At 43.6% G+C, this 70172-nt stretch overlaps 6 protein-coding genes across 10 annotated transcripts; 3 read left to right on the forward strand and 3 right to left on the reverse strand.

Moving 5' to 3' along the window:
- Positions 1–21885: 21885 nt before the first annotated feature.
- LOC131265465 (uncharacterized) lies at positions 21886–23130 on the reverse strand. 2 transcript variants are annotated; one of them, XM_058267733.1, is made up of 3 exons: positions 22933–23130; positions 22004–22861; positions 21886–21941 (listed from the first exon to the last, which is right to left on the reverse strand). In XM_058267733.1, the coding sequence occupies exons 1-2, from the start codon at positions 23062–23064 to the stop codon at positions 22046–22048; spliced, it is 948 nt and encodes a 315-aa protein (XP_058123716.1). In that variant the 5' UTR covers positions 23065–23130; the 3' UTR covers positions 21886–21941; positions 22004–22045. The 2 variants fall into 2 exon arrangements, with proteins under 2 accessions (XP_058123716.1, XP_058123715.1); XM_058267732.1 differs by having other exon boundaries at positions 21900–22861.
- Positions 23131–23948: 818 nt separating this feature from the next.
- On the forward strand, positions 23949–25160 carry LOC131263996 (zinc finger protein 337-like). The gene is made up of 3 exons (XM_058266288.1): positions 23949–24749; positions 24808–24953; positions 25020–25160. Exons 1-3 carry the CDS (start codon positions 23949–23951, stop codon positions 25075–25077), a joined length of 1005 nt encoding a protein of 334 aa, XP_058122271.1. The 3' UTR covers positions 25078–25160.
- Positions 25161–25735: 575 nt separating this feature from the next.
- LOC131262600 (zinc finger and BTB domain-containing protein 24-like) lies at positions 25736–27399 on the reverse strand. The gene is made up of 4 exons (XM_058264643.1): positions 27207–27399; positions 26193–27137; positions 25945–26129; positions 25736–25876 (listed from the first exon to the last, which is right to left on the reverse strand). Exons 1-4 carry the CDS (start codon positions 27354–27356, stop codon positions 25813–25815), a joined length of 1344 nt encoding a protein of 447 aa, XP_058120626.1. The 5' UTR covers positions 27357–27399; the 3' UTR covers positions 25736–25812.
- Positions 27400–27797: 398 nt separating this feature from the next.
- LOC131263617 (zinc finger protein 154-like) lies at positions 27798–29577 on the forward strand. The gene is made up of 4 exons (XM_058265846.1): positions 27798–27990; positions 28060–28833; positions 28892–29037; positions 29099–29577. The coding sequence occupies exons 1-4, from the start codon at positions 27859–27861 to the stop codon at positions 29139–29141; spliced, it is 1095 nt and encodes a 364-aa protein (XP_058121829.1). The 5' UTR covers positions 27798–27858; the 3' UTR covers positions 29142–29577.
- A 932-nt stretch (positions 29578–30509) lies between these two features.
- On the forward strand, positions 30510–35596 carry LOC131262690 (RING finger and CHY zinc finger domain-containing protein 1). Of its 4 annotated transcripts, none has more exons than XM_058264749.1 (8): positions 30510–30540; positions 31726–32404; positions 32948–33109; positions 33577–33735; positions 33820–33942; positions 34026–34181; positions 34286–34487; positions 34546–35596. In XM_058264749.1, exons 2-8 carry the CDS (start codon positions 32273–32275, stop codon positions 34863–34865), a joined length of 1254 nt encoding a protein of 417 aa, XP_058120732.1. In that variant the 5' UTR covers positions 30510–30540; positions 31726–32272; the 3' UTR covers positions 34866–35596. The 4 variants fall into 4 exon arrangements, with proteins under 4 accessions (XP_058120732.1, XP_058120730.1, XP_058120728.1 ...); XM_058264747.1 differs by having other exon boundaries at positions 30517–30692; positions 31733–32404; XM_058264745.1 differs by having other exon boundaries at positions 30523–30629.
- A 3772-nt stretch (positions 35597–39368) lies between these two features.
- On the reverse strand, positions 39369–55805 carry LOC131263997 (arrestin domain-containing protein 3-like). The gene is made up of 8 exons (XM_058266289.1): positions 55694–55805; positions 53145–53215; positions 50167–50358; positions 46064–46159; positions 45848–45918; positions 44124–44424; positions 41850–41964; positions 39369–39670 (listed from the first exon to the last, which is right to left on the reverse strand). The coding sequence occupies exons 1-8, from the start codon at positions 55803–55805 to the stop codon at positions 39369–39371; spliced, it is 1260 nt and encodes a 419-aa protein (XP_058122272.1).
- Positions 55806–70172: the final 14367 nt, after the last annotated feature.

Below are 70172 nucleotides of genomic sequence, written 5' to 3' on the forward strand. Positions count from 1 at the left end.
CTCAGTTTATAAAAAGGACTTCTCTTCTCTACTGTAATAAGGGAAAAGGTAAAAAAAGTATGCTACACCAGAATTGTGCAATCGTTGGGTGACGCAAAGTGAAAAAATGAGAAATATTTGGTACAAAATGAAGAATTCTGTGGCACAAAATCTGATCTATATCAGACTTTTAATTGCTTCATTTATACAATTTAGTTCTAAATCCATGGAAACATTTGGTAAACACTAGAAATATCTTACGAAGTAGTTGGAAAAGTTGATAAACAACTTGCAGATTTGGTAAAACTTAGAGTCAAAAAAGAACAACAAAATTAGAATAAATGGAGCGGAGAATTTATTCTAAAACTACTTAAATGTTTTCTTTCTAATAGGCAACTGTTGACCATCTTTAGTTGTATAAGAAGCTACTAATATTTTACCCTTGTTTTCTTTGAGTTTTACTTCCCATTTGTAAATTTTCTCCATATCATTATCCTTCTGAAATAAGTTATGGCTGATAAAATTTACACACTAGCAAAATCACTCGCATAATCGTGCGATTACGAAAAGGAATAAACAACAACCGCACTCTCCGAGAGTCTTATCGGACGCATGTTGCACCAGTGCATTTCAGAAGTGGCTTATCAAAACTGAAACAAAATATTTTACTTGTTCCTTACACCCAATCATGCGCACCACTCCAGCCGCCGAATGCCGACTCGTTCGCAGTTTCGCTATCTGCGCAAACCGTGCCGAGACTTTTAAGAAAAATCCAATCCAACACGCGCACCCAACGGCTTCTTATCTGCAATGGGCCGTAATGCCGCGCCGCGATAACTACCCTCGCTCGTGGTTTAGGCCTGTCCGAAGCGGTCACCGGGACCGTTTCTTCCCCACGTTGCGCTAAAGCCTTGTCATTTAAACCGTTCACTGACGGCCAATGGCAGCATATTTTTTCGTTTTGGGTTTTGGTTTTTCTGCACGGCCAGCCGATTCCATTTGCTGTCCACTTACCGGTAGTGAACATTCCTTCCTGTCCCGCGGTTTCTGCGGGCCACGCACTCGCATGCCTTCGGACCTCGTTGGACCTTCGAACGGATCGGCCCTCGATCTCTTCGAGTCGGGAGAGTGAGCGAAACGACACAGACGGACGTCCGATTTGGGGTTTAGGTAAGCTTTTTTGTGTTTCACTTGGTGTGTGTATGCGTTTCTTTGATATTTTTTACACTCCACCGTATGTTCGCCTTATCTCCGAAAGCATGAAAGCATGCAGCCTGAGGTCTATATCTAGAAGCCTGACCAAAGACCAAAAACGTCCGTCCGCAGACCGAAGGGCAGGGTAACGGGCGAACGGGCGGTACCACTCCGGACGGACTCGCAGGTCATTGGAATGTTGATGTTGACATGGGTGTACAATTGTTCCACGATAAAACCGCATTACTGCGGCCGGCCCCGGAATGGTTCAGACCCGGCCGGCGGGATGGCGGCCGACTCAGACTCGCGCAATGTCGAGGTCAAATAATTGATTCTTCAAAATTGTTATCACATTTCTGCGCCGGAAATCCAAGGGGGCCCTTCGGTGCTGCTGTTTGGCCAACGAGAAGTGCGTTTTTCTCCGCTTCAGCCGGAGCAGGTTGGCGCACGGGAGAATCACAATTGTGTTCAGCTGACGGGAATTAAGAAGCACTTGTTACATGTCGCGTTCGGTGGAGAATTCGGCTTGGAATTCGGTAACCTTGTCAGCGACTTTGTTGCAGTGCACGATACAAGATCAGCTTACAAATTAGCCTTTCGATGCTCGTGTCTCTTTTGCGATATTGTTGAACTAAGGAAAACATGAAGAATAAACAATTTTACACTAAAATGTGTAAACAAGACAACTCTTCAGCTACTTCATTCCTGGAATAAAATAATATGATTGCGTGGCGCTGGATGTGACCTTTTATGTTCAATTGTGTGTACCTTCTTTAGTTTGATTAAAACTATGAATTGAGTATCAATAAATATTATTTACTGTGTGAAAAAAGTAATAAAAAAGAAGAAAATATGATAAATTGGCTAAAACTAATGTTTGCTTCCAAAATAAAGCAACTGTTTGTCTATGTATACTGTTTCACCCATTTCAACTGATTCGTTCAATTTACTTTTTAAATCAAACAAATTATATTCTAAAATTTAGAATTAAACATGTTTTTTATCATTTTGATTATCGTAAAATTGCTTAGAACTATTGAAGCATAAAATCAGAAATGTTCTATAGACAGAAATGAATTTGTTAGATTTATGTTATTTGTAAAATGTATATGAGAAACAAAGCTTCTTTTTTGTTGATTTCAATCGAACTAATTATTCGTTAAAACTACAATAAACAAACAAATAACCAAATGGAATGAAAATAAGCCATTTCTTAAACACTAAACTCTGATACTTCTGGCTGAAGCACAATCAAACCAAATTGATAAACCACTTTATTTGAAGAAAGAAAGCAAAGGCCAGTTGTTAAGATTAAAACGAACTTCAAAGAATCTTTTCGTATGATAACGTTTGAAAAAAAACACATGTTTCCGAATTCCTCCTCAGTTACAATGTAGTTTATGGACCAAGCAAAACACTTGAATTCCTCGCGAACCGCCTTCAAAGACGCCGTCTTCAACCTTCTGCCCATCCCCGCTGCGCTGATGAAGCAATTTGGCAAGCGAGGAAATGCTCCTTCCAATCCTCCAAAATCCATGTGCCAACGTTCAAATCATATCCACCATCTAGCGTCATTATCTGCCCCACTGCATCTCATCCCTAAAACAAACACCGGATCTGTGTGCGCTACGAAAAATAAATCCTAGTATTTTGCCAACAGCATTCCCGCGATCCGACCTAACCTCAAATCTCGGTTTCTCCAGTCTACGGCCGGCCATCGAAAGCGAGTTTCCGCCCGAACGAAAGCACCGAAAGATCATTCGTTCATCCACGGGCCCGATCTGTTCCACCCGAGCCGCGGGAAAAGGAAAACCAAAACGCCAACCAATCTGGTCGGGAATTCGTCGGCGCGCGGACCCTGGCAGCCTAATGCGCGCCCGAGACGGGCTCGAGCGGGTCGAAAATTTGAAAACGAGTTACTTCACGATCAAAAAATTCGCGGCGGCATAATCATAATCGATGCTATCCGTCGTCGTCGTCGTCGTCGTCGACGTTTGTTGCGGGCTCGCGGCATGGTTTTGATTTTTCTCTCCGAACCGAGCGGCAACATGCGGAACGCCACGGATCAGTCCCGCGCCTCGTCACGACTTTTTCCACCATTTTGGCATTTGCCTGCCCGCGCGAAACGCCCCCAACCCAACTGCCCCCCTCCCCCCCCTGTCCTCGTTCCCGTTCCCTTGGCGGAATAGTTGCAATTTGTAATGACACGATCATAATTTATGAGCTGATTATGCAAACAAGCGATCGATCGGTCCGATCCGCCGGTCGATAGGCCCCGGGGTCGATTCGCTCCCTGCACAAAAAAAACAACACTAATCCCTCAAGTTTCCGATCTCCCCCTCCTCACGCCCCACAGGCTGAATGCCGCCGGATGGCAGGAAACCAGCAACGTGTCTCACATCGTAACTACCCTGGCGTCGAAATCTGCCAAACTTTGCCGTTTTACCGAACCATCGAGTGGAGTTGCGCGGTGCGAACGTTTGATATATGTTTTCCTGCTGATTTGTTTTCTTTTCCCCCCCGCGCTGATGTCTTTGACACGTAGGTCTTCATAAAGATCATCAAGAGTGAGGAGGTGAGCCGTAAACAAACAAATCATCAAATCTTAGGAAATCATTCCCGTTCGTTGCTAAATTCTTAGAGGATTAAAGTTCGCGTTGTTTCCAAGAGTTTTCATTTCGAAACAGTGTAAGGAAGATGGAAACTCTCGATAAGCATTGAACAGCAAATTAAAATAGGGAAACTATGCGCAACAGAAATTGTTGAATTGCATTCTTCACCATAAAACATAAGCTATTTGATCTCATTTCCAACTTCTCACTTATTTTCCGTTTGCCTCGCCCGTCTCTTGGGCTGCAAAAAAGGGAATTGGCATTGGCGGCCCGAGTTCTTATAAATAATGCAGGCTTGGCCCAGCGCGCCCTTGCGCAAAGATCGTACCGATCGGGAAAGTGTTGAAATTATAGCACTTTTTCACCCCGTGCCGTCGTCGCAGGGCCGTACCATAACTAGCAAGCCATGCATCGCCTCGCGGAACGTAGCTGAAGTGCGTATGTCAGGTGCGATGTTATTCAGCGGGCTTTCTAGGCGAATGTCCACTTGTGGACGGCCTTCCATTCTTCGGCGATCTTTATGGCGGCGTCGTTGGTTCGCAACCAACTTCCTAAACTCGACACCTTGCCTCAGTGAGTCTCAAGTCGGGTGATTTAATTAGGGCGTGAATGTGAGAATATGCAGCGTTGATTCGACATGTTGAAAATAGTTGGGCAACTGTCGCGTTGAAGCTGCGAGGTGTGCGTGTAGTAGCTTATGGAAAACATTATCATTCAGTCGACGACGTGTGGCTGCAGTTGAAACCGGTAAGTTAAACAATCTCAACAATGAGAGGTGATTGTTACATTGTCACCCGGCAGGAATTAACATTCTGTCATAATCTGCTCTCATAAATATTTAACACAATCGGTGATCCAGCTCATCAGTATGTATGCCACGGTGCGGACCCGTTCGGTGCTTCCGTACCGGGGGCCCTTGCGCCCTACTAGGGCAGGTGGAATAGTTTGTCCATTTTCCAACCGGCCGGCCCCCCCCCCCCCGGTTGCCAATTTGGAGTTGCCCTTTTGCCAGGAGTAATTTTTCATTCTCGTCTCGAGAGGAAGCGGGAAAACAGGAAATATCAGGCCCCGAAAGGGGGAAGCGAAGTGTTCCAGGAATCGCGGTCAAAGAAATAATTAAAGACATATTTTCACAGCCATTTCCCGGCGGCCGCGCTTCAATGCTGGGTGGTTCTACGCGAGTTCCCAATGACAAACACAGTCACACACAAGCCACACAACCGAACGGTAAGATTACTCGTGATTCTTAGTGCGTAAATGCCTGAAAATATTGCGATCCCACTGGCCGATCTATGCGGCAGGCCCTTCGCCAGTCAGCCGCCGTGTGGTCGTGGCCACATGGCAACAGGTTTTAATCAACCCTTGCCAACACGCGGGTCTAGGAAAATATTTTATAATTAAAGCACATATCTATATTTCATTTAACGACGACGTCGACGGCCAAGACGAACGGAACGGAAACGTCCGTATCCAGATGGATGGGGGAACCGCACCTGGGGCCGTCCAGCTGTCCACCGGTCGCGAGCAGCATCGCGAAAAGATTTCAACGATTGCGAAGCGACGAACCGGCGACGATGCGGATAGGCAGCGAATTGTCGCACGTTTATAAATTGTCGCGTACTCTCGGTTGGTGATTTTGTCGGAACCCTTCCTGGCAGAATGTTGCCGATAATGAACGCCAGATGTGTGTGTGTGTCAATGGTTCTGCATTTACGCTCGTTTTAGCAAAGCAAAACGATAGAAAACCTCTCTCTACAAGGCCCTTCCAAAGAGGTCTCGGGCCGTTGAGCAACACAATGGACAATTGTGCGGAACAGAAAAGTGAACTGAAGCTTCCATAAAAGTGCGAAGCCCGGTCCGCAACGGAAGGAAAGGATCGGAAAATCCCACCCAACCTAGCGTGCGCCCGTCAGAAGAGATTGTTAAGCGTAATCAACAAGTGTGAGAAGCAGCCACAGGAAACTGATTACCAGCATTGGCACACACACACACAGGCACACACACATGTATAGTTTATTTTTTCCATCGTCCTCTTTAGACACGGGATGGCCTGGATGAGAGCCGTAGACATCGGTGTAATTACTTCTAATGAAATTTCCTACATTTCCCGGTCCCGGTTCCGCAACCTGTTGGCGAGTGGATTTTTCCTACTTCCATTTGCGATCGCGTCGGCATTCTCGGGCGTACTGTGATCTGATGCGCTGCTAAGAAACCTCACCGCAAACCCCTCCCTCAAACCGGAACCTTCAAGGGATCCGCAGCGGAAATGTGGAAAATAGGTGAGGAGTTTTTCTCCCGATGTCAATTTCTTTCCATCTGATACAGCCTAACACTGGTGTCATTACTGCTGGTTTTTTTTTTGTTCAACCCCTTCCTCCACCCTCATCCCCGCTATCCGTTTCCCAGCAACCACACCCTCCGGTCCGGTTGTGCCGTGTGTGATTCTGTGAAATATCTTAAATGGGTTGCGAAGTGACAATAAACGGTTTCGCAGGATGCTCGATACCGCTCGGTTTTCCGAGAGCGTTCGCGCGCGCGCGCGCGAGCCGTTTAGCGCGGAACGATGGAAAATGCTGTTGCCATAAAGAGAAAAACGCTGCCGTCGGCCGGCCCAGGGCCCTGTCGATCATCCATCATCCATCGAGCCGCGAATGTCGTCGCCACCAACACAAAAGTAGCGCGCGAACAAATAGGAACAAATGGAAGGGCCCCGGTTCGGGGTCCCCAGGAGTGGCATGCTCGAGGCGGGCAGGTGGCAAGCGAGCAAGTTGTACCATTTGATTGACTCGGTATCGGCCGACGGTGCGGGAAGTGTATTACATCAGAATTATGTTGCAGAACAGAGTGTACGGGGTTTTTTTTTTGCATTATTCCCCCTGTGTTTGCGTTGTTGTGTAAAGCAAGTGAAGGGAATTGTTTTTTGTATGTTTTCAAATGAAAAAAAAACCAACCATCCTCCCGGTAAAGATGTTGATCGAACAGTATAAATCAAATTAAACAATCAACCCGGTTGTTTCGGTATTGGCCGCTAAGACTGATCGATGCCTTCCCACACCGAGCTGGACATCGGAAGGAGGCGTAAAACACAAAAACAAAAACCCTAGCGCCGATCGCGCCGATACGAACATGAAGATAAATGTATACTCCGGCCGGTACGAGGCGAAAGATTTGTTGACTGTTTTGTCCACCCGTCCGACACTCAAGCACCCCGTCCCATCCTATCGGGATTGCCGATTGTGATCAAAATAAAACCATACAAAGATCCATTGCAACAATTATAAAGGAATTAATTTTAATTCATTCAGACAAGTGAGTAGGGTGGGGGGAAATGGGTGGTAGGGACGGGTTCCCCAGCTCCGAAGCCCGAATGCTGTAAGCACTAAAACATACCATCCGAAATCCGGCAGATCCTGCTCATGACATTCCATTCGTTCATTCCGACAACCTCTAAAAAAAAAGCATCCACATGAGTTGAGGACGACGCACGGCGGGCTCGGTTGGGAGACAAATATTTTCCCAGCTTAACAAAATGGGAGGAGGAGAAAAAAGAAGACAAAAAAAACGACGCGTTACGGCAGGTTGCAGACTCGGTTTGCCCGTCGACATCGTGGACGTTCCGGACGCACAAATCTGATTACGATATGATCGAGAACCGCTCCTAAATGGGAATCACTTTATCACCGAAACGCGTCGCCCTCTCTGGGGCGGATGCGGGGTGGGCTGGGGCGCGGTAGCGGTTTTGAGCGAGTCCGAAAGCCATCTTCCCGGTTTTGGTGCGGCCCCGGGAGTGCCCGGTTCGGAGCGTAAAATCTTGATAAAACGATTACGCGCCGGTTTGTCACTTTGCCACCCGGCGATCGAATTTATCTGTCACATCGATTCGATCGTACCACCGGCGAGCGCGCGCCCCGTTGGATGTACGGGACCACACCACGACAATACACACACACACACACACACACACACACACACACACGCACACATACACTCAAGCTTCGTCCAACCATCTGCCACCAGATTGCGCGAAATGGCCGGTGCGTATGGGAAGCTTTCCGTTGCCTTGGCGAAACGAAAGACTTCAACGTTGGCGAAAGCGACGAACGTATGGCACGAAGGGTTCCAGAATGGGGTACCCAAAATTGAACAACGTCCTGAGTGCGGAAAGTCAAAAACAGAAGGGACAACAGGCGAAGAAAAAAATACAACAAAAAAACTTGAAACAGTAACAAGATAAATAGCTTTTCTCCCACATTTTCCATCCCGCGTGCGTACGGGGATAAATAAATCCGGCTTGTGTTTGTGAATATTATATAATCACCCGGTACTTAACGTGCCCAGACCGCCCTCGATGCCTTCAACTCCTGCCATAGGGTGAGATCGGAAGGGCACATCGTCCTGCTACCCCCTCCCTCCACGCAGCAATGTCGTCGACAACCTTTCGGCTTTGACAACGATTCGTTTCTTTTGAATGTCGTTTGTCTCGGCGATACAAAAAGGAAAACGAGTGCTTCGGTCCGGTCCGATCGTTTCGGGCGGTTATCGGGGTTTGCTGGGAGGCTTAAGCCAGAAGGGGTTCCCGGGGGTGGTGCGTTCCCTTGCACATGTGTCCATTTATAAATTGCATCGATAAATCACCCAGTGCGACGACGATTTCGGACGATTTTTCGACCGCACGGCGTACGCTCAGCCGCCGCCCTCACGTCAGCGTCAGTCAGCGGCCGGCTGGACCGGCTGACGTTGGACTTTTTGGTGCCCTTTTACGTGTGCCAAAGTACGTAAGTCGGCGCGGCAGAACCCGATCGCGAACCCGTTAAGCCGAACGGGATTGAGTGGGAGACGGATGTGAGCGCTTTCGAAATGTGGTACGCTCGCGTAACGTGAAGGATCTCTCTGCATTTATGGACTTTGAAATGAAGGAAATGAAGTTACGTGCGTGCATTTTTTTAAAGTGAAATTGTACACGATTTTTTACTCGTAACTCATCACCGGGTTTTTCGAAACAGAAGAAACTCAAAACTGAAAAACATCTGTCAACTCATCGATGTCACTTGTCGAACAAGTCTATTTTTACTTATAGCTTTACGGAAAGTCTGAAATTGAGATGCATTTACCAAGCAGAAAAGATATGCATTAAAAATCACTCAAAACCATTGGAATTTTGAAGGAAAATATCCGATATAATTATTTTAGGTTCGTTCGTATATGAAAGAATTATTCTCCATCCAACCCTCAAGCATTTTTTCCAACCCTTTCGAGCTTATGTACCAAAACCATACATTGCCATCGTTACTTTTTCAAAGGGAGTATGTATGCAACACATAAAACGATTAAGGAAATTCGATCACGGCACAATATGGGCAATTTTGTGTTACATTTCACTGAAAAAGACTGACAGGTGCCGATGCTTATCTGGGTCGATTTTCTTGCGGTGGTATTATGTTTTAGCTTCATAATTTTTTTTTCTTTTGTATGCAGATCACATGTCCTGGGTTTTGCATCGTTCGGAAAACATGTGCCCCCTTTTTATTTTAATGTTTTTCCAAACCCGTCAATCAAGCGCAGATCAATAACCTTCCAGCAGGATAGATAAAACACACAACGCTACGCAATGCCGAACCGGCAACCGAGCTTTGGGTAATAAATTTATGAACGGAAATCATTTTTTCGAAAACAGAAAATAATAACGTCTTACCCTTGGGCTACGGGAAGGGGGGGAAAGAAAAAGCGTCCCAGCGCAGGGGCGAAGTAATGTCAAAAATGTTTTGACGATTGCCGAAAGCGAACATTCAAAATGTTAAACGTTATTATTTAGTTTATCAAAAATTCCTCCTTCATACGGGGTTCTCAGCCCCGCACAGTTGAGCCAGTTCCCTTAACCGCCAACCGTCCCCATCCCCCCCGGAGCCCCACGTTGCCACTAAGAACGTGCTGATCGCGAACGCGCGATATAAGGAACTTTATAATTTTTCCACACCGCACACCATTTCAAAAAATAAAAAATGAAACACGAACGAAAACGGAAAAACTTGTTGTACCGGAAAAATACCCCAACCATAGCCCCGGGGGGAAATGTTGTGGCAACGGCCGCGTACATCTCGCATCGACGTACGGTAAGAACCTGCTCCCGGGGAAGCTGACGAAACGGATCCGTCCGTGGGCCAGTATCGATCCATCAAGCGCAAAAATAAAACGCTCTGCCCATCGTCCAACAACAGGGGGCGACCCCCTATTTTACATTTTTGCCTCGCAGTGCAATTTGTCCTTTACAATGGCCCGGTACATTAGCGCTACGGTGGCTCTTATCGGGTGGAGTTGGCTACTTGCGCAAAAATTGTCCGCAGATTAAAGAATGCGTGCCCCCGACCGAGTCCCGGGGAAGCGTTTCTGCCGTCTTCTTTCGTGGCCGGTAGCTGCAAGAGGGCTGCAATCAACCACGGAGCGGCTCGGTGAAGGATGAAGGAATCCCTCACGGATATCGGATATCGTAATATATTGGAGGAGAGAAAACTGCGCTATAGCTCCACCCGTCGATGGCGGATTGCTGCCGGCAATGATCGAATGGTGGTGATAGTGGGGTTGGGATGGTTAAGGGGTTGCTTTTTCGGTCCGACACATCGACGCTTTACACCCGCAACCCTGCCAAGGTTCCCTGCGCCAACGACGCTGCATGGCCATCGATCTTCAAAGGCGCAAAGACGGACAACGGATTCAAAAACACAACCTTTCAGTGAGGTGCCTCCAGTCCGGTTCAACTACTGTCGCCGTTCGCCGGCCGCAGGTGTTTCCCACCCACCTTCCCTCCTCCCGGGCGACACGAAGTGATGGACAGTTGGCGGACAGTTTCGGGATGTTGTTATGGGGGCTGTAAATTATGAAACCGGTCGGGCAGATAATCTTCTTCCGACCGCGCGGCGATCGATTTCGATCGATAGGCCATAATTACGGGCTACGACGTTGGGCGTTCAGTCGTACGGAACGAAGGGGGTTAAGGCGGCGGGAAGAAGCGGTCAATCTTGCGCCGGACATCTGCATCATGAACACGGTTGACACGATGAGTTGTCTTGTGGATGGAATTGAAAAATGACTGCCAAAACACTGATCAAAGTAACTGTGATTGAGCTTCTTCTAAAACCCAGCAACACACTTTTAGATCAACAAACGATCGCATGCAAAAGGCAAGCAAAAAGAACGCCGGCAATCGACACAAATCCTGAAGAAGGTTTACTTTATTTTTCGATTCGAAATGCAGTGTGAGCACCTGGAACTCGTCGAAGCACATTGTTTCTCTCAAGATCCCTCTTAATCGATCGAACATGCGTCAAATCTTACATACAAATCTATCAAATAGAAACATAAAAAATAAAAAACCACACACACACACGGACACACAGAACAGAGCAGATTAAATCTGTGAACAAGTCTAATACAAAACGATAGAAACGTTCGCGAGCGTTTGTAGTTTTGCCGACACTCGGGGCCCTCGGACTCCCGTCACACGATCCGGAATGAATTTCGGAAGATGGACAGTTCGAGCTGGGAAGTAAGTGGAGAAAGGAGGGGGAAGCGGAAGGGCAGGAGAAAGAAGCAAAATAATAAAATAAAACAACAACATGGCAGATAAAGCATAACTGGGCGATCCGCTCGAACCAGTCGATCGAGAATTTAGCTCCGGTATCGAAAACACACCAATGACACTGGTCTACCGATCGGTCCAAGCCGATGGACCAAGCGGTGGTTTGGCTAGAGGAAAGGGAACAGGAAGGAACAGGGTCCATAGGGAAGACGGCCGGAGAGAATCGAAACACAAATCTTGATGTGTCGTATTTTTGATGGCAATCAATCTGTTTCTGGCGTAGGATTTGTACCGGTTCTACAAAAAGTCTCTCGCCTCTCTGGGATCCGCTTACCCTTACATTCCTGCCAATGCGCCCCTCCCCCCTCCCCTCTACCTGGGGCCAACTGGAAGGACCCTTCCGTAGGAACCTTCCTCACCAAACCGTAGCTAAGCTCGATCAACAACAAGTCGCCCATTAAATCAACTGATTACAATGAAACGCTTGACAGCAAAGCGTATCATCGACTCGAGCGACTCCAGATTTTGGGGCAGGCAGGTTTTGTGGAGCTCCGTCTCGATCTTCCCTCCATTCATTCTCTCTTTGACACATACACACACACACATTTTGAATCTAAAATCAAGGAAGTTGACTATTTTATAACGTCCTCCGTACGACTAAACCACCATACGGCGAGAACTGGAGAGCCAAAAAAAATACGAAAATCAAATCGTCATCAAAATCGCGATCACATATCGCTTGGAGATTAACGTTTGAGTGCTTCAGATTGCGTTAATCTAAATCCATCCGATTTCGGAACTATTTATTTGTTTTGCCATCTCGTTAAGGCTAATCAGCGATTTGCAATCGTGATTTTTATCTCCCGAATCGACTCGAGGCGATCCGTATCGCTGCGAATGTGTGAAATGATCTTGTAAATCAAATGTAAACTAGGTCGATTTTGGTAATTGTTATGGGTTAAATTAGCCAGCAAAGGAACAGGTACATCAAGATGGAGAGGCAATGTTTCAGTTTGACACACTTCGACAAATTTTTGGTTCATCTGATAACTTTGAATAATACATTGTTCATAGCAAGATCATTTAAAATCGATTGATCCTATTGATCTCCACACGACAATAAACTGGAAATGATTAGCATTACTATTATGTTTTAATTATATGTTTAGTCTTATATGATGAATCTTAAATATAAAACTTAAACATCACATTTAAGAGAAGTCAATGTTTGGTTCTATGAATAGAAACAAAACGAAACCTTATGTAGTAATGGAAACACTAGAACTTCTGACTTTTTAACTGTTTGTTTCGTCAAATTCCATGAGAATCCAATAAAATTTTAATTATGATACTAATGCAAATATTTTGTCTACAATACAAACATTAAAACATAAACCAGAAACAACCACAAGCATTGTTGAACGAAGACTGTAGAATTGAACGCGTCAAAATTGTTGATTCCTTGGTGTGAAAAGCTTTATGAGCTTTGATTATTTTAAATTCAACAGACCGTAAAGAAATCTTCTATGAAAAGCTCTTAACATTATAAAGATTTTATAAGGAGAAAGTAACTCTAATAAATTTAGTAAACTTTTCTCCTAAAACTTCTGTAAATGTATCACTTTTGTCGTTTTAAATATCTCACATTTCCCAAAACAAATCATATATCATATTGCAAGATATGCGTCGCTAACTTCCAGAACTAAAAACGGTAGAAGAAACCACACACAAAAAGGAAAGGACTGTGAACTGCGCGTCCGCAAATTATGTCCAACCGACCACGACGACGACGACGACGACGACGAAAACGTCCACCGGCAGCGTAATGAGGAGCCGAAAATGAGCTGCCTGGGCCATAAATCAAACGAACGCCCTCTCTTAGAAATCAACTCACGCGCGCAGCTTCCCACATCCCACCGCGAAGCCTTCCACCCCTCCGCCGGGTCGGGATGCGCGAAAAGCAAAAAAGCAAAACGGCCGGACCACGGATGGAACTGTGCCCTCGCCGGACATTACCGGGCGTGGAAATTAATTCCGAAACGCTGTTGTAGGTCAGCGCATTTTCGAACATCATATTTCAACCGGTGCGCCAACCACCCCGCCCCAAAAACGCCCCATACCACGCCGTCCCCACTGAACACCATGCGCATTTTCCGCCGTCCGCCCACCGCAAACCAATATGGAACCCTTGAACGCACACACACACATTGTGGAGCGTGGCACGTTTGAGTGGAGTTTTCGGAAGCCCGCTTTGAAGTGTCCAGTCCCGTCCCATGTCTTCTCCCCGCTTCATGTGCAACCCGGGTTGCCGGCGTGGCCACAAAGCCACCGCGAGCGCTGGAGATCTCACGGAAAAGATTTGGCAAACCTTTGGCAAACAATTTTCACCGCAAAAGCCACGTTGTTTGCCCGCGTGTGGGTCGCTACCTTTTCTCATCCTTTTTTTGTGTGTGCCGCTATGTCTTTGGAATTCCACCCGCTCCCCCCGTCCCGGTCACGTACGCCCGAAAAGCCAGCGGGGAGTCCGGCCAAAGACAGAAGGCTTCTTGTGTTTAAAATATATTCCACCGACCGATTCGTCCCGCAACCCGCGGGGACGTGGGCGAGGGGCGCGCACGGGGTCGTAAACTAGGAGCTTCCGAACCGCACCGAAACCAGTCGCGGCCAGGATCGAGAATGAAAACCTGCTGATAAGCCGCGGCTGACCCGGAATGCAGCTCCATCGTCGGCGTCGTCGTCGTCGTCCTCGGAGCATGTGGCCGCCACATTTAAGTCTAATTTACGATAATAACATTTAAAAGATTTGATTTACGACCGCGGGCCGCGGGGGCAGCACGGTCCAAACTTCTTCGGCCCCGGTGGAGAGGCGCACGTTCGTACGTACGTATGTAGATTTACGTTATTAGGTGGTAGCTTCCAGCAGCAGGTAGCAAAGCGGCGCGAGCAAACCGGGCCACCATTAACATACCACCCTCCGGAGTCAGGGTCCGGGGTGCCGGTCCGGAAAACTATTGGATATGGATCATAAACCGGGAAGATTGTTTTTCCCGCTTTTGCGCACCCACCTCGGGCGGAGGTCACCTTCCCGGTCATCCCAGCAAGGAGGACCGGCAGTTTAAACAAGGTGCCGCTCGAGGGATGCACGTAAATGTCATGTGCCTCGGCGAGTTTGCCGGTTGCAAAGTTGGCCAACCTTTTTTCCTTCTTCCTGTAAAGTACCGCCATCACGCGATCGTGTCCGAAGCGGAGTTCTCGGTGCTGTCAATCATTCCTGGCTCGGTTGGTCCCGGATGATCCGCCAGCTACTTTCACTTTTTCTTCCCGGTACGAAAGTGAGCCGCAGATGATCCACTAAGGAGATGGAGTTGCGAAAAATAAACAACTTCTTTGTTTGCGATGTTGATTGAAGAAAGTTTAGTGTCTTTCATTTAACGTTACTTTCTTATCAAAGAACAATTGAGTTGCATACGGAATTTAATTTTTTATCATATTTTTACGAGTCTAACAACAACACAATATTGCTGACCAATCCTGTTGAAACGAGTTTTTGTAATTTTTCTAGAGTTGAGTAATTCTGATTCAGAGTAATGAATCTGAATGGCTCTTTTTGTTTTAAAGATTCGTGAATCTTTGAATGAGAGATTCATGAATCCCAAAAAACATAAGGTGATGAAGAGTTTTGCGCAAAAATGGGTACAAGGAACCCTTTTTATTTTGGTCGCATAATCCAGAGCAATGAAAGAACCATCAAGATTCTTGAAACATCCATGAAAGATTCATAAAGATTCATTAAGATTCGTTCGAAATATTCATAAACATTTGAAGAGACGAATTTTGAAAAAATCATCTCAAGTGAATCTTAGGTGAAAGATTCATATGAATAAATTTCGTTAAGAGATTCATGAAGCACAGCACTAAATTATTCTATTTTGCAATAATTCAATCTCATGTCCAAGATATTTATCTTATTCCTATCGCTTCGTTTAAAAGATTATTCAGTTAGTTTAGAGTGTTTCTAGACCCTGCTTTAGTTCTAACAAGAAATTGGTTCCTTTATCAAACATTTATTATTAGACACTTCTTTATATTGTTGGCAAGTCTTTTCTTTTTCTTTCGTAGGGTACGAAACCCAAAATATAATTTCTACTAATGATAATTATGACACAGAGATGTCACACGAATATTTTAGTTTCATTTACTAGATTGGCACCGCATGCTTTTATATACGTAATCATTATAATTCAACTCATGTTGAGTTAAGTGATTTTACTTTACATCTTTACAAATGGATTGAAATAACAATGATTCGCACTTATAAACATTTGCGCTAATCCATCCTACATACTTATCAACTGTGTCATCACTTTCACTGAATATCTTTGCTCGGATCCGCTGTTTCTCTCCTTTTATGCCTTCCCCGGTTGTGTGTGTTATCGTCAACAACCGAGGCTATGCCGCCTGTCATCATCGTCTTTAGCTTTCATCGCATGCTGACCCAGAGCACCGAGCACCCCCATTCCGAGCGGGCCTTCTGCTATGGAGCCGGCTCCGTTACTTCCACCGCTGACCCAAACACCGCTGACCATTCATGCCGTGAAATATGATGACAGGCCAAAGAGCGGAAGCGCACGGCAGCGACGAAGGATCATCGCGCAAACCGAGCGCAAGCAAGGGAAGCTTACGATGGCAACGACGACTACGACGACGATGGCTATAATGTCGATCATCGCATGTCCGCGTGGATGAGTCGTTGAATTGAAGGGAAGGAGGCCGGGGGATCGGGTCCAGGGTTTTCACTTATCATCCGCCCTCCCGATGGGCTGGAAGCTGAACGAAAGCGAAAGTACGATCACGAACCTATTGGGCGCACGATGGGTTTACGGGTAAGTGTTTTGATGCGCGAGCTGATGGCGAAGGAAAAGGGAAAACGGCGGTTCCCGTTCGCTAATGCCGAGCTGGTTTAGTATTTGAAAGAAATGATCCACCCCGATGACCGATGACCGGGGCGAACTTTATGACAGGCGATGGCTGGGGAAAACGACCTTTTCTCTGCCGCGCACCGTTTACTACCAGTATTTAACCCAACGAAATAGATCCTTCGCTGTTCGCTTAGCGCTCGTCGAAATGTCGCCCCGACAGCCCTCGACGGAGGTCACACGATCGTCAAACCCAATGGATTATTAAAACTTACCCCAATGGAAAGGAGCGATCATTCCAACTCGGTTGCCTTTCATTTCCGATTGCGAAACCGACCGTTTGCAACCCACGATCGCAGATCATCAACTCTTCCCGACCCGTTTTAGCAAACACGTCTTCCTCTGCAATGTTGCAACGCGCGGGCGAAAGTAAAATCCCTTTTCGCACGGGGTTTGAATAGAGCTCGGGCTGGGAAGCGCGTCTAAAATCTTACTCCTCAAAACGGTTTCCTCTGCCCGTTGACGTTGACGAATGACAATGGTTTCCCTTTTTTTTCACAACACAACATCAGGGAGAGGTTTCTATTTCCAACCCGATCGCTCCTTCCCGACGGTGGGGTAGCTGGGGTGGGGTGGTAAATTATCTCATCTCGCCATGCAACACCCCAGCGTGCCATCCATCTCCGTGTTGACCTTTTTTTTTGCCCCGCGCCCCGCTTTGCCTTCCAACTTTGTGCCGATTGTTACGTGACGGTAAACGGATGATGGTGAAGGAAATTGTCCGAAATTCAGAAGGAGTGTGCCTTATTCCCCGCGCCAGAATGTGGGCCGAATGGGGAAGGGATGGAATCGTTGCATGGTCGTTCCCTGGAGCCACCGTTTTTTTTTCGTTGTTCATCGAGAAGGTTTGATTGGATCCAATGTCAGGATTTCGAAAGTTGGATCGAGAAACCGATAGGATCTCATAAAACCGCAGATTTTGCCGGCACCTAACGAGGTGTTGCAAAAGACATACAATGCTGCTAAAGACCCGTAGTGAAAAACTAGCCAAATATAGGAAGAATAATGAGCTGTAGTCAAATCGGTAGGCGTCTAATTATTTATACTATGCAAATCAACTAATGAGTTACATAATCATTGAAACCTCTTAAAACAACTATCAATTGTGTTAAGGAGCACAAATTACATGTTTTACCACATTCTAAGGAGTTAAACACTAAATCATACGAAGTGTTTATCAGAAAAAAATTATGCACTAAGTACAAGACGCCCTAGCGTTCATTTTAAAATAAATTACGAGTTTCAGTTATTATAGCGAAACTATAGAGAATCTAGTTTTAAAACACATTTCGGAGTATAATTCAGAGAAATCATCAAGACTGGATATTTTTTAAAACTTCATTCAACTTATATCAGAGAGTTTAATTAATCAATTATTCAATTTAAATTAAATTCAATTTTAATTTTAATTTATCGATAGTTTATTATTTACTATTATAAAATAGTCACAGTTGTTCTTCGATTATTTAACTAGTAATCGCATGGTTTGTGATTGGTTTCGAACCTTCCATATTTAAGCCAATTTATACTCATTTATGCATTAGTAATATGATTTGTCAGTTGTACAATCAACATGTTAAAGTAGCTTTAAAGGACACATAATTAAACATTCGAACTTAAACTTAAAAAAGAAATTGTTTTCGACTTGTAATTGAAATCTTAGGACTTTTATGACAATCATTTATGAGTTCATGGCAAGAAAGCTCTATAGCATGATTACTATTTGCAGCGTAAAATCTAGGAGATAAAATTGCCTAGCATATTCTTGAAGAGGGATCACGATTGCTAGCAAATAGAAATTCACTCGTCATATTTCAGATGTACACCGTTGCAGATCTTTTTTCTTATTTATTGAACTTTTATATAGTCCTATCGCTTAAACAATTGGACGGTGAAAGATCGCGCTACACCCGCACCGTTTACGATCAATCGAAAGGGGATCATACTGGCATATCACTAAAACACTAATCTGACTCCATAAACCGTCACGAACCGATCGGATTTATCGCCCGCACCATTCCAGACCGGGCACGTCATTCCCCATGCCCGCGAGGCCAAACTCATAAAGTAAGATATTCTCCGTCCGTCCGGGCAATACACCTTCCACAGGGATCGTCCCGGACGACCTGACCAGGCCGTCATGAAACTAGTCACCCTTTCAACAAGCTTCCCAAGCCTCAGCTGCACGGCGGACATGATTCATGTGCGCTCCGTACTCCGTTCCGTTTCCGAAGGACAACGACAACACTCGCCCGACGGACGGCGGGTTGTTTGGACTTTTCGAAAACTGATCACCACCGTTTCGCCGTAAATACTAGATGAGTGTGTTCCGCCATGACCTCAGTTAGGCCGCCTGTCCGCCGCCCTTCCCCAACGGGGGTCGGTGTGTCTAAGTTAATAAATACAAATTTCCCCATCATTCACCCGATTAAGCAGACACCGTGGAGGGTCCCGTACTGGTACTTTCCCGCGTCTTACTCTTCTTCCTGTTTTCTTCCCCACCCGGGTCACAACACACCACACCAGAGCCTTAGCAAACGGCATTCGCTAGTGACAAACCCACTAGGGACGAGCGGGTCTTAACTCATGGCTCGTGTTTTATGAAAACTTCAACACCCAACTCCGGCATGAGGGAAAGAATAACCGCCTAACAGGGAGCTACGGGTTCGATGCCGATGAAAAAAGTTCTGACCCTTGCCGGCGACGCCCGCCGACGCCCGATGACGTCGCACCTTGGGGGTAATTGAATTAAACACTAACTAACGACAGGCCGTAAAAACAGAAATTTAAATTTAGCACCCATTCAAATCATAATCAAAACGCATTTTACACTACCGCCAATCCCGTCATAAATTCAGTGCTCACTTGTTGCGGCCACGGTACGCCCGAACGCCACGTGACAACCGGAACCATTCTGGGTTCCCTGATCCACCAATGGGTTGGCTTTCTAACGAACGCATCGTTCTTCGTAGTCCTGCAGCGGAAAGGATGGTCCCGAGCGAAAACGAAGAATGAAGGCATAAATTAAACTTTTATTTACCACACACGCACATGCACATGCCCGGGTCTGAGGGCGTGTGTTGTATTTTCCCCCCCGTTGACCCTCGACACGGTTGCTTGCGGTTGTGCGCTTTATCCGTGCGCAACAACCGGGAGTCCAAGTCGGAAGAAATGACTTCACCTCCTTTTTCTTGAAGCGCGAACTCGTTTCGTCGGCCAAAGTGTCCGACTTCTAGAGTCCTTCCAGAACCATTGTTATTGATGTTCATTATTTGTTAATCGACGACTATCTGGGAAGAGGGGGTGGTGAAGAGGAGGAATTGGGAATGGGTGATAGTTCATTTTAATACCTTCCCAGGTTCTCCCCTCAGGAAACCACCAATCCGATCGGTTTGGAACACAGTACAGATCAATTGTGGTCCCCCGAGCGTACTAGTCATAATCCTTAAAACCCCCGGGATTGTTGTGTGTGTCTGTGTGTGTGTCTCCTCACTTTCCATTAAAAACCCTCAACTTTGCGGAACCTTCTTGAGGACTTTTAGGTGCGAAAGCTGTTAAAACTTGCCCGTGATGGAGCGTAAAACCCACCCGAACCCGCCGCCGTACGCATATTGCCATATTCGTTCGGTATGAATATTCCCTTTTCCGCAGCCACGCCGGCCAACTCTCCAAAAACAGTCCGTCGCAAAGCGATCAGTAAATGCAGATCGTAATGGAGATCAACTTTTAGTCCACGGTCCGCTTTCGGTGTAGGTTGAGCTCTTATCTGCAAAGCGTTATGGTTCGCGCGGCGTGCCAGTACTCGCGCCTGGTAAATCACGCCACACACAGACAGTGGTTAGCATTTGTTTGAGAGCAAGTACTTATTTGCTAAATAACTATTGTCTTATTGATTTAATGAATCTATAGATTTGTTACAAATATGATGCCTACGTCGTAGGTGATTCAGCATATCAATTTTATTTTTCAGAAGTTTTATCTTTTCAGGTTTTAGTTTTTAAAATCATGTTTCGACACCAGGGCCCCATTTTATCTTCAATACCATGGCACTCGCACTTAAAGTATTCCAACTATAAAATGTGTCTTCTAAGATAATTTCGGGTACTCTTTATGCTAACATGTATTTTCTGTGGCATCTTATTAGAGGCCAAAAAACTTAAGCACAAAACTACTTCATTTTGCCTTTCAGTCTTTTTTCACATCTTTGCACAAGCGTATGCTGTATTTTAGCGTTAAGATTGAGTTGAATGGATAGTAATATTGATTAGCAAAAATACTTCATTATCCTCGACAGCTTACCTATTACGATAGTTAAAAAAATGGCCCACTAGCGCTAGGGTCCATTCGAATCCCATCCGAGACTGGTGAGGATTGACTATCCACCTATGCAAAGGATAACAAGTCTAATTAGCCCATAAAGGGTAGACATGACCGAGCAGAGATACATCTCGAGGAGATGTCTTCGTTATATAATTTGAGACAAATATTACATTTAAAAAAATGATCACTTCAAAGTCAAAATTGTTTTTTCAACGGCTAATGCTTATAATTAGGCTCGCCAGGCTCCGGTGGGCTGGTCATGACATGAGAATGGCACCGGGCGACCCAGCCCGTAAAGTCCTTTTAGGCTGTCCCCAAGGACAGAGGAGACGTGGTAGGCCTAAATTGAGGTGGAGGGATGGCGTAGACGAATCCGCCAATAAAGCCGGGATACGGAATTGGACCAGCGTGGTGAGCGGTTTCGGATGGAGCTTCGTCAGGCCAAAACCGCTCAGCGGTTGTTGCGCCACATAAGTAAGTAATGCTTATAATAATTGCTACCACTGTGCACTGGGACAACGCATAAATCGCTCGCATTGCCTCCCTCTTTGAGCGCTTCGGACGCTGATGGTGAACCCCGGAGGTGTTATTTACATGTCCCTGAGCGGCTTATTAGGACATTTCAGAGTACGCCACCGGCACCGCGTCACAGTCGCGCACAAAACGCCAGGGCCAGGAAATTGATTGTCGCTCTTGCCACCCATTCGCGTTGCCGAGGCCATCGCCGTATCGGAGCCACGGTGACCGTTTCCCACTTTGCACGCGGTGGAAGTAACTATCCTGAAATATATGATCGCAATAACAATACGAGGTCCGCGCAGCGCAGCGAGTGCCATAATCTCGTCGTACAATCTGCACCACACTTCCTCACAGCTGGGTCAATCCCTACTTGATCTACGAACCTCCTCGCATAAGATCGCATAGACTTCGGAATCGCTCCCACCCCGATGGATGCTCATTAATGTGCGTGAACCCCTTTCGCAAATGAAGTGCGTACCTTCGGACGAGAAGCGGTGGGCGCGCACGGGGGAACTGCAAAGAGCGGTTATAATCCTTCACCGGCTCATTGTCGTCACCTCGGAATGGTACTATTTTCTCGCCAGACGACTGGGTCGGGCTAGTTGTATTAAAGCTATATAAAGTAGAAGCATTTATTTCACAACATGAATATTTTGGTGGACCACTTGTACCTTCCAGCTAAAATCGCGAACGTCTACGCAAGACGTTTGAATTAAGATTAAATTTCTTGTGACATGTTTTGCACTCATACTTTCCGTGAACGTTAACCTTAAACAGTATATAAGATTTATTAAATTTTCTAAATTGTACAGACTGTAAAATAACAATACCATATGAACGTGATATGGAGCATTATTGGCGAAACCTTTTCCTCATTGTTCGTCGGTAGAATCATTTGGCCGACCATAAGGTTCTTCATGACACATTATTATATGTCGATAGATATCTCTCGGTGTTCGAAACTTCTTGGGACAATAGAGACAAACAAGAAGCTTTCGTCTGGATTTGCTGTGCTCCCATCTTATGTGGGCGCCTAAAGGTTGTTCGTCAGAATCGCAATAAGGGCATTTGTACTTTTCTTCCAATTGCTGGAAGGTCATGCGTTGGGATTTATTCCGTTCTGCAATCGTGCGTTCATCATAAAGCAATGGTAATGAACAATCGGAATCATTTCCATCTCCTTGACTAGACGGTGGCACGCAAAGCACCATCTCGATGCTGCTTTTCTCAATTTTGGTCCTTTTTTCCTTTTTCAAAACTTCTCCCATTACTTCCCCGTAAAGGGAAGGCATCGAATAATCGGAGTCATTATCGGACTCATCCAATGCTATTACATCCGATTCCTCGTCGGTGTGGGTATTTCCGGTTTCCGGCACTTCGTTGGCAGTGCTAATTGGATCCTGGTTTACTTCTTGAGATAGCGAAGACACATCATTGGATTCCGAGTCGTCCAGTGATATTGCATGGTTTTCGGCTACAGTTATAACCGTAAATTCAGCACCTTGGACACTAGCAACTTCTGCAGGGGCGCGTGTTATTGTAGCACTGGCCAATGCACTCCTATTGCGCAAGCGAACGAGCCGTTCAAATATGGTATCATTTCGTAAACATGTTCGACGGTAATTCGCTGATTCGTTTATTGATACACAGCAATCGTTACACAGAACAAATTCCTCATCTGCAGATAGCTGTAAAGCATTAAAAAAACTGTTACTAACTTTGACGAACGAACAATATAGTGGGAAATAATAACACTTACCTCAATGCCGGTATAGTATTGTACATCTTCGAAAGTTAAAGCGCTACTCGTTGCTTCCGAGAATGATATTAGACCATCTCGGCACAAGCAAAACCGGCACATATTCCCAGTAGCACCGAAATTATCAGCCATTAGTGAATCTTTGTTTTAACTAAATACACATTAAGAAATGTTATTTGAGAAGCAACTATGATTGTACATCCGATCGCTAAAGAATACTGCTGTACTGGATCGCTTAACTTGTTTACCAACAAGGTATGCCGACTGTCAAAGCTCTATTGATCACTGGTCACAGCTTTCTGCAGCACATCTTGTTCTGTTTACATTTATCCGACCGGAGAATTCTTTTGCTTTCAGTTACTGTAAATTCTATCAATTCAATTTAAAACCCTAGAGCTGCAATAAATCAAGAAAGTCAATACGATTAGTTTCAAAAATTATTTGTAAGACAAATATCGATGTTAAAAATCGTGTCAAACTTCTTGGTTGTGTAAACGCAGTTTCACTTGAGTCATTTGTCGTTGCTTGGATTTTGTTTGTAAACAAGTTGAGCGACGTAAACAATCAGAATAGTTTAGCGTTTGGTCGATCATTTTCCGTTCAGTTTAAGATTTATTCTTGCGTCCGAAGTGGTTATCGATTCTTTTAATGATTTTTTTTTGAAATAATGGGCAATTATACATTTGCTTTAGACGAAATTTGTCGCTTTTGTTTATGCAACAATAGTTTGATATCATTCTCGCAAGTAACAGGTTCCGTTTTATCTGTGAGAAATGTGCTATACTACACCGGCATTGAAGTGTGTTGTTTACTATACGATTATTTCCTAAGCAAACAAGTAACCCTTTCTTCTTGTTTTACAGCTATCCGATCATGATGAAGGATTTGTGCTTTGCAACAAGTGTTCTACAACTATAACCGATGCAGTTAATTTTCGTCTGATATGTTTACGAAATGATGCCATATTCAAAAGGCTCGTTGGCTGGGGCAAACCAAATGCAAGGCGCAATGCCATAATGGCACGTATTTTTGGAGAGCGTGATGGACGTGGCCCAGAAGCTTTTAAATCTACCGATTTGACTGCAAGTGCAAGTGAAAACGATGTAATAACACTGGACGACTCAGAATCCGATGATTCACATTGCGAGAAACCTGTATCAATTGAAACGAATAATTCAACTAATGAAGTAGATGCAGAGAGTGAAATTGAACAAACCATTGCCGACGCGGAAACAGATTCAGAAGCATTGGATGGCAATGAATCCGATTATTCCATGCCCTCACTTGACGGTGAGGCTGTGGAAAAAGCGTCGAACGACAAGTTGATAGCCGAAACCGAAGATGACGAAAGGTCAAATTGTTCCACGATGGACAGTGAAAAATTGCAGCAGACAACGGAACGTGAATCCTCCCAGAGTTATAAAGACACGTCAACGAACTGGTCGAAAAGGAACAGATTATTTTCTGATGGCAGCGACTCGGACGATTCTATAAAATCGCTCTATAGTGAATGGATGGGAAAAATTTCAAACAAATCTATACCGTACAGCTTCATAAAAGTTACTACGAAGGACATATACGCGTGTTATGGTGGGCTGTGCCCTTATTGTGGGGTACAGAGCAAGGACCTAGGAACTCATATACAACGGATACACGAAGCAGAAAAGACATTACTTTGCCCACACTGCCCGAAGATGTTTGCGGAAAAATCTCAATTAAAAGCTCATATTAATACTTGGCATGAGAAGCGCATAATCATAACATGTCCTACTTGTGGTAAAGGATTCATAAACCGCAGAAGCTATAGTTATCATAAGGTAATTAATACACGTATTTTTTCCTGCTGAGAATAAAATATTCTTACTATTTTTGCAGTATAATTCTCACGGAAAAAGCGACGTGTACGAGTGTGAAATATGCCACCGGAAATTTAAGTCCCCGGATGGATATAAAAGACACTTTAAGGCACATTCATTAACTTCTCTCAAGTGCGAGGATTGCGGAAAACTATACTCAACTGCGTATGTAAAGAATAGGTCATTCATGACGCGAAATAATTTAAATGTTTTTTTCGTCTTTTCCCTCAGGTTCTATTTTGAGCAACATAAACTTCTTTCGCATCATATGAAGAAATCACTCGAGTGACTCGGCTGTGGAGTGAAAGTTCGATGATTCAAGCATAAAAAAATCGACATTCCGAAGAATATCTATTGAAAGAAATGGATAAGTCGTTATGAGCCAAACGCAAACCTATGTTGTTTAACATTTCATCTAAGACTAAGGATAAGGACAAACAACAGGAGTGAGGGCAACTGGCCACTTATACATTTCAACACGAATGGCAGATAAAACCATAATCGTCGAACGAAGATCTTTTCGCCTATTGGCATTGTGGGTTGCATCTTTCGGAAGATGACCTCACTTATTCCGAACTATCATTCAAGAAATGGAAATTGAAAAACTGCAAGCTTCAAACAATGCCATGCTGCTGCTTTATGTTGTACTTCAATCGGAAATAATTTTATTATCTCCAGCCTTTTAGAACAGTTCAGTCATTTAATTTTTATGTATTTGCATGTTAGGAAGAATATATACATAAACACAAAATCTGTACAATCAGCTTAAAAGGATTGCTAAAAGCTCTCGAAAGTACACTACGATCGAAGTTCAGTGGATTATAGATGCTAGAAACAGCATGAGAGATTGACTACCGTGTGAAAAACATACGTACACTTATAAAAATAGGAAATCATAAATCCTTGGAAGCTTAAAAAGTTAAATAGCCGCGTAGTTTCATTTAAATGTTTCTTCAAAATTATTCAATCCTGGTTTTTTGGTAGCTGATGAGTGAAAAACTCGGATTTCGGTAACCCACTGAACTTATTTGGAATTACTTTTTTGTTTTTCGCATAAACCTCTATGTTTATGTAGCCCGAACGTGAACCTGCAAAGAGAAGGAAGACATGTTAGCCAGAACGCAATACGAATCTACGAAAAAAAACCGTTCATTACATAGTTTTGAATAGCTTGCCACAATCCTCGCACTTTGTAGCAGTTGGAGAATGTTTCTTTATATGTTCTTTATACGCATTTAAAGAAGATAGCTTCTTGTAGCACGCTTGACACTCAAACTCTCCGCTCTTCGGTTGTTGGACACTCTTCGGTTTGTGGGCGCTGTCCGGTCCGTGGACGTGTTTCTGTTAAATATATAAAAATTCTTTTTAATTGATTCTATTGAACAAACAAGAAATTTAAATTACCTTATGAATGACGTATCCGGCTTTATTGGCGAATCCTTTCCCGCATTCCTCACAGGTTTCAGTGATAAGCCGTGTGTAGGGACATTTGTCTACATGACTTTTCAAAGACTCCTCATCAAGAAACTTCTTTGAGCAATGCGGACAGGCCAGTTTCTCTTTTGATCTTTTTGTGATTTCTCTTGCGATTGTTTTGTGCTTATACCTTATGTGGCTAGCTAAATTTACTGGCTGAAAATCACAGTAAGGGCATTGGTACCTGCGCGTGTGGCTATATTGCATGTGCCGTTTTACATCCATTGTCTTGCAACCACAAATAAGGCATGTATACCATATTGGTTTTGGCCTTTCAGTCCTTTCTATTTTATTGACACATTCGCTGTACAGCGAAGGTAAGGAGTAATCGGAGTCACTTTCATCTGCTGGGAAGTCATCGTTTTGCGTGCTTGTACCCTCTTTGTCGAATACGGAGGTACTTTCGGAGATAGTTTGGGGTATGTTGTTTTCGACCAACGGTTTCGATGTAGGCTCGCCATTAGCAGAAGTGATGGAGTAATCGGAATCATCATCATCTAATGCTACCGCATCTGGTTCGTCATAGCTACTGGTTTGTTCAATTTCCGTCCCTTCATGTTCTTCAGGAGGAAAAGGATTCATCTCTGCCGACTCAGGTTTCCCGACTTGTGACGACGCATCATCCGATTCCGAGTCATCCAGCGTTATTATTTCATTTTCACCCGCAGTTAAATCGGTAGGTTGGTCAGTTCGCATGACTTGGCCCGCGACTACACGTTTTACGGTGAAATTGTTCTGCGCAATCCTATTGCCAAAGGAAACGAGCCTTCTAAATATGGCATCATTTCGTAAACATGTTCGACGAAAATTGGCCGAACTGTTTATTGACACACAACACTCTTCACAGACAACAAATTCTTGGTTCTCAGAGAGCTGCAAAACGTGAAGATAACATTACTATTCGCTAACAACTGATAAACAAATAGAAATTGTAATACTTACTTCAATTCCGGTGAAGTGCAAAGCATCTTCAAAAGTTAATGCGCTACTCTTTGCTTGCGCGAATGGCATCAGCTCTTCATGGCATAAGCAAAACCGACACATATTCATTGCATCTACGATAGTATTTGCCATGTTGAGATTTACACCCATTAAACATTTGTAAGCATTTATACTAGAAATATTTGCTTATTAACTGAGAATGGATCGACCGAATTCTTTTTTACTGAATCGCTTGACTTGTTTACCAACAACATCGAATGTGCCGAATGTCAAAGCTCAACAAACCCTTGGTTACAACGCCAAGTTTAGGTGTTGTCTACTGGAAATCGAAATAATCGTTTCGTATACGATTAAAATAATTTTTAATTCAACATCCCTAAAGCTTTTATGGCTGCGATAGTCAGATAATTTAACACGATCCTAGCTAAGAATTTTTGATAGACCAAACAACACAGCCAAAAATTAAATCATATTTTCTGGTTGTGTAGATGCAGCTTCACTTGTGGCGTTTGTCATAATTTTGTTTGTAAACAATTTGCAGGTGATCAGAATAGTTTTGTGCATAGTTGATCAATTCCGGTTCAGTTTAAGATTTATGTATTTTTACAACTTAAATTACTGTGCATGGTTTTTGTGAGTTGTCTTCAAAACGATGGCCAATTATACGATTGATACAGATAAAATTTGCCGCTTCTGTTTATGCCCCGATAATCTAGTTTCATTTTCGGAAGCAACGAGTACAGCTTTAACTTTTGAAGATGTGCTATATTGTACCGGAATTAAAGTAAATACCATGTTTGCTATTCGACTATTTTACAGTCACAAACAGTAACAGTTTCTTCTTGTTTTACAGCTACCAAAAGATGAAGGGTTAATCATTTGTAATGATTGTTGCATATTAATTAACAACACAGCGAATTATCGTCGCACATGTTTACAAAATGATACCATCTATAAAAGGCTAGTAACTGGCAATGGCAACAGCAATGCTAAGCACAAGACACGCGTTACTGGAGAAATAATTGGACGTGGCGCAGAAACTGTTCAATCTTCGGATTTAACTGCTAGTAAAAACGATTCAATGACACAGGACGACTCGGAGTCCGATGACGTACCTTTGGCGTCGCTTTGCAGAAAACACGATGAGTTAAAATCCAAAATCGGAAATGAAGAAAGTTTGAAATTTTGCCCGAAGGACAGTGGAAAAAATCAAGCAACGGGTGTAGAATCTGGCAAAAGTTTTTTAGATACTTCAACGCACTGGTCCAAAAGAAAAAGATCACTTTCGGATGCCAACGATTCGGATGATTCTATTACTTCACTGTATGGAGAATGGATGGATAAAATTTCAAGCGACTCTATGCCAAATGACTTGCTAAATACGAGAGCCTATCTAGCTTATGGGCTATGCCATATTTGTGGGAATGTTGTAAAAACGGTAAATTCTCATATACGTCGGATACACAAACTAGAAAAGAGTATAGTTTGTTCACATTGCCCGAAAAGATTTAAAGAAAAATCTGCTCTACAACGCCATATTAATACATGGCATGATAGGCATATAATAATAACCTGCCCATTATGTGGGAAAGGATTCGTCAACAGTTCAAGCTATTTCTATCATAAGGTAAATCAAAATGATATATTTTACAACAAAAAAAGAAATATTCTAACTGTTTTTCCAGCAAAACTCCCACGGAAAGAGCGATGTGTACGAGTGTGAAACATGCCACCGGAAATTAAAGTCCTGGGACGGGTACAGAAAACATCGAAAGGAACATTTACTATCTGTTCTCAAGTGCAAGGATTGTGGAAAACTATTCAAAACTGCGTATGTCATCAAAGATCTATTAATGAGCGTTTTAATTGAAACGCTTTCTTTCTGTTTTTAGGTACACTTTGAAGCAACATAATCTTCGTTATCATCGTACGTGACCACTCGATCGGTTCGGTTCTGAGCTGAAACTTGATTAATCGAGAGTAAAAACCCAAATATTGCTGAATATGTGTTGAAAACTAATGAAAAAGTTGTTGCTCATACTCGTTTAGTTTCTCCAACCAGGCGATATACTCAGGTGACAGAGCTTGGTCCCTGGACAGAGGAATTGCTACGGAAAAATGTAAAACCGGTGACAGGCCTTCCTACAAATTCTGAATAGATCTGAATGCTTTACCGTATATTTAAATTAATGTGTTCCACCAATATTCATCTGCTGGGAATATATTCAACACAGAGTTTTGCAAATTAAAATAAAAGTTGTGTTGTATATTGGAGGGAGAAGACACTCCTCGTACGTTTCGGACAAGAATTAATGTACTATGCTTGAAGCCAAATCAAAACTACGACGAAATTATATTCAACTAAATGAGATATCGCTTTTTATCTTTATTTCTTATGGTAATCTCCCTTTTAAATTACATTACTCGGGGTCCACACTACAGCGCGACGTCGCCTGACAGGAGCTGAACTCCATATAAAAAAAACCTTGCGCGATGTCGCGCGGATCGCGCTAGGTATTTTTTTGCATGGAGTTCAGCGCCTGTCAGGCGACGTTGCGTTACGCGACGGTGCAGTCTGGAAAGCGTGAAACAGTTTAGGATCAAGTCAGAATCGAATCAAATCGAGTCCCAAACAAATCAAAACAGATTCGAGTCCTAAACAAATCAAATCAGATTCGAATCCCAAACAAATCAAAATAGATTCGAATTCCAAACAAATCAAATCTGATTCGAGTCCCAATCGAATCAAATCTTTAGAATCCGTCAAATGGGATTCGAATCTTCCGAGTCCCGATTCTGCCAACACTAGTAAACAAAGTCAATCAACAGACAGGTCGCAGCATACTATGTAACGAGCCGAAAACCGTGGGAAATGAAAATGTTTACTTCTCACGAACAGCGAAGAAAGTGTGGTAAAACTGCAAATTTGGTATGTTTCATCAAAAGAAAAAAGAGTTGAGGCGTTCGAAATATGTTCTGGAGGAAGACTGGGTATAAGGCAGACCAACACACTTAATTTCGGCAATCACAGCGAGCAAAAGGATCTATATCCCATGTTTTCACACAGAAGAGCAGTTTCTATCCGCAAGACCATGGATACTGTGATCTAGAATTACCAACTACCTATTCCGCGAAGATTTTGGCGGAGATCTCCCACAAGTATGCTGGAAATTTTTGTAAACACTTTTTTAACCAACTGTCACAACAATGGCGGAGCAAAAAACAGCTTTGACCCGACCTGTCTGTTAATTGTCTTTGCTAGTAAATAACCAATGACAGGTGTGTCATGGCGCACGATTGCAATTTCCAAGTCGGTGGCCTTTTCGCGTACACGGTACCGAGAACAGTTTTCTACAATTCCGTCGTCGCGTTTGGTTGGTTAAAGAATCTCTGATGCTGCCTAGCTAACATCTCAAGCCCATGGTAACGATGACGTGATAATCTATACGGAAACTTAGTGCATACGGAACGACATTGTGCATTGTGGTAGGACACAAGCGAAAGTGTGTGCCTCAGCTTGGTGGGCTGTATCGATTGAGACGAATCCGGTTCTCCACGTCGGGGCGACTGTGAAAGTGAAAATTTCCCTGTCCGAGAGTTGCATGAGGCGAGCCGTCATGTATGGTAGCGTTGCTACTTTTAGTGCGTAGACAGTGTGGGCCAGTGTTCGCATGGTTTGGCTAGAAAACTCAATTCTTCATCAAACAAGCAACAAATCCGTTCATCAAATTCAATAGCACGCCTTGAGCTGGCACGGGAAACGGGTTTTTTTTCTCAGTGCCTCTGCATTTGTTCTGTTTGGTGCACCACCAACGAAAAGACTCCGTGCTTGGCAGAGTGCATCAACGATGTTGGCTAGAACAGTGTCCTTACAGCAATAAATAAAACTACCATTTGTTGCTGGACGAATCAGTGTTGGCGATTGAAAAATCGAATCGTTTCGTAACCTCGCGTTGCTGCTGCTGCTGCTGCTGCTGTTGTTTCGCAAGAAAATGTGTTTCTCTTAAGTCAAATGCACAAATCGTTCAACAGCTTGCTGGTGTGCGATGTACTGTCGTCCACGGCCAGGCGGTCACGACCAAGGCCTCCGGATCCAGTATTGACCATCAAAGCGGAAAACAGTGAAAACAGCAGCAACAACAAAGCAGCACAAATCGTCATCACGGTAGGTCAGGGCAAGGAAGGCAGTCGTAGGTGGTGGCGACGACGTATTGCACGTAAACGTAGCAACCACAGCTGCGCTTCCAACACCAACGCCACGGGATCCGCTACGTCAAAGTGAAAGAAGAAAGACGAGCGCGTTTCATTTCGTTCGGCACGAGGTTCGAGACGTGCGGAGGCAGGCGTTTTGCAGTTTCACTTTCCCTTTTTCAAAAAAGACCTATTTTTTTACCGTGATACGGAAGAGAAATGGACGTCGTCGGCTGTTTCGTGTGCTACCGTGCCAGCCAGTTGCAATTTTCTGTGATAAAATCACCCAAAAATGAGTGCATTTTAACAGTGTTTCTTTTTTATTTAGCGTGAAGCCGTTGCGGTCCGCTCCGTGCAGGAAAGTGCGTGGTTCATTCCGACGAGAGATAGTTTTGTTTAGGTAAAATTTCACCCAAAAGTGTAGTGATCATAAATTTGTAAACGTACTATAATTCGACGGCGGATCGGCAGCACAGGTGGTAAAAGTCGTTAGTGCTTCAAATCGTTCGAGAAGTTCATTCAACAAAGATAGTTTAGTGAAAGTGGGCTACTGCGATAGTGACGTCGAAAACAGGATCCTTCTAAATGTAGTGGTTGCACAAGATCAGGATCACCTGTCATGTGTCGAGTGTAAACAAAAACATTCGTGCATATCTTAGCTGCCCCGTGGGTCGTGTATTTATTTTCGAGAAGTGTTTGACGATATGTCACATTTGATATACAATCCTTAACTACACAAATCAACGGCAATAAGATCAGGAGCAGCATCAGGAGATAGGCTTCAAACAGGGAATCTCATCGTAATTGTCTATCTCTGCTGCTAGCTTCAGCTTCCCCTCGCGTATTAGAACTGAAAAATCTCCACACGGTTCACCATGGATGACAAACAACCAATTACATCGCCAAACGAGGACAATGCTACGGCCACGATGCCCACGACGAACGGACGGGAAGAGAACGTGAAACCGGTCGGTTGTGCGCATTACAAACGACGGGCCCAATTTGTGGTAAGTTCGCCTTGTTCTCCTCCCCAAGGGCTGAAGGTTACCGGAAGTGCATTCCGGGATGCTGTGGCATACCGGAGAACCCCATGGCAGACATCTGGAAAGAGAGCGAAAGTGGTGAAACGGATTCGAGGGTCTCTTCACGGTATCGCCGCTGAAGTTCATTCACTTTCTTTGGTCTCAAGACGACGACGACGATGACGCCGACCGATGCGGACCGATCGCTCGATGTTTCGATTGCTTGCGGTCGTGTGCGAGATCGTCGTTTACCCTTTCCTGTGTGTCTTTTTATCGCCATGCGACGAGATTTTCTCATTACCTAGTTAATAAGATGATAATTTATGATTTGAATGCCGCAGAAACCACTTTCACGATGGTCCCTCGTCGTTCCGCGCCTTTGATATGGCATAGGTGGTGCTTTTTATAATGTCTTCCTTTAACAAAAACTCGCTGTTGATGTTTTATATTGTTCACTCGCTGATACACATTGCCCTCTTTCCAAACATCGTGCGCACTCCGTTCACTGGTTTTTTCGGTCCATTTTAGACTCCATGCTGCAATAAATTCTACATGTGTCGATACTGCCACGACGAGAACGAGACACACTTATTCAACCGGAAAACCGTCACGGAGCTTATCTGCACCGAGTGCAACACCCGACAACGGGTGCAGGCGGAGTGCGAAAACTGTGGCGTCCGCTTCGGCAGGGTAAGTATATGGGACAAGGTAACCGGAATCGGGGCGGCGTGTCTCACGTGTAAAGCTGTAAAATGGCACTTCGTAAGAACTGCACAGAAAAAGGGCAGATGATCGTGAAAAGTTTTTTGCGATACCATGAAACATTTCCGCTGTTTGAGAAATGGGCAAAATGATGCGTTGAGTTTAGCTAACTTTACTTCTCGATGGAAACATCATTTTAAATAACCTCACTGAATGACACTCTTGTGCGTTTTACGTTTTGCATAACTTTGCTTTTGAGATGTGCAGAACTGATAAATTTATTTTGCGACAAATATGTACACATATCATATAATTGGAGACAAAATTACCTTTTTGTACAAGTCAGACTACAAGTCAAAAGCAAAACAAACAAGACTATGTTGTACTTCAGCAATTTTCATACCCCATATTATCGTTTTAATATTCATCATTTGTTTCACAATACTTTCTCCTAGTACACATGTTTGGTATGTAATCTCTTCGACGATGAGGATCGTAATCAGTACCACTGCGAAGGCTGCGGCATTTGCCGCGTCGGTGGCCGTGGACGTTTCTTTCACTGTGAGGTTTGCAACATGTGTCTACCATTGCAGCTGAAGATCGATGGCCATAAGGTAAGGTGAATCAATCGACATGATTGGCGTGTGTCAAACACGTTATAAATAATGTTCCATTCCCACTCTCGTCCGTCATTGTAGTGCGTGGAAAATGTGTCTCGTTCGAATTGCCCAGTTTGCCTGGATGACATTCACACCTCGCGTCTTCCGTGTCACATTCCGGACTGTGGGCATTTACTCCATCGGACCTGCTTCGAGAACTTGGTATGTTGAAAAAGGAAAACACCACCGAAAGGAGTAGTTTCGTGGAAGTGTTAACTGATTCATCTTCCATCACATACCTCCAGCTCGCTACTGGCTACTATGCTTGCCCTATCTGCCAGACATCGATGATGGACATGGTGCAGCTGTGGGTGTTTCTGGATGCCGAAGTGGCCGCGACACCCATGCCAAAGGAGTACGAGAAATATTACGTCGATATCCTTTGCAAGGACTGTCACAAGGTGAGCTTATGGTTGTTTGTTGAGCGCGCTTTAGGCCGAAAAAGGATGAAAAATATTAAACCGTGGAGATCTTTTTGTTATTCTTTTATTTTTTCTCCGAGCAGGAGTCATTGATAAAGTTCCACGTGGTTGGACTAAAGTGCCCCCACTGCGGTGGATATAATACCTGCCAGACGAAAGCGAAAACTTCCCGCACCGAAACGGACAGCTTTGACGCCGACGGGGCGATGGGCAGTGGCGCCCCGACGGACGCCAACACAGTGACAACGGCATCGCCGCCGATGGTAGAATTTCCCGCGGCAAATGGTACTTATACACAGACGCGTTCATAGAAAATGGAGAATAAAACTCCTTCGATTTGCAGGTACAGAGAGTACGAGCCACAGCACGACGAATGAGGAAAGTTCTAGCGGTGGTCCGAGCACCTCGACGACATCGTCCACTTCCTCCTCGTCCGCATCCACAGCTTCCTCCTCGTCCTCGTCGACGGTGGTGAGCCTGGCCGCAAGCAGCCACAGTGGCTCTCAGTTCGGGAGTGACAGTTCGTCTGCCAACGCAACGACCAGCAGCCACAGAGCTCGCGATAGGGACGAAGGACCGGCACCGCCTATCTGCGACAACGATCCCGCGGCCACCTCGTGTGGTAACAGCAATAACACCGACGGTGCGACGCCCCAGATCTGAACGGTGTGAAACCATTCTACCAACGCCGGTTGAAGACGTCCTCTGGGTGCGTATGTGTCCTGTCTTCCCTTCTAGATATGGCGCTTGAGTGGATACCAAGGTGAATTAACCAATATGTCGATAAGAAATCATAGCAAAAGCAAAAACGAACGAACTCAAATTCAAAGTACTCTTTACTCCATTATCTCAGACAAAATTCCAAAACAAAACAAACAAAATCATTTAAAAAAGACGAGCGTCACATGGTGGAAATGTTCCATGTACGATTACTAAAAGACGCAAAGTTTTTTTTTGTTAGCCTAACAGTGTTCATTCCAATCAAATAAGTATCGTCCGTCGTAAATCCTAGCAGCCTTTGCTTTGTGTTCATATTAGTTTTGTTTGTTAACATATTTGTGTTATATTACATGTAGTAGAATTATGTAGCTTAGTAGTCCAACTCACCTCCCCCTCTCCTTTTCCCTGTACGAGGTAACTGACTATTCATGTACGCGTAAGGAAACAGTCATAAAAAAAAAAAACATATGAGGTGTCACGGGAAAATTGTGGAAATAGAAACATTTTGATCTAAAAAAAACAGTAATATATAGAAGAAAATGCTCCAATCACTCGCGACGAAAATGTAGAGAAACTACCAGCAATTATGTAATATGAATACCTTCATTTATGTCTTGCTTATCCACAACGATGTTTAGTATTGTCTCGTGTATAGGAATTGAAAATCAAAATTAATGCTCTATTCAGTGAACCTTGACTGAGGAACGCATAAACGCCTTGTCGTCCGGGCGATTCGCAATGGCTACATCGCTTTTCTGTCAATTCGTATGCTGGCGGCTGTTTTTTTTGTGCTCTCTTTCTTTACCCATTCGCGGACTAGCGAAGAAACCCCACGTACCTTAACGTAATCATTAAACATAACCAATCATAAACATTGTTGTGAAAACTTTGTTTACAAAACCGATAACACTGTCATCACTCCAACATGGTGTGATTGACTGTGAATCCGTACATTTTTAACGTCTCCACAGTGGAGACTCCGGACGACAAGGTGTTAATCCGAATCTTTTTGGTGTAAAAGCAACATAACCAATGGAAAATGTGCGTGGTGGAATCTCATGCTTCCCATGTACGCTGCGCAAAAACATGCGTATGAAAACTGGAGTGCGGCCCTTCGACGATTAGTGTTCTATCGCGATCTTGTTCGCGTAGAGTGTAAGCTATAGAAAAAAAAGATCGTATACTACACATGCCCGTGAAGCCTGAAGCCTAATCGAAAAACAAAATATTATAATTATTTAGCTCGGAATTTTGTGACGCAAACAGTATTCAACTTATTGCACATATATTTTTATATATTTTCAAAACTACAATAGTATAGTCTAAATTGATTCGTGAATGTTCTGGTAGTCATGAGCATCGGTGTAAACAAATTGTAAAATTACCAAATTAATACGGATGGATCGTAGCTACACTCAAATGTACTTCGGAGCGGATATTTTCTCTCATTTTCCCTACAATTTGCATTGCAAGAGGTGCTGCAATAAGAATCTGATTTTACTTCGTTTAACCAGAGCCAGGCGATTTAGTGAATCTCGAAAAAGAACTGATCGCCACGATCGTTGCCACGGACTCCGGCCTCGGATTGTGGGGTAAATAGCGGAGCTTTTTGGTGAAAGAATGCCTTTAATAAAGCCTATTTATTTGAATTGAAAAATAATTTTGCTTACGTTAGAAAAAAGTACTAGAAGTTAAACTCCATAAAAAATTATTTAACGGTTTCGTTCATGCACCGTTCCGTTTGGCATTCTAGGGTAATGTAATAGATGAATGAGTAAGGCTTCAATACGCTTTCAAAGAACGGTGATGGACTAAAAAACAAAAAAGATAAACCCAATCTGCAATCGATATTGTACGAACGAAAACATATTAAACACATAAAACAAACGCGCTATTAGTTTCTTGTCAACGTTTTGCAGACCAATACAGTCTGGGGCCGCAGGGAAGAAAAAGAGTTTGCACATGTTTTTGTTAACAGCGAAAAAGACATAAACAAATCGGACATCCCGCAAAGTTGAATCTGTGAAATCTGTTTAACAATAACGAAAAAGACATAAACAAATCGGACATCCCGCATAGTTGATACTAAGAAAACTGTTTAACAATAACGAATTACAAAAGACATCCTAAATACCAGTCGAATTGTGAATCTGTACAACTGTGCTGTTTTTGGCGACCGTCCTCTCAATCAAAAACGTTTAAAGACGGCGTCACGGGCGAGGGGAGTAAGTTATTGCAGCAAAATCTATGTAATTTTGGTGGTAAAAGCAAGCTATAGAATATACGGACAAGTCGGCACGCGTGACAATGATGAGGGAGAAAATTTTAACAAAGCGTAATTGATGGTGTAGAATAAAAAAACAGAAAAATCATGAATTTAACTTGTAGCTCTTTAGAAACAGCGAAATGAAAAACGAAAAAAAAAACACAGTAAGGAAACGACACTATTACAAGCTAAATGACACAGCGCAGAATAATCTGTATACAATGTACGGCAAAGGTGAGCCCGGCCGTTCGGCGGACGGTCCTGTTTGGTGCAAGTGTTGGCCGGAAGCAACGTGGAACCGATTCAATTTCTTACACTACACAATAAACATTTTCCTATCGTTTAAATCAGTCGTAATATAACGCCCTTCATTTTTATTTCTCATTACAATAAATATAGGCCACTGATCCGTACCACCAGCAGTTTGAAAGAAGCTCCTTTTCAAAATATAAGCACTAAGGACGAGTGCGAGTTTTCCGTCGTTCGCTTCAACCTAAAGGAATAAATGTTTTAAGCGATTATATTATTTTTGATTTTTTTTCACCCTTTTTTTATTGTACTTTTAGTGAACCAGCTTCTCGGACCATAAGTGACCAGTAGTATTCATTTAACTTTGTCCATACCGGCATGACATCTGTGTCCATTAAAACAATGTCATCATCTAAGAACGCAACTAATGATTTAAAGACTTCCAGAAGGTTCGTTTATTCATTATGCTGCCTTCTTCGCTGGTCCTCGGGGACATCATCCTCATCTTCCTAAAGTTCGGTCGCGTGCCGCTCGGGCCTAAATACTATTCCGGTTGTGTGAAATCGTAATCTGCTTATTTTTGTACCTTCTTCGTGCGTTAACTATATGGTTGGTTTGCAAACCCTCTACGCGAGCCCACGGTTTATTTTTCCCTTTTTTACGAATACTACATTCAGTTTAGATGATTTTGGTTGCTAGTTGTTCTTTTATCAATTTTAATGCGGGGAATGCATGGCCCGTCCTGTTTACCAAATGGCGCTGTTTGGATTTTCGTTGACTACAAATTAAACTCGCTGAAACCGTAACGAAACCACACATTGAACCATTTAACAACAATTTCCCCACGGCTCTCTATTTGCTTAATATTCGTTTGGGAATTTAAAAAAAACAGGCTCAACAGACATGAACACACCATACAACTAACAAACATCGCGACGTTACTACCTCTCGTACTCTATTGTGCTAGTTTGTTGGAAAGGATTTCGACACTAGAAGCTCGTAACCGAGCGTGCGCGACGTCAAGATTAAGGCTGACATGGCGGAGGGTTGGTGGGGGGGGGGGGGGGGGGGGGGGGGGGATAAGGTTGTAAATTGTTCGCAGGACAACATCTAAAAAGTAATCTATCCATCGGTAAGACGGTCCCGACCACCGAAAGTCACGGTTCGTAGGGTCGCATTGTGATGTGACTTTTCCTTTTTTTTTTGTGTGTTTCTTGGGTCGAGAACCTTTCCTTCATTCCCTTTATTTTTTCGCTTCCTTTTTCTACTTTGGCAATCTTTGGCACAGCGGGTTGTTCTACTAGTTTGTTCGTGTTGTATGTTTTTAAAGTTTTTTTTTTCTTCTTTTTTTAACGGCTTTGCTTACTTTCGTCCGTCCGTGTTTTTCTTTTTTGTTTACCTTTATATTAAAGTTAAAGCTCTCGGGATCTCGTTCGGGTTCGCAATTTCTATTTTTTTCACTTGCCCTGTCCACACCTCCTGGAAGGACTCAACTGTCGGCAAGGGGGAACCGAGGGTGTGAAGGTGTGTATCGTTTGCACTATCGTGGCCACACCGATGTTTTCACTTTCTTGGGAGCTTCGGTTTACCCAAGCGGCTATAGAAAAGGAGTGCCACGGACAGGACACGAAGAAACAAGCGACACACTGGGTACATTATTGGACAAGCCTTTTTTTTAACTGTTAGCTTTGTTTTCTTTTAAAAAACAGGCCCCTACCCACGTAAACCTCCCACATTCTTTACTTTTTTTAGTACTTGTTTTGACCTTAACTGAAACGGTTTTACGTTCGTTTCCTTTTCCTTTCCTTGTTGGGAGTGGAATGGACCTTCTCGTTCCAATGTCATCCCTCGTTCGTTACTTTATTGACCGTTGGTCAATGTCCTCGGAGTCGATGGAGGATGCAGCCGACGGTGGTGCCACTACTTCCGATCTACTTCCGGTATCGCTGGAGCTGATCCCCCGTGCCGCCCCCGTTCGCACTTCCGCTGGCGTGCGCCCCACCGTCCGAGTGACTGCCCAGCACCGCGGAAGCCGACTGACGCCGGTTGTTGCGCTCGACCGCCTTGGCCGACACCTGCTGCGAGCTGCGGACGACCGTCAGATAGACGGGCCGGTAGAGCGGTGCCAGGTCGCGGTGCTCGTTGTCGCTCACGTTGCACCCGTCGTACACCTCGCCGAGCAGGAACTCCGGCCCAATGTAGGTGCCTCCCTCGACGTGATCGATGGCAACATCTGGTTGTTGTGTTGAACAAGCGAAAAGAAAAACGATAGTAAAATAGCCGTTCGTTAGCACCTTTTCTTGGGTAAAAAAGTCGAAACCCGTTTCCTGAACACCGAACCCGATCTCCTATGTCCACATCCGGAGGTCAGAGGGACCGACATAAAAAATAAAATAAAAAGCTACACACTTTCCATCGCATAACAGGAAGGAATCAAAGAGCTTGTTTGGGGGGAAAAAAACAGACAACCCTAAATTTTCCCCCCATTGTGACCAAATTTACGCCCTCTCGTGTGCTGAAATCGATCGAACTCGTTTGCCAGAAGAAGGTTCCACTTCTCGGCGAGCCCCGTCTCATTGGGTTTACGGTGGATTTACGAGACACTTTCCGTAATCGTACGTAACATCGTAAAGTCAAGATACGGAGGACTTCCGGTTTCCGGTGCCCAGCACCGTGATGAAAAGATCGAATGGATTGCATTGCCCGCTTTGGGCAGCTTTAACTGAGCCTCGGGGTGCTGGAAACTTGCCATCTACTTTTCAGGGGGGATTTGAACTAAGATTTTCCTTTTTTTTCGGCACTCTCAACCCGAAAGAAACCTTCATCGTAGGAGTTAACCCTATGATAAGGGTGATTTAAATTAAACGAACTCGGGGAAATCAGGTTATGGCCTATTGGGTGATGAAAATAATACATTTATCGGCTTTAAAATGCATCAAACACCTATATTTTTATCACTGTTGAGTTTCAACGTTTCAATTACATCAAAGTGTGGGTTGTACGCCACATCAAAAGAATAGATCTAAAGCATAAATTTTAAAACAATTTATTAAATATACAGACAATATCTGTTGTACATGTATGATATAACAGACCAAGAAAAATATTGTTCAATTTTGTTACAAGTTTCAATAGTGTACTGTTTACTGAGGAAACATTACACAATAAGATCTTTAATTCTCTCGATTTGTTTTTATACTCAACTGTGTCTTATCAAAAGAAAATATTTTAAAATTTATTATAGTTAGTTGAAAATTTTAATTTCACTAACATCCACAATCAACGAATTGGTTTTATGTTACAACACATTGGTCGGCATACATTTCCTAAAATGGGCCAAATGATTAAAAGGAAGCCGGAAGCGCCCTTTATAGTAAATTTACATAAAAAGTAATTAAAGATAAAATATTTTAAATTTTATCGTTAAACTTACTTGTTTACGTTAATTTTATTGATTTTCGTTGAATTTTAATATAATTTCAACACCTAACAGGAACACCTCATACAACAAATTTAATCTTTATTTTTGGGAAGAAAACAAACGTGACATCGTGAACAAATCCGATAAAAATGGAGACGGGTTTTTGTATGAAGCACTACAATTTTCTAACAACCCAAATAAAATCACTTGACGGGCCGGACTTTACCGACCCCTGTTATAAAATTTAAGCAAATTTCTTATAAAGTTGATGAATATGTTAAAAACATTTAAATTGAAAAAATAAAAATGGACGTGATGGATACGAGATGGCTGGAAATTTAATTTAAATTATCCTAGTGACATTGTACAATCTCTATAAGCTTCAACTTTCAACTTTGAGGCAATAAAGTTGAACATCCTACTATCTATAAACGTAACGGGTTTTATAGTTTTAAATTAAATAAATTGTTTTTGACTGTGTTAACTTTCCCAGAAGCAACGAGAAAACTAGGTCCAACTTTTTTTTTATTTTTTTTGCATGTTGATGCATGTCCTCCACCTCCTCTCCACCCACTAATTCAGCATTCTCCACTAAGCTGCAACCCACAGTTCGTAGTTGGGTGTTTTCTGCCTTAACAAACTCTATTGCATGCTCAACATGGCCTCGAGTGGGGGACCGAAAGCAAAAGACCAAAGGTCGAAGATGGATTGTGTCACCATAGCTCTCGGGATGACGTTGTGACGTTTTAGTTGCAAACGAAAAGTTACCGCACACCCCCCGTTCGCTTGTGGGAAAGTGCATTTGCGAGTGAAATGTGCTGCTCGAGGTTTCTTTAGCCTTTGGCATGGATAAATTGCAATTCGCAATGTTCGTGGCATCCTTCTTGGGCGTATCTGTCACCCCTTCAAGGCTTCAAGTCGATGGCAAAGGGGGAACGGAATCGAACAGAGAAGAGGGGACGAACGAAACTCAAACCGTCGAAAGACTTACCGTAACCTATGTGCGGCTGCAGATTGCTGTTCGGTATCCGGAATGGCACCGTGCCGATCGTGATGGGGAAGTTAATTTGCAAATCATCGCCCGATTTGTCAAACTCCAGGCAGGCCTGTTTGGGAATGGTAAAGAAAGGTCGGAAGAGTGAGGAAGACATTAGTGGGGGTGGGGATTTTCTCGGTTGCACCGGTTCTACCACACCCCTTTGGAACACCTTCGGAAGCTAATACCCGGTGCTATTAATCGATCCTTGCGATCGAAGAGTCCTTGCACGCGCGAAAACTGTTTGCGTATCCCACGGGAGCAACGATTCCCCATTTTACGCCCGCTACAGTTGGCCGGTGGGTGGCAGTATGTTGGGTGTATTTTAATCCATACGTCAGTAACCCACAAACCGTGTGCTTCAATTTGTGACATGTGGGCTCGCTGAATATGTGGGCTTTCCGGGTTTTTTTACCGGGAATTGATTTCCATCGGCATGTGTGCGGTTATGCTGGGAAATGGTTTGCAAAAAAAAAAAAAACAACGGGGTGAACATACGCCAAACGTTTCTTTGTTCCACCTGGCAGCAAAAGCGCGGTCATTAGGAAGCGGCTTTATCGAGCGTAATTGCGTTGGATTCGCACGAAAAATGTTGTCCATTTGGAGGTTGATTAATTTGATTATCCAAAACCGATATGGTGAGGCGGAAAACTTCCCCCATTAAATTGCACGCATTCCAGTTAATGGAATGCACAACATCCAGAAACAAAATAGATACGGTGGATAATGAATGTACGCATCCGTTGGTGCAGTATCATGTATTATCCGTTGTAATGAGGCAAATGCAATGATGTTACGTAAAATTTTAATACAGTTTTCATCATAATCATTTGAGCAAAATTTATCATTTATTTAAAAACAGATCTTTGCTTAATGATACCCAATCAGATGGAAAATATATGGTGAACACTGTTTTGAGCAACAATTTTCGATTTCCATACTTATCTGGAATAAACGTACATAATCTATTTTTATGGAAGCGTTTTTTGCATGAGAAATAAGCGAAGAATGATTTGTTTCAATTAGTGATGAGTAAGAATGAGTGATGGAGTTAAATCTTACTAATGAATGATTGATTTAAATCCTATTCGATTCGATTCCCTGTGGCGACTGCTAACTCTTTTACTCACTCTTGGCATTTGAATCCTTGTTTGGGATGCGAATCTCTATGACGACTAACAACTCTTTTACTCACTCATTCACTCTTTTGGGATTAGAATTCCTGTTAAGGATTCTAATCTCCTCGACGAGTAATAAATCGTTTTACATGTTTTAATACACAAAAAAGTGACTTAAAGATTCGAATCATCGTTACGATCGTTCACTCTGATTCAAATCTTTGAAAAGAGTTGTTCTTCACTAGTCTTTTCAATATATCAATTATTCAATTTAATTCAATTAGACGATCAAAGATTAAAAATATTTCAAAACACTTAAAAATTAAACGCATTGACGACTTAATAGGGAAGTTCAATAGCATTTAATAAAATTGAAACATGTACAGTTATATTTGTAACTTTAAGCTTTGACTAAAGTTAATTTGACTTTTAAAATAAATAACTTTTGACGAATTAATTAGTCGGTTTGGATCGGTAAGCCCACAATTAATATTGACAGGGAGTTCAGTGTACCAAATGGCCTGATTTATTAAGAGTTTAGGTTGGGAGATAGTAGATGGGAGGTTAAGAAGCCGCACGAATATTGGTTACAGACTGTTACAAATAGTATCGCTTTAAACAAGTTAATGCAATATGGAGATGCTGACGATCTTCATTATTTGACAGAAATTTATTACAAAACCACATACGATTTCAAGCTCGTCAACGGTTTCATGGTATGCACGCTTGGAAGTCAACGACAGAAGGCGTCACTCGTTGCTGCAGCGTGGGTTAACTGCTCAAGCATCCTGGATTGGTAATGAGTTGCATGCTGAGTATGTACGAGATGTAAAGCGAACGCACACACACACGACTGCCTCTTCACGCAGAACAGATGCAGAACTCTGCAAACGACACCAATGTAATGAGACCAAAAGGTTGGGACGTGTGGTCGTAACCACACCGCATAACTTCACAACCCTGGTTCGTCTCCAGTGAGGCGTGTTGAAAGGGAGTCGTGCGCACCTCACCACAATCCCATTCAAAACTGCACACACGTCAAACGTAGTCGACCGGGGGGGCCACTCCGGAGGTCATTAGAGAACGGTAGCGGACGAGGGACGATACTTACCACGAGTGTGTAGTAGATCTGCGCCAGCCGGCAGACGCCCATCATGGTGGTCGGCACGGTGGGGATACGCAGGTTCGCGCACGTGTCCTGTCGCTCGTTCGGCACCACCGTCTCGCCCTTGTACTCCAGCACCAGGTGTTGGACCTCCTTGGTGACGCCGAGGACGCCGCGCTCGACGAAGAACTCGCAGTACTGGAGCAGCCGCACCTTCAGCTTGACCGGCTCCTCGCCCTGATTGTCGATAATTGATTTCAGCTTCAGCGTCTCGCCGCAGCAGAACGCCGTCCGGTCGAGCGAACAGCTGGAACGGTTACGGAAAGGCGCTCGGTTAACCGCGGGCACAGATGAAGACCGTGATATGGTGATATGGCATGCATTAATTCAAGGCTTGGAGGCATTTTCACTTTTGATTCGAAGCGATCCAGTGCGAGGGCACCACCATTAGCGGTAACATATGTTTCTGCACACGAACGGTGCTTCGGTGGAACGTGGCGCAAGGTGGTGACAATGGCTCATCAATTTACGTTTTCCACCTCGGATTAAATGTATGCTTATGTTTAATGGATACCCCGAGCGAAACGTGCCTCTAAGCCTTGATTTTAGTTGGGATTACGGAATTCACTATTAATAACAGTGGCTTATATAACAAGCCAGATATATCAATTTAAAGTAGGCCATGGAGGCAACGCACAGCTTTTTTCTATGCATATAGCGAGTTAAATCAAATTAAAGTAGGCCATGGAGGCAACATACGCCAATTTTCTTTTAATAGAGCAAGCTTAAACCAGTTGATCGCGATCTTATTAATAACACTTGATTAATTTATAGATGAACATCGTGTATGTTATTTGTAAACAGTATCTTCCTTTTCAAATGGTTGATTATTTATGTATGAGCACACAATTTTCATCTACATGGAACCCGCAACAAACCGGCCTCCAATATGACAATCCGATAATGAAGTTTAAGGATATGATATCCGAGTTTATGGAATCTGCAACAATCCGAACGATCAACTCGTTTAAACTTGCTATATCCATAGTAAAAGGTACATACAATAACATAAAGGATCCAACTAACAATAACTAGAAACGAATTAAATCCATTTGAATAATTGATGTGTTGACAATTTATTGTTTTAAGATTCCTAAATCACTAAATTGAAATGAGATAAAAACTACGCCTCAGATCAGTGCCAAAACGACATCGTTATAAATTTCGAATGAACATGAAAATCTATGTAAAAACAATCATCAAACGTCCCTTTGCGTAGTTCAAAAGGCCATAAAACCACGGAACAACCAACGCAGACACAAAGGGGAGCCAACAAAAAAAGTTAAAAAGACAAAAACCTTTGGTGGGCTCTTTGGTTTCCAAAAATTGTTCATCGGACCATTTGCTAACGAATGGGAGGAACATTTCTTCGAATGGCTCATTGAGATGCAGCGAACAGCTCATAACTTAACTTCAGCGTGAAAGGTCGCCCCAAAAGAACCGAAGAAAAAAGCTCCATCCTGTCCTTTATGGGGGCCCTGGCAAACGTGCAAACGAACTTTCTCTCGAGAGCAGATAAAGAATGCACAAACAGTGGCTCAGTTTTTTTGTTTTGCCCCCGTTCGCCTATGTTCGCTGCGCGCATTAACGATCGGGTTTTTGTTTTCCCTCCCTGCTTTATTCGAGTGCGCCTCTGTGGGAAAGGTGCCAACGCGAAGTTTTTCACTTACCTCAGCGTGACCGGGCCTTTCGCGCAGCACAGGCAACACTTGACCTTCTTGTCCTGGCCCGAAACCGGTTTCTGCGAAGAAAGACATACCAGAAGCGAACGGCGTTAGAGTTGCCTTTTTCCTTGATTTTCCCGCCCGTTTTGCGGTGACCTAAGGCACATTTCGGATTGGAAACCCACTGTCCACCGGCTTCCGCTCCAGTGGCCAGATACTCACCAGATATTGCTCGTCCATGCAATCTATGTGAGGTCCGACGATGGTGAAGTACTTGATTCCTTGCGGCGGCGAGGCATACGGAATATCAATCGTCGCCTAAACGGGGTCGGGAGAATATTGGAAGCCAGACATACTTGTGAGAAAAGATGTGACACTCATAAACCGGGGGACGCTTCGATAGTTTCTTCCGGTAACCCTTGCCGGACATCCGGATGAGGGTGGGCGATATCCCAACCACGAAAACCGGACGTTACCGGATGGAAAAGACGACGGTGGTATGGCATGCTGCCCACACAAAGTATTCTCCATCTGCATCAGGGCTTTCTGAATTTGCGGACGAAATGAAACCCTCCACGTTTTGGTCCATTCTTTCCCCAGCCCATATTCGAATGCGAAATGCGAGCGATTTTATCCGGCAAATCAGAGCCGGCAGAATGGCCAGCAATGGCCCTTCCTGGGCAGCGGGATTGGATGAATATTTTATCGGCTAGAAGCTTTTGCGGTTTCAGTAAGGGGCTTTGTTTTTTGACCGAACGATCCCGATTTGAACGCATTATAGCGCTTTCGCATCAGATGCGCATCCGTTTTACCATTTTGTTTTATTTTCTTCGCCCTTTGCCTTCCTAATAAACCAAAGTTCCCAGCCCGGGAAAAGCCCCAGGGGGGGGGGGGGGGGGGGGGTGGAAATGCTCTTCGTGACCTTTCGCAACCTGTCGTGCTACACTGTTGCATGATGGAAGCCCGGAAAATGGCAATCACACGGTGGCTGATTTAATTGATTAATGGATGAGTTTTCATCTGCGCCCGGCTTCGGAGCTGCATACGTTCAGTTCGGGATGTGCTCGAATGGGAATCGATGGTAAGCGCTCGGAATAGTTTTTCAGGTCGGTTGGAGGACGGAGGAGGGGGAGGGGAAATAGAAAATAATTGCCAGCTTTTCAGATCAATCGATTATGTATGGGAGCGGGCGCAAAAGATCATCAATTTGATTTTGCCCCCCGGTGCCTCAAATAATCGGCTTGGTTCGGAAAGGATCAGAAATAGCTTTTTGATGATTTTACCGATTTGTTCGTACAATTTTGAGTTCATATTGATCGGTTTGTCTTTCTCGTTTTTGTGCATGCATTAGTAAAATTAAAATTTAATTATTTAAAGCAGAGGGGAATATTTCAAGAGATTTGCATTACCGTAGAAGCACCATACTTGGCGCGGGTCCAAACTTGGCGCACTTTCTAATATTTTCTTCGATATTAGACTATTTCCAAATAATTTCAGCCTAAAATATGGAGTTAAATATTTGTTTATGTTTGTACAATACATCCGCATCAAAACTTGTTATTGGTTTTTAGTTATTGAATGTATATATAATTAAATGAAAAATTCCATCTCACAAGTGCGCCAATTTTTACTCGCGTTAGCAAAGCTGCTAAGGAGTGGGTTCAACTGTTTCCAATAATTTATACGCAAAGGAAAAATTATTAGGGATTTTATTAATCAGAAACTGTTGAAAAGTAAGTATTTTCAATGACTCGTGGTTAGATTCGGCGCTTTTTGAGATTTTTATGCTAATTTTGAAGCGAACAATTTTGCGCCAAGTTTGGCTCACAGTGTTCCTAATTATTCACCGTGGAGAATATGACTGTTTGCGCTGCTAGATATTTTTGAATCATAGAAGGCTTTGATGAATGAGATTATAAAAGTTAGCGATGAGATAGTTTTATTTCCATGAGAGAAGCCAAAGTCCGCTGCAAAAAAAGCTAAATTGTTTTTTTAATTGCTGTTGAAAAGTGTTTCTATTGTTTTAAGTTGACTTTTGAATATAGCTGTTGAATTCAATGAACTACATCCATTTTGTTTTAAGTGCGCTAAATTAGGAACACATCGCGCCAAGTAAGGAACATTGCAAAAACCATGCGCCAAGTTAGGAACATAATGTGCCACACAAAGAGTTTCTGAAACTTGAAGAAATAACCATTTAAGAGTTTCTCACTTATTTTTCTTATATTCTATGGTAGTTAGGCTAGCACTGTGCAAAAAATGGTATGATTTGACCGAACATTTTTTTTGTTATTCAACTTTTTATGCAGAATTTCCTTAACCGCGCCAAATATGGTACATCTACGGTACTCTAAGATTTTTGAACTTGAATTTACTCAGATTAAAAGCTGTTTACTCCCAGATATTTTGGTTGAAAATTAAATTTGACCCTAGTGTTTTGATATCTTCATTTTCATTTCATTTTTGCGAGCTTGTTAAATACCATATTTTAGCCTCTATAATGACAGCTTTTTAGTCCAAAATGACTAAATCTCATTTAGAGGGTTTTTTACATAGAGATAGTAGCTTTTAGATTCTAGCTCAATGAATTTCCGCTAGAATTAATGTAATTTGTGAAAATAGTGAAGACAAGGATGACAACATTAACGATTGCATTATTAATAATGTGATTGAAAACACTAGTGAGGGTGATATGGACCAAACCTATGAATTATTATATTAAGTTTTATTTTTAAATCGGAAAAATTATCAAAATTAATAATTGAAGTTGAAAACTTTTCATAGACATTGAATAAGTTATCAGGGGGTTGTTATATACGCTAAAATGCGATATTTCTTAGAACCAGTAGATAACAATACTTGGTTTTATTAAAAGCAAATATAAAAATGAAAAATTTGCTATTCCTACATGCACAGTATGGTAAGTGAATTAAAAGAAATTCAAAACAAAAAGTATGTTAGCAAAAAGATAGCCTGAAGGAAAATTCCACCAGAACCAGGATTATAGTATTTAAAAAATGATATTAAACACCTTTCTTTGCTTCGGTTGAATTATTTTGTTTATCATTCGTAACATTTCGTAGGTAAGGTATAAATGAAAACGTTACATTCAAAATGCATGCATGTTTCCTACAATGGAAATCGGCAGGCATCACCAAAGACGGTCGTCACACCAGCAAAGAAAACAAAGAATTTCTACGAACAAAGATTTATAAATGTAACAAAACATCTCCTTTAAACCTTCTTTGTGCAAAATAAAAGAAGTTACCAAATAAACGCCGTCACAAATCCATTTCTAACCAGCAAGCGTATCACGTTACTATTGTTCGGCTGGTGAATAAAAAAGTAAATAAAATCTGAATATTTTATGCTTTTTCCTGGGAAACCGGGGCCCTGTCAAAAGATCGTCCACAAAAGTCAGTCGCGGGGAGGGGGTGGATCCTGTCCCAGTCAATATGGAGCCTCTACACCATCCCGTGGTGCTTGTTTTGTCCTCCCCACTTGACATTGATGGCAGCTGCAGACCGCATCGGAAAAAGTCGTACGTTTTTCAACGGAGCGAGGTACAAAAGTCACCGAGTCACCGAGTGTTAAAGGATTACCGGCTGCAGCGTTTGGAACGTCACGGAACGCCGAAATGTGTACTGCAATTGTGTCGGTCTTTGGCGACGTTTTCTTTTGGGCAAACTTTTTCAGGCGAATGATTTCATACCCTCCATTGGCTTTACGATTGTTTCGCCTCCGCACCAAACAATGTGTGACGAGGGTAATTTTTGACAATTTATTTACTTTTTAAGCGGATTCTAGTGTGTGTATGCGCGTGTCTCTCGACGCTTGTGACACGACGAGCACCGAACCAAACCGAAAAGCAGCGTGTGTCGGTGGAGCATGAGTGCATTTCCATGTTAATTTACTTATGTCGCTTTCTCGAACAAGTCGCGCCATCCGCGATGACATCGACACACTCGCTTACACTTGCGTGCGTTTTATTCCGTTTTTGACGCCACTTTCCGACACGACGGCGGACCGGCTGAATGCGGCCTTAGTTAGTGCCGATGAATGTGTTTCCCCTTTTTTTTTTGTTGTACCTTTCTTTTCTGCCCCATTCAACCTGCCTATCTATGGCGAAATGAGTTTATCGTCGCCCCGCTTTTCCACCCCACCACGGAGCAATGTTGAGCGAATTATAGACTGGCCTCTCCTAGCCGGCTGAGCAACAACCAACCGCTATCCTTCATCGATGGCGACGAGGACGACAACGACGACGATGACGGTAGGTCAATAGATGATTACCGGGACACGTCCTGGGAGGAGAAGTGGCTTACCTTAACGAAGTAACGGATGTAACAGGCACGTGACTCGAAGCTACAGGGCAGGTTGGTTTCGGGGATGTTGAAGCGGAACGGAAACTGATGCTGGCCGCGCACCAACACCGGCACCGTGACGTCCAGCCCCTCGCCGGCCCGTTCGCCCCAGATGACGGCCCGCTCGTCGATGTAGACCTGGTCGTCCTTCACCTATTTATGTCCGGCAGCGCGCGAATGGGAAGGAAAAAGGAAGCGAATGGTTAGTAAGGGGGGCACCCAAAAGCGAAACACATCGGTGGAAAGTCCGGCCCGGAACGGAGCAGAAATAAATGTGGATCAGCAGGATGGGGCATTTTGTTGCGCATTAGGTATACGAGCTTTTGATTGCCGACCGGTGGACAGTTTTTCCTGGCTCGCTTTGGGCCGTTGTCAGGGACAGGGTGGACTTCGGTGGAAATGGTCACCGAGGCGAACGACTGCGAAGTCTACGATATGGTGATGATCGAAGCGAGTTGATGATGCCGAATAATACAGCATCGGTCGTAAAAGGGGAGTCGTTACTCGTCAAAATTGGTTCGGACTATTTGTGCGGTGCCTTTCTTTAACAAAGCGTTTCAATTAGGTGCGAGCTGTGAAATCAACGCATTGTACTCAGGCCAGCATGACAGACATGAATGATGTACTATCAATTTACACGAGAGAAAAAGATTATTGAAAGATCATTTGATAGAAATATACTTTTATATATTTTATTTTAATTGAATTGAATTCATATCAAAATAAAATACATATACTCTGCAGCATGACTTTGCGACCATATTTTTCAACCACCCATTGTGGTCGGAGCGTTCACGAACATAAACCAACCCTGTCATTGGCCTTATGCTTTCATTTCCGCTTGGTGGACCATGTCCGTATATATAAAACGTCCTCCACCTTCTTCTCCCCGGGACGATAAGGACTTTGTCTCGCATGCAAATAAATAGAAAACTAGTCATGCAAATGAAGATGCTAGCCGCAGCTTAACAGAATTTTGGCCAGTATACTCACCCCCCGAAAATACCATTTTCCAATAAAACCGATAGGAAGGACTGCCGTTGGCATAATGAGGGCCTAACAGTGGGTACTCAGAACCGATTCCGGCATCGGCGTCGGAAGTGGGAAAGGATTAGCTGATGAGTGAGCAGCTTTTTCGAACAGTGTTTTTTCCGGGCGTTTCGCTTCTGGCCACCGGACGACGCCACATTTGCTGGCCAAATGGAGTTTTTGCCATTCGACTCGTAAAAGGGCACAAAGGAATACGGCACGAAAATACATACGTCATTGCGGAGAAGCTATATATAATATCTTTCCCGTAGCTCAATAAGGGCTGACCCAAATTTCTGGTAAACCAGATTTGAATAAATAAAAAAAGAAACCGAGCAAACTCAAATGGATTTGAATGGTGAGCTTTTTTGAGCTCTTCATTTCTTTACAACATCGCCGAACGGGCTGGAGAATGGTCGTGGCATTCAAGCTGAGTATTACGATCTGTCATGTGGGAATCGCTGCGAGCGGTATAAATTCACACCCCGAATGAAAAATGACTTTGTGCCGGTTTGGTCGAAAAAAGCGGCCCCACACCCGTTTGTATCGGACGATTCGATTAAGATAAATATGCAAATGAACAGCCGAAGTGGGTCACGATGACTTGCTTAACACGATTCGGGAAACGATGCTGACGATTTGTTTTTTTTTTTTGTATAAATAAGAAAACCCGCTTCTGACTATGTTTTGTTATCAGTGAAAGCTAGCTTTTAACAGTTACATATTGTCGTAATAATAACTAATCGAGAATAAAGTTTGCCTCAAACAATTACGAAGCACTTGGCATTTTACAATTTGTTTTTGCCCCTGACTGCATGCAATATAAATGAGTGGAATTAATTCTAGCACCCAAAACTAAATGAATTTAAACTTAGCCACTTGTTTAAATTGCTTGCAGCACCAACTTCCACAGGAATACAAATAGCATCCGGATGGGACGCTTATGTTCTTCCGGAAGGATCACGTGTCGTGGTTCTACGTCTCGACAGTGACAGAATGTTCGAGAGACGGAGGAAACAGAACTCCGTACCAATGAAAGAGGTTTTCCAACTGTCGTTAATTTTTTCTATCACGATTCTAGGTTGCAAACAAACAAACGACAAACACCAAACCATTTCCGGAAAAGTAGTCGGTTTAACAATAGCGTTTACAAATAGCTTTCGGTGCATGGATCGGGAAAGAACGCCGGATTTCGGTGATTAAATATAAACAGTGGTTGTGCACCAAAGAAAAACAAGCCACTGAAAGTCAACAAAGGAAGGTGGAAAACAACTCCCATAGCAAAGAGTGGTTTGCTTCTACCGCAGCAATTAATTAAATTAATTTGTTAGTTTGTTTAACATTTTTTGTCGCACTCGTTTACTTCTTTTGCCATTTGTTATACAGTAACTGATGATTTTTTTAAATTTTGTAAGCAAAACCTGTAAAATGTTGTAATTAAAATGAACCAATTCGAGATGGATAAATCGGTTCCACCCACAAAAAGTTTTGTACCAAATTGATCCTAGATCAGTGAATATTTCTTGTCGTAAAATTTATTTGTTAGTTATCTCGAAATTGGTTTACGTTGTCCCTTTATCATATCACACGTTTAATCGTGAAATAAGCTGCCAAGTAAGCGTGGTTGACTTTCGTATCAACCCCCACAATGCAAGGAAACAACGTGGAAAATAGAAACGCTTTGCCGTAAGCTAACACTCCCATTACTTTATGATGTTTTCCCTCTCGAAAGGGGGTTTGGTTTGGGTGGACGAGTGCTCGAACCTGGTTTAGCAGTGGGAAAGGGAAGGAACACAAGGATCGTCGATGGGCGATGGGAGTCTGCCGTGTCGACAACGGCGACGACGACGTTGACAACCGGACCCGAAGAGGATGGCCATGCGAGTACACACAGTTTAGGACGTAATTACCGTTCTTTTGTCTCCGGACACGAACACCTTCCACTCGACGTGCGCTTTGCCCCGCAGCAGCAACCGGATGGCTGAAAGTAGAGAGGGAAGAGTGAAAAGGGGACCAATAGGTAGAGTGTTCACGATTAGGGAAGGCGGGAAAAAGGGTCGCACGTAAGCTAACTTGTCGTGCAAACCGCATCATGACAAAACCCGCGCGTCTAGCCTGCTTTAGAGCGTAAGACCTGTGTCTGCTTGAGGGGAATTAGCGAAGAGACGAACGGAAGTGGTCGATTGATCTTGGCGCGGGGTGGTGGACTTTGCCGGGAGCTTGCGCGGGCAAAACAGAAAAACGCTAAAAGTTTCCAGCAAACATGTCTTGGACGCATGTACTGGCGGAGAAAGGTACACCGGGATAGGGAAAACTGTTTTGCTACGTCCGTGTTTGAGATGTCGTTGTTTTCCTTCGTGCTATAATTCCTTCAGCATCCTGTGACCACCGCCGCCGGACTACAATTTACTGCCAGTTTTTGCACAGTGGTATGTAACGAAATAAAATGCTCGATAATCTATAGAATACGCAAAAAAGTTTAATTGAATCGTCCTAGGTAACCAATTACGAACCAATCGGTTTGACATTTTTGTTAGGTTATGATCCTTTTAATTTAGTTGCTTGTTTTATAATTGTTTTGGAGATATTTTTTTCATGTTTTCCACAATGAAAATTCAAATGTTGGACTATTTACAAAGAAGTGACATGTTTTTCTTCGTTGTTGTATTATTTTAGCATCAAAGTTCATCCAGAGACTTATTATTGAAAATCGATGTGAAAGTGTTAAAAAAATACTGTAAAAAATGTTTTACGCTATCCATGTTTTAGTAGACAGAAAAAACAAACAAGTTATTCCTTTAAAAGTATTGCGAGGATGTTTTAATTTCATTACCAATCGCTTTCGTATGACTGGTGGGTATTTTCGAACGGCACTGTACTCCTAAGCATTTACAAAACTCCCAGCATCAGCTGCACGACGCAGGCGGAAGGTATCGGATACAAGCGAGCGAATGCCAAGCCAGATTGAGTGCCACGCGGAAACGGGGCTGTGTGAGTGAAGGTACCGGATTACTTAAGAGGCATTGAAGTAGAAACATCAGTAGAACATGAGCACGTTTCCTTCCCCCCTTTTCACCGGAATGAGACCTGGCGGATTGTGTGAAGAAGGAGCATCTTACCGGTCAGTATCCTCGCTACGGTTTGTCCCCGGAAAACACACGTGAAACAGAGAGGGAGAGAGGGAGAGGGAGTAAGTGTATGTGGTGAAGCTAAGTCCGGTTTATGCTGTCAGCAGGCTGGTTCTAGTTATAACCCATGGCAAGATTTGTGACATTCCTACGTTTAGTTGAATGTGCCGGAAAATACCGAAACCCGAGCGCTTGAGAAAGGGGTATCCCATTTTTCCTCCTCCCCGTTTACCCTTCTCCCATCCAGGCCAGCAAAAAGCCAACCGACGCTTGGATGGTTTGTTTTGGGGCGTGTGAACGCGTGATAAGTGAGCCAAGGAGTATGCTCACCTCCCTCAGGCCGTACCCGGGGGGGTACGAATTTGGGTTCTAGCCAATGTGCGAGTCAAGATTTTCCCTTAAGAGCTTACAACGGTGCCGATTCCTGCCGCCCAGTCGGTGCGATGGTGTTGCAATTTTGGCTCGAACGGTCCGGGGGTTCATTTTGTGCAAAACCCTTCGTCGAGCGCTCGCCACGCTCAGCGGGGTGTTTCGACAGTTCAAATTTGTTCGGTAACAAATTACGGCCCAAAGTTTCACCCAGCGGGGCAGCGAAACACCCTTCCGATTAGCCCGAGGGCTTGGGAAGTTGTCGGAGAGTCGCAGTGCTTTTTCAAATCTGCTCGGTGGCTCGGGTATTAACGATGGTGGAAGGGTTCCTTTTGCTTTAATTTAGGGTAGCGGGCTAGGGGGGATGGTGTTGTGGTGGTGTGGGTGTACGGTAAACATATTGGTCGTTTGGGGCATTTGTCAAAGTGCGACTAAGATAAGTTCTAGTAATTTCAAGAACATTTCAAGATCTTCTCGCTAGACTTGGAAGGTTGAACCTATTAGTTGGGTTAATTATCTTAATATATTCTCAGTCGAGGGATGGATAAACATTACAGAGTCCTTTGGTACGTGCCTTCGTGTTTAGAAATAAATCAAACTGATGGAAAACAAAGAAACAGTAAGTTACTTTCGGTCCCTTCTTACTTGCCATTATGTTTCCTGAGATTCATAGGGAACACATCATGCCAGCGTATTTAGAAACACAATATCCATTTTCTGAGCCCTACTTTGTTCCATTTTGACAAGGCGGTCCTATACCACATTTCCGCCTCTCACCCCATTGTCATTTGCTGGCAGAATGGTAAGTGGAAAAGAAAATATGTACTGTGCGCTTTTCCTAGCCTCTATCCCCGAAAGCTCTTCCGCATTGAAGGTTTCGTTTGATGTGAAGCGGGGCAAAAACGTTACTTCCTAGCACCGGCGCCATCGGGAACATGCCTGTGCACTTAGCGAATACTTACACTTGAGTTTGAAATTTTCCGTAGTGTGCATTATTACCCGCCCGGAGAGCACTTCGCCGGCGTAGTAGTGCTCCTTGTCGAGTCGAATGTCGAGCTCTTTGATATAATCCATTGTGCGGCACCGTCAGCGACGGGTGATGGAGGGCGGCCAGGAACAGGTGAAGGCTAACGAGACCGGCGCTTGTCCGCACCGAGTTTGTGGAACCTCCGGCGAGGTTGGTAGGTTGTGATGCTGATGACGACGAAGACGCAGGCGATCGTGCCTCCGACGATCTTTGGCGGCAACGTTCACTCAGTGGAGGGATCGTGCCTAATGCTCATCATCGTTGAATTTTATAGATCCTTTCATGGTTGTTTTTCCGCGTCACGTTGATCTTCCCGTGTAGTTGATGGATCTATTGGGGTAAACAATGAAATTCAAATGAATCAGTGAGTTGCTGTTGGAATACATAATTATATTTGTTTGCAATACAAATGAAGAGAATCAAACAAAATTGAATAAGCTATGGATTATGGGAAATTAATCATTTATTACATGCCACGCTGAGTCCATTTGCTTAATGGATACCTCGCTAAGATTGAGTGAAAACGTAAGGATGTAGCCAGAGAATATACTTGTTTATCTGAAGCTTTCATCTATCCTATACATTTTTAAAGGATTTATTAGAGTGCAATTGTAGATGAGTTAAAGTAATTTCGATGTAAATATGTGCAATCAAGGACAAAAATGAATGATTTTAAAAACTTATGGAGGCGCCCAGTCTTTTACACTATTGCACTTTGTTGTTGTATGGGAGTGCTTTTATCCACCGATTGACCTTTATTGCTTCATTTCAATTATCCATTTCAAACATAAAGTGCAGTTCTATGTAATTTTTCGCTGAAAAATGATAACAAAAACAGGATTTTTAATTCAAAAACAAATGGAGGCGCCCAGCCCTTCACTGCTCGTAACGTTTTCCCCTCTGTGTTGGTGAGGTTTTTAACCGCTTGGAATGTGCTATGGCATTCAAAACGTAAATTTCTCAATATTCTCAAAAATTCCCAGAAACAGGCGAAATTTAATTAAAATCCAATGGAGGCGCCCAGTTCTTTACTCCATTATGCATTGATTCTGTATATGTCTGCCTTTAATCATCGCTTAATCGATGCAACGACAGTGAAATAGTAGATCGATCCGTAAATATATTACTCAAATAAATGCCATTAAAATTCGTGATAAAAGCCACAAACATTGTTCTTGATTGTTCATTCCATATCCAATGGAGGCGCCTAGTCCTCTGCTCCACAACGTTCAGACTGGGGTGAGTGCAATTTTCTTTGAATTAACAATTAACAAAGTCATTCGAGTTAACACATCACCTTCTTTTTTTCCCAATTAAACTCCCGTGACGCAACGAATAGCACACCCGAAGGTTAAAAGGTTTTTCTTCCCCGTCAATTCATTTCCCGACCGGTTCATTTCCCCAAGCCGCCGGCTCAGGCTCAGCCACAGTGGTTAGAAAATCGTAAAAATTTACGCAACAAAAAGGGAACGGCTTTCAGTTTTGACCCAGCGTGCAATATCAGAAATAATTGAAGTAGAAATTTGGCAAAAGAATCCTTATTCGTCGGCTTCTACCATCGGCGTACGAAATAAAGGCCAAAAGAAGCTGGACGAAAAAATAAAATCAATTATGCGCTCAACAAATGTTGCTTGGGAGCAGGTTTGTTAAAAATTTCTACCAAACACACACACAAAGGGATTGCAAGTTTCCAGCTGAGGAAATAATTTCGTGAAAATAAGAAAAACGCCAGCATTCTTCAAAGGAGCTCAAGCGATCGTCCCACCCTGGTTCGGCAGGCGTAAGGCGGAAGCATGTTTCATAATTTTCTTTGACCAACCCTGCCGATTACATTCGTAGCAGACCATAAACCGGTGGCCGGATTATATTCAGCGCAAAAGAAAAGGGGCAACGATGAAGTATCGAAAGAATCCGCCACGAAAAACGTTTACTCTGGGGCGGTTGAGTCGAGTGTGCGGTGAAAAAATATAAGACCGAGCATCAAACACAATTAGGAGGGAAAATAAATGACTATCGTCACCCACTCCGCCGGGGGAACGCCTGGTCCATTGTATGGCACACAATCGTTGGGCGATACTTTCGCCTGCGATCACAATGCGGCACCGGGTGGAAAGCGTGAAGTAAAACACTTTTGTCAACCTCCGGCGCGTAACTTCATTATTTATTGTGCTTGGGTATGGTTCGTTTTTTTGCTCATGAATTTGACACGTGAAAAGAAACCAACTGAACCTCAATCACGCAACACCCAATCACTGCCGAATGAAGGATTTCGCCTGGAGGGAATACATGCAGGGCACACGATTCCGAAACGGTTCCGTAAAGTGTAACGAAATTGTGTCGTTAAAGTGCTGTTAAAGTTCATTAACACCAAGCGATGTGGGAGAGCGATCTTTGTGCCGTTTGGACGCAAGCTGTAGCACAAAGGTACAGCAGTGAGTATTCTGGGAACAATTTAATGTTTCTTGACGTTACTTCCTGTTTGAGGATTTTTTTTATACACTGTTTTTATACAGTGACGATACAAGCAAGCTTATTCAGAAGGAGAGTGAAAGAATCCTCATCGGACGAGCTGTTCCGTTCTGAGATTTACCAGATCTAACACAGTAGGGATGATTCTATACTTTTGCTGTTGAAACACTACTGCGTCTTTAAGAGATAGAGATATTTTAGAATTAGAAAAAGGTATAAACTAGTTTAGTAAATAGAATATAATCAGCGAGAAGCATTTTGGAATTATTAAAAATATAATTATAATGGAAAAAGGGCTCTTGTTGATTGACTATTTTCTTTTGAAAAATCACCCGAATTCTAATAACTGTTGCAACTAGAAGGATCAAGTTGAAGAATGATTTTCCGTTTGATTTATCCGTCCAAGATCGTGATTCAATTTTAACATGTTTCATCCATACACAACCAACGCTTTTATTCGTGCCATTTAACTTTTCTATTGCAATTTCAAACTAATTTTAATTAAACAACTTAGTGTCGCTATCAGAAGGATCAAATCACAGAAGGATCAAATCAAAGAATTATCTTCCTTTTAATTTATTTGCGCACAGTTTGCTTTTAATTTAAATTAACCATTTCAGGATTTTTCAGCCAAATCTAAGGCATCGCTTTCCCAGAATTTGTAGCATCCACTAAATATAGCTTATTTGTCGAAGCATTCCTCGAATCATTTCGACCGGCTTTCTAAGGATTCATATCACTGTTTCTCCTCGTCTGGATGAAGTGCGACTTTCTCCGCCACGATAAAGCGCTGGGTTGGGCAAACATTGTCGGTCGGCTCCATTCATCAGCGCTTCCCATCGTACCATCGGAAAACCTCGGAACGTCACGCCAAAACAAACGTCATTCGAAAGCCTATCCACCAAATGCGCTTATCGGGATCGCTTCTTCCTTCTCTGACCCTATACAACCTCTCCACTCCCTGCCTCTTTGTGTGCTCACGAGCCTGTTTTTGCTCTCGTTTGTTTGTGGTCGAAAAATATAAACCACAAATCATATTGCAAAACTTTACGCCATCCTCCAGCCCCACGGAGCCCCAAACTCGCCCAGCTGGTTGCGATATGATTCTGGAGGATTTTCCAGCCTGGTAAATACGTCTTGCTCCCTTCTCTTTTTCGCATACCCAGAAAAGGAAAAAAAATATGGTGCTGGTAAATATCATAAGAGCTTTTGCGATTTCTGTTTACTTCACGTCGCGAACGATGAGCATACGCTGGCGGTTTTTGGTGGGTATTTTTCTCGCATTTTATTCCACGCCGCCTTCATTGTCATCGCTGGCAATGGACCGAGGGTTCGAGTGTGAATCCTTAGTGGATGGATTTTTGCGATGTACGATGTTCTTGATTTTATTTTGTTTCGCCGTTTCGAGGGGTGCCGTTGGCTGGTTTATTAGTTCGGCCCGTTTTCGTTTCAAGGGTTTCGGGTATATTAATCCCGGGAAATCATTTCCCCTCGGCATCCGGGCTGGGATGATGCTGATTAAATTAGACTTCATCATATACAGGGGCCGTAGGGAGGGAGAGGATGGCCGTCGACGCCACATCGAGGGCGATGGATAAAGTTTGCCAGTGTCATTATGGCACCGACCGCACCGGGCTGGACGGAATAGAGCGGAATGGAACGGAATTTTCTCCACCTTTGCTGGGTGGGGAATTTTCCTGCACGCTTCCCAAGGAATACACCGCAGGGGCGGGGAAACGGGCGGTGGTGGTACAGTAAATAAACTTTGTTTGAGTTTAATTGTGCAGCAACGGAGGAGGCGAAGTAACAACGAGCCATCACCATGGCAACACCGGTTTGGGGTGCTTTCGTTGCCATGGGAAACTGTAGGGAGGGCTGTGGTTAGGTTGAAATTAGTTGCCGAGGAATTCCCATGCCGAAGGAGCGGCCGTGATTGCAGTGACGGATTTTCCCGTGTTTTTTCTTCAACCCTCCCTATCCGACATCAAGACGGGATGCAATGTAAAGTCATCAAAAGCCTGCGAGCGACGGATGAAGTAAATGATGAATTTAACCACGAGGGCTCGGCTGCCGGAAACGGAACCGGGTGGGGAGAAATGAGATTCGTAAAATGCAGAACGGCACGCCCGCTGTGGGTTTCGGCCGAACGAAGGCAACTAGGAAGCCACCGGAGATAATGATGACGCCGATGATGATGCTGATGATGATCATGGCGGGAACGTGACCGTTAATGCCCGTGCCGACCCGACCCGACCCGGGACTGTCATTTCGGCTGCAGCCAGATGGCGCCGGTGCAGCATCGAAAATGATGTTGTTTTCGTCGTCCGATGGCAAAATGAGGCCACGCCAGCGCACTTCAGGGGGCGAATACCAACCGCCCAGGTTACCCTTGGTCGACCCCTCTCCCTTGTGCCCTGCTTCGTTATTCCCGATGGACGGCGCACAAAGTGAAGCATGTAAATACTGATTCCAGCCAACGGGCCTTTGGGGCTTGTGGGTGGTTTTCTTTTCCCTTTTCCTCCTCGCCACGGTTTGCGTCTGCGACATGGTGGTGGCCTTGAGTTGGATGTGAGCGCCCAACACTGGGCGGGTGATGATCTTCCGATGGGACAGACATCGCCATCGTACCCGCTTGACTACGATGGCACGTTGGAGGCCTCTGGCGAAAATCCTTTCGTCGCGAGTCCTGCCAGTGGCATTAAAAGAACGCACTTAAACGACTCTCGGGAGCTCTTTAAAAGCGAATGGTTTATGGCATGATGGAAACCAGTTTTTCCGACGCATTTACCCACAATGTAGTCAATCGAAACATCAAACAGCGTTTTGATTTTGGATGAGGTTTTGTTCGAAACCGTGATATGGTAATGATTTCACATTATCCTGTATAACCTTTCTATATTTCTAGGTAGTTGATTTTAAAATATTTTCACGGATATAATATAGAGTTCCTCAGATATCCTAAACAATAAAGTTGGTAACGGACATAAGAGTGGCCAGAGCGTTATGCAACTAGCTTATATAAAGATGACTGGGTTTTAAACAAATGAATTTGGTAAGTTATTTTATCCAAGTGGAAAAATTTTTTCAAAAGAAAAATTGTAAAAAAAAATTTGGTTTGAAATGATTCGAAACTATTAGAATAATGCTGTACAAAGATGATCGACTTGTGTAAATACGGTTAGTTATGAAAAATATGTTAGTTTTTCTTGTACATTGTAACTGTGACAAACTGTGAGATAAATCTTATGAAAATTTTGATTGGAAGGAACTAACAGTTTAGAAATTTGGTATCGTATAGACTTAACTGTCTTATCACAATATAAAAAAACTGCAATCGTTATATGCTTTCTTTGAACGGAAAAGAGAAACTAAGAAAAATAATTTTATTCAATTCATAATGTAACAACTGTTTCATTCGAAGTGCCGATTTTGTGAATTAGAAAACATCTAGATAATTCAACGCAGAAGGTACACTGATTAATTCAAATTATAATCTTGCAGATGCAATGCAAACATTGCTGATAGCCTTCTCCGAACACACAACCTTTCTAGGAGCGTTTAATCATATTCATATGCAATAAACATGGCAAAATATTCCATTCGATTCACGTCTGATGATTTGTCGGATCAATTTTTCCCATTATGATCCACCTGGGGCCCGGTGGCGTGGTTGTTTTCCAGTTGTCCACCACTAATCGTGCCATAATCGACTCCCGGATCGATCCAGGCGAACGATATCCGATTGCTGGCCCCCGGCCAGGATGGCCGAGTGGGAATATAGATACACTATTTTCTCGCACAATCCTTTCGCTTTTGCCTTGCTCGAACGACAAACCGTTCGATGGCGAGCTTATGAATATTGATTAACGGAAAGTTTTCCCGCCGATCTGGCCGACCTGTTTTTGCCAAGTGCCGCCGCTCGGTCCCGCAAAACATGCCGATATGTGAGAGCGGTGGTTTTCTCGTCATGATGCGAACGGGCACGGTGGCTTACGGATAGTTACGTGTACGTGTAGGCGAGGCACTTTAACCGGTCGATCATAGGCACATCCAAGGCCAGTGGTTTTCCATCACGTCAGCCCGGGTCGGTGGTGCCGACAAAACCGCGAACATGGCGTAGCAGCAAGCATAAGGGCTCTGTTGCTTGATGGTTTTATAAGAGATTTTTTACGCCGACCGCACAAACCGCGAAGCTGAGCTTAAGATATTACCATCCCTCCAAGCCATTGTGGTTGGGCTCGCAGTGGAAGTAGCCGAGGAAAACGAGGCCAAGTAGCCGCATGTATGAGTGGCTTGGTTCAAGATTTGCATAGGATTAGCATCGAACATCGGTTATCCAATCGCTCAATTCACCCGCCGCCGACGGAACAGAACGTCACTGTTTAAAAGGGCATATCGAGGAGTCAGCCCCAGCGAATGGGAACTCGCTAGAAAGCTAACCTCATCAAAGGGCAGACCCTTTTTTCTGCCCCGTTCCGCCGGCCGGCCTTTCACCTGATTGACTGATGGGGGACGGACGAACGCTCGGTCGGTCGGTTGTGGAGAGTGGCTCGTTGAGATTTCACTTTTAGATGAGCGGAGACGAGCGTGATTTTCAGACATTTTCCCCCCATTTCATTGAATCAATTTCGCCAACCTTCATCCCGCTGGCAGCGCCGAGCAGAACGGAACCGTACTTGAATGTCAGATATTTTTTGTTTTTGCTTTGGCAACAAAATGCCGGCTAAAGTGGGCGGCTCGGTTTACGACACGGCCGGTTTGAGTGGTGTCAATTGAATGAAAAGGCATCAACGGCAGCGTGTGCTCAATTTTGTGTGCTGGGAAATTATGAAATGATAGAGTTGGGAATTAATTTACGGCATCTGATACGCCGTTGTTTCCGAAGTCGATCCTTGGGTTTTTTTTTTGCTAAGTAGCTCGTTGACAGTGACTCATTTTTAATGCAATTTCAAGAGGACACACACTCTCAACTGTGGTACTCTGCGCTTAATAAGCTTTGCTGTTGAATTAATTGCGATGCGGGGTTTTTGTAGTGTTTCATATTTAAGTGGTTTTTAAAGCTTCCTGTTTTTTTTTGTTTGTAATGTATTTAACATTCAATTCAATTTTATTTTTTATAAATTATTTATAATTAACAATTCTATCCAATCCTGGGCACTAAATTGTTATTTGCGAACTACGTTGAAGTAAAAAATAAACAAATGGAAAACACTCCTACAAGACAAAAAAGTTGCCTTTCTAGATTCTTTAAAATTAACTCAACAATATTTTAAGCATAAAGACTTTTTTTTCCAAATTGTGAGAAGAAGGAAAATGAGGTCGCAACACATATCGATCGACGGCTGAAGATTGGAAGAGATTCAACAGACGGTTGCAGCCGCTCCTAATGGTACGTGACGAGGTCTACCGTGCGTACGTGATCTTCACGTCCTGGCCAACGCTGTGGGAAAGACCACCAGCACAATTTCCATCACAACCGGTGCGTGGAACGGAGCGGAAACAAATCATCGATGCTCCGATCGAACGCGTTCCGTTTTGGGAAACCGTCCTTTTTTGTTCCCTCTCCAGCGAGCTTCTCCTGCAGCAGCGAACAAATAGAACACGCAAAACGGGGTAAAGTGGAAATCGCAATAACCGTTTCCATTCCGGGGACGACCGGCCCATTTGCGAGGTAGTTTATTCGCACCGATACGGGGGCACCATCGGCGGACCCGAACGTTCATCAAACACTTAGAATAAAGTGAGGATCGCAAATGGGCAACGGAGCAAAAACAAACGGAAAAACACCGAGCAAAAACTAAAAGGATCAAAGTGCCCGCCCCATGGGGTGCGTGCCGAGTGCCGGGTGGAAAAATGGAGAGGAAAATCGAAGCGAAAAATGATTGTGTCGCATTGTTTGCGAATGGGGTAAGTTTGACAAGAGCTTTCCCGAGATTGATGTGTCGGTGCGCGCTCGAACGGAAAGCGCTAGAACGAACGCACAAATGAGGGATGTTGTCGTAAATGGTACGAGGAGAAAGGATCTTTCTTTCACCTCGTTTTTATGTAGATTGATATTTTTCCAAATGTTGTTTTGCTTTCAGTTGCGCCCTAAATCGTGATCACAAAGTAGGGAAAAATGCTCAAACATAAAACTTCAGTTACTTTTAGTCTTATTTGTGTGTAACATATTTTGCTTCTTTACATCAACAAAGGTACATTGATGTAGTATTGTTAATTGGGAAAGAACTACGAAAGAGGAACCCAGGTAGTAAAACCAATCTTAACTCTCGAACAAACAACACAAGCTTCCCATAAACTTCCACCGCCAAGGAAGAGCCGGGTGGGAGGTTTTCTTTTCCCTTGAACTCGTCCAACCATGCGAGTCGGCCGTGACCGATTGGCATCGTCGGTAAGAGAACAAGCTTTTTACCTTCCTCTTTTACCAGCGCGGGAGAAAGATCCTCCTCTCAAATGTCAAACTATTGAATCTCGCCCCCGTCTTGAAGGAGAACCGAGAACCGAACGGAAAAGAATCTGTCAGCTCGGGTTGCCGCGTTACACGATGCCGGCCAAGGATTACACAATGCGAGGAAAGAAAAACGGCAAAAACATGGTACGTAAGCGTTCTACACACGTCGGAGGACGAAAGACGGAACAGCTTGTACGCGTACGGTCTCGGCCGTCCGTCCTTTCTACCCCCCCTGGCAAACCGGTTCCTAGTAATTGAATTTCTAATCATGTGATTTATTGCTTTGTTTACTAATGTGTACATGGCTGCACGCTAAGTGGCAGGCAATAGCCCGGAGCCATGGGGGGGCGGGGGTCGAAACGGGGTAAGATGGAAAGCCTCGTGGATTTATCTTTCCGCCCCACGAAGGATTTTCGGTGTTCTTTTTTTTTTGTTTCGCGTACACGCTTGATTGAAGTTACCGTAATATATGTACGGCTGGATTGAGGAATACATTTTTTCCTTCCATCAAAAGGACGTATTGGAAAAATGTCGGGAAGTGTTCCTTTTTTTTCATTTCATTCATTTCATTTTTTGTAACTACACTAAAAAAAATGAAGAAAAAATAAAATCTTAAAGAGGTTCTACATTTGTGAAACAAATTTTCAACAAATCTGTGACTTCAAAATTAAATATAGCACTCATGTAATGAGCCAGGACTCGGGAATCGGGAGTCGGGAGTCGGGAGTCGGGAGTCGGGAGTCGGGAGTCGGGAGTCGGGAGTCGGGAGTCGGGAGTCGGGAGTCGGGAGTCGGGAGTCGGGAATCGAGAGTCGAGATCCGGATGAATCCCTATGAATCCAGATTAACCAGATGAAGCTGGATGAACAGATAAATCCAGATGAAACCAAATGAACCGGATGAATTCGGGGTGTTTCTATGGTACCAAAAAATGCTTCTGTGCAACACTCGCGTGCTTCTTATGCAGCAATAGACAACCTCAAGATCAATCAAAAGACAGGTCGTGTCAAAGCTATTTTTTCTCCGCCATTGTTGTGACAGTTGGTTGAAAAATTGTTGTCTAGCATACTTGTGGGAGATCTCCGCCAAAATCTTCACGAAATAGGTAATTGGTAATTCTAGATCACAGTATCCATGATCTCGCGGATAGAAACTGCTCTTTTGTGTGAAGTCATGGGATATGGATTCTTTTGCTAGGCGTGATTGCCGAAATTATGTGTGTTGGTCTGCCTTAAATGCAGCCTTCCTCCAGAACATATTTCGAACGCCTCAATTCCTTGTTCTGTTGATGAAACATACCAAAATTGCAGTTTTAACTCACTTTCCTGGCTGCTCGTGAGAGGTAAATAAAATTTTAACCAACTGTCAAAAAATTTCCCACGATTTTTCTCTCGTTGGCATGGTATGCTGCAACCTCTTTTCCATTTGCGACAACCTATGCTAGTCGCGTACTTCGCTCAATTCTGATTTCAACTGCCAAAGTTATAATAAACATGATCGTGTTATGTAATCAACTTATGCAGTTGGAATGTGCTGCAGTTAGAAAAAAAGGTAACTGCTGTTAGGATATCATCTGAAAATCCCTGTAATCCCTGGAAATCTTTATGTCCGCCAGAGAACCACGGTTGAGCCACAAGTGAATCGCCTCGTTTGGTTTCTATTTTCGCATTTTACGTAAGATAGGGGAATAGAGTTCCACAACAGTAAACATTTCTTCAGAAATTCTTGGCGGTCCACTACACAAAGAAAAACGAAAGTTTCGTGCAAAAACTGACCTGCTTCCCCAGTTGTTGCTTTAAATTGCGGATATGTGTTTGTATGTGTGCGCTCGGGTTCCTTTACCATCCCGCCATGTTGGGAAATATGGTTTACGTCTGCAGAAGTTTTTCCTAAGGCTTCCAACAGCGTTGGAGCAGTGTTGTTTTTCCTCCGATTTTCCTTGAGGCACGCGTCGGTGGCGTTATTTTGGCGCTTCAAGACGCTTCGGTTCACGGCACTCCAAACACGTCCAGGACTGCCGATTGCTCGGGGGTTCAATTCGGTTCGGGTTTCAAGTGCCATCACTTCTGCACCATTGCACGTATTCGGTTTTGTCGAAATGGAAAACGAAAGAAATGTGCGCCGTTCTCGGTGGAATTATTTTATTTTTCAATCGTTCACTAAGCTTTTGATTCCTTTCGCGGGGATCTCGAGTTCCCTTTCGTTCGCTCACCCCTCATTTCGAGCGCGCCCTGATCATCTTCTTTTCAACGATTTTTATCCGATCTCGTTCTGCGTGTGAAGGTGCCAGTGTTTTCACAGCCTCTGATTGGCAAAATTGGTTCGATTGGGTTGGGAAGGGAAAGTCTTAAAATTTCCCCCAACGGGAATCGACTTCGTACCGTTTCATGCCGTTTAGGTATATTCGTGTTCCGTGGAGGGGAAGAACGTTCGATTTTATTTACAACCGAAGAACTCGAACTCATTGCGTTCATGCTTCGGCACAAGTAACGATCCACCATAAGGAGGGCGACGTGATGCAATCACTGGTTAGGGTCCTGGGCTAAATTAATCCACTGGGGAACATCACACATCGGAGGGTAGGGTACACAACTGCTTCATAGAACGGATTGGAGTGAGAAGCACGCAGCGTCCCCTACATGTAAGACATTCAGACACAAGGAAAACGAAGAATAAATGTTCTCCCCAAAATGTCGTATTCTTGCCAAGCAAATCCAGCGGTAGGAATCAACAACCGACTAGTTTCGCGTCATATTTAATGCATTTTATCACCACCATCGAAAGTCATACGATTCATTTCATTACGAGCAGACCAGGATCGAAGGAAGATATGGAATGAAAAACTTCCCTGTTTTGCTTGCTTTTCCAGCATAACGGTAACGTGTATAGATGTTGCTACAACATCGAAAATTGTGTAAAGAAAATTTCTTACATCACGTTTAAAAAACCTTGGCTTTCGGCGAACTGTTGATTTCCTACTCACTGTAGTCGGGACAGTGTTTTAAACGATTTCTCGGGAGTGTTTGCATAAGTGTAGCCTTTAATGAATACATTTATGTAATGCATACGTGATACTGCAGGCGTTACCACTACGAACTCGCAAACATACCGTTTTTAATCCGTTTCAGAAACTGAAAGTTGTATGGAATAAGAGGTACAACAAGAGGGACGGAAGTCTTCAACCAAACACTGGCTGGCCTGAATACACATTGAATGCAATTACATCGCATTTGTGCGGTTGGGAGTTTTGTCCCCCCCCCCCAACACTATAGAAAATGACGGTAACGATGCACATTTCTCGAGCTTTTGTTCATTTCCGACACGAACGGTAAGTATAGAAACAACTTCGTCGGCATTTGCGGTGCAGAGCCGGAGCAGGTTCGCCGAGAGCAGAAGTTAATCAGAAAATTCCTTCCATGATGTAACGCGACACATGGCACAGGGCACACAAATGCACACAAAACATCATCGGAAAACAAAAACAATATCTTTTGTAGCCGACTTCTCACACAATACTGCGAACGGAATGGCAACCAAATGCGCTACGAGGAATCATTATTTGAGTCCGTATGAAATAGTAGCATTTTAAATTTAGACGATGTGTTTGCAAACGCACGATGGGTGGATGAACCTATTTTCATCTTTATGAACTAACTGCCCTCGGTCGAGGAGTCGCACGGGGTAGAAGGAGTACCGTATATTGTATGTAAATAAATTGCTTTTCATCAAACTAATAGCCACTGCTACGCGGAAGAGCTCCGACCTCAATACGCACCCTTCAATGGGGAAACTTAATTAAATTCTACCAACGTCGCATCGGGTTTGGAGTGCGTTTGTTTCGTACCCATTTTGCAATTTTCAATTGTCTCCACTGCGGCAACCTAACGCGATTGATGGCGGAGCTGTACAAACATACATAAATATGGCCGCCCATGAGAGGAACCGCCATCGCGGGAAGCCTCGGGCGGGGAAGAAGACGAATTGGAAAGATGAAAATGTCACCACTTGCTTCGCCAGCGCCCGTTTTGGTTGGCATGGTAATGGGCACGTTCGGCAAAAAGTGGCCAGCGAAAGTGGCTTCAATGTGCTTTTCTCCGGCGTTGGGAGATCGAAGGACGAAGAACCGACCGACACTTGGTTACCTTCTTCTAGGTCGCGCACAGAGGCTCGTGTGTGGTGCGTGGGATCCCCGGGGACGGTAACAAAGTGATTCACATGAGCATGATTGGATCCTCCAGCGGGCGACTTGTCCCACTTCCCTTCGCCATCCACTTCCGAGCAAACGAGGGAGGGAATGAAAAATCATCGCGACGTCACTTTATGATGGTCTTTTGGATTTTGAGTTTCTTTTTCTACCGTTTTTTTCCCTTCTAGCTCGTCACCATCGAGACGAGGTGTTTGTGGCGAGCAGGGAAATAACTGCTCGACAATATTTTGACACGTGGGACAATGCTTGCAGGAAGAAGAAGCATCTTGTAATGCGCGTCCCTCGAAAATATAAGCTTATACACACGGAGGCGCTAGGACAGATTGCTAAAAAAAACCCACCCGATTCGCAAACGCCGAGGCACCGAAAGGGATGGTAGAAGAGCGCGATATTGGATCCTCGTTTTTCGTGTTACACTAAGGGATTCCTCCCTTTGCTAGCGTAGCTAGTTTGCCATTCCCACTTCTAATCGTGTCATTTCTCAATTATGTAAATTGGCTTGGCGCCAACCAGGGTGGGAAACTGGTATATAAACACGCTTACAAAATATACCAATGGTGCTAGGAACAGGAAACTTGGCGTGAAAAGGCAAACCAAGCTCTACAAAAGACAATTGCAAAACCATCATCCCCCGGGTGGGTTGGAGAGCAAATTCAGCTGAATTAACGACGCCTTTGTCGCCGGACGCGCTTATCGTGCTTACGTATTTTTAATTAACGACTTGCCAAAATTGCGCCACCATCCGTGAAGGAACAAAAAAAAATCAAACCATCAGGTAAACTTTTAAAGCCAAGTTAACGACATAAGAATAAATGACAAACAAAAACAGACAAAAAAACAACATCGAAAAGCATATAATAATGAGCCGTCCGAAAAATATGACCACAAAGCTAGATTTTCCGAAGTGGGCCAAACACGGTTCTTACCGATTACGATGAGCGATGGTAACGGTGATAAAATCCAAAACTTCGTAAACACACCTGCGCTGCTGGTTGGCACGCGGACGGAGTGGACGTGACAGTTTACAGCAGCGAGCGGCAATTCCGTGGTCACGGTCCAAAAATTTCGTAGCACAAGTTGGTGGGCTTTACCGGACTAAGCTTTGACTATTAAGTGGCAATTAACGATTATCACCACGAGGCAAAACTTAAATCCATCCTCCGGCGGGGGGAATTCGAGGAAAGCACATTCCTTCGTTTAGTTGTGCATAAAATGTCGTGTGTTTCTCCGTTTCGAAAAGTGTGTGTTTTTTAAATGATTTTTTTACACCTACGAGATCCTATGGCTT

The sequence above is a fragment of the Anopheles coustani genome, chromosome 2 (genome assembly GCF_943734705.1).
Source record: "Anopheles coustani chromosome 2, idAnoCousDA_361_x.2, whole genome shotgun sequence".
Classification (NCBI taxonomy): Eukaryota; Metazoa; Arthropoda; class Insecta; order Diptera; family Culicidae; genus Anopheles; species Anopheles coustani.

What these genes read in the sequence shown, in the direction of transcription:
- LOC131265465 (XM_058267733.1), bottom strand. Translation starts at nt 23,064, where the DNA reads ATGGCTGATAATTTCGGTGCTACTGGGAATATGTGCCGGTTTTGCTTG. An exon ending in AATACTATACCGGCATTGAG is followed by an intron (nt 22,862 to 22,932) that starts GTAAGTGTTATT and finishes AATGCTTTACAG; the next exon opens with CTATCTGCAGATGAGGAATT.
- LOC131263996 (XM_058266288.1), top strand. Translation starts at nt 23,949, where the DNA reads ATGGCACGTATTTTTGGAGAGCGTGATGGACGTGGCCCAGAAGCTTTT. An exon ending in GAAGCTATAGTTATCATAAG is followed by an intron (nt 24,750 to 24,807) that starts GTAATTAATACA and finishes CTATTTTTGCAG; the next exon opens with TATAATTCTCACGGAAAAAG. An exon ending in GGAAAACTATACTCAACTGC is followed by an intron (nt 24,954 to 25,019) that starts GTATGTAAAGAA and finishes CTTTTCCCTCAG; the next exon opens with GTTCTATTTTGAGCAACATA.
- LOC131262600 (XM_058264643.1), bottom strand. Translation starts at nt 27,356, where the DNA reads ATGGGTGTAAATCTCAACATGGCAAATACTATCGTAGATGCAATGAAT. An exon ending in TGCACTTCACCGGAATTGAA is followed by an intron (nt 27,138 to 27,206) that starts GTAAGTATTACA and finishes CACGTTTTGCAG; the next exon opens with CTCTCTGAGAACCAAGAATT. An exon ending in GGCAAGCTATTCAAAACTAT is followed by an intron (nt 25,877 to 25,944) that starts GTAATGAACGGT and finishes TTCTCTTTGCAG; the next exon opens with GTTCACGTTCGGGCTACATA.
- LOC131263617 (XM_058265846.1), top strand. Translation starts at nt 27,859, where the DNA reads ATGGCCAATTATACGATTGATACAGATAAAATTTGCCGCTTCTGTTTA. An exon ending in CAAGCTATTTCTATCATAAG is followed by an intron (nt 28,834 to 28,891) that starts GTAAATCAAAAT and finishes CTGTTTTTCCAG; the next exon opens with CAAAACTCCCACGGAAAGAG. An exon ending in GGAAAACTATTCAAAACTGC is followed by an intron (nt 29,038 to 29,098) that starts GTATGTCATCAA and finishes TTCTGTTTTTAG; the next exon opens with GTACACTTTGAAGCAACATA.
- LOC131262690 (XM_058264749.1), top strand. Translation starts at nt 32,273, where the DNA reads ATGGATGACAAACAACCAATTACATCGCCAAACGAGGACAATGCTACG. An exon ending in TTTGCAAGGACTGTCACAAG is followed by an intron (nt 34,182 to 34,285) that starts GTGAGCTTATGG and finishes TTCTCCGAGCAG; the next exon opens with GAGTCATTGATAAAGTTCCA. An exon ending in AGAATTTCCCGCGGCAAATG is followed by an intron (nt 34,488 to 34,545) that starts GTACTTATACAC and finishes TTCGATTTGCAG; the next exon opens with GTACAGAGAGTACGAGCCAC.
- LOC131263997 (XM_058266289.1), bottom strand. Translation starts at nt 55,805, where the DNA reads ATGGATTATATCAAAGAGCTCGACATTCGACTCGACAAGGAGCACTAC. An exon ending in GGAAAATTTCAAACTCAAGT is followed by an intron (nt 53,216 to 55,693) that starts GTAAGTATTCGC and finishes CTCTACTTTCAG; the next exon opens with CCATCCGGTTGCTGCTGCGG. An exon ending in ACATCCGTTACTTCGTTAAG is followed by an intron (nt 46,160 to 50,166) that starts GTAAGCCACTTC and finishes GACCCCGTTTAG; the next exon opens with GCGACGATTGATATTCCGTA.